The 72,089-nt window shown below is 44.8% G+C and overlaps 1 protein-coding gene across 1 annotated transcript; it reads right to left on the reverse strand.

Annotated features, from left to right (window-relative positions):
- Positions 1 to 3,575: 3,575 nt before the first annotated feature.
- LOC144106959 (uncharacterized) lies at positions 3,576 to 60,116 on the reverse strand. Its single transcript, XM_077639924.1, has 15 exons — positions 59,906 to 60,116; positions 59,707 to 59,805; positions 56,502 to 56,629; positions 53,115 to 53,385; positions 51,869 to 52,045; positions 47,306 to 47,583; positions 39,052 to 39,299; positions 35,741 to 35,951; positions 33,745 to 34,044; positions 20,582 to 20,809; positions 16,301 to 16,477; positions 12,777 to 12,932; positions 9,876 to 9,963; positions 9,003 to 9,129; positions 3,576 to 4,970 (listed from the first exon to the last, which is right to left on the reverse strand). The coding sequence occupies exons 1-11, from the start codon at positions 60,054 to 60,056 to the stop codon at positions 16,409 to 16,411; spliced, it is 2,160 nt and encodes a 719-aa protein (XP_077496050.1). The 5' UTR covers positions 60,057 to 60,116; the 3' UTR covers positions 3,576 to 4,970; positions 9,003 to 9,129; positions 9,876 to 9,963; positions 12,777 to 12,932; positions 16,301 to 16,408.
- Positions 60,117 to 72,089: the final 11,973 nt, after the last annotated feature.

Here is a 72,089-nt window from a genome sequence, read left to right on the forward strand (position 1 = left end):
AGCAAATACTCTGAAATACAGCACGAGGTTTTGCACTGAATTCTTTGTATCATGTTAATGTAAAAAAAGAGAGAGCAGAGTTCTATACCTTAAGAGTTCAATATGCAACTAAGATAAGGAACCACTTAGTTTAAAATAACCAAGATTTTCATTCTACTGCAGTTTTTGTGTAGATTTAGAATGACATTAGGCAAAAAAAACTTTATTTTGTTCAGCGCCTATACACTTTTCCCTTGAGAATTGTGAAGAAATTTAGAATTAGTATATTAATTACAAATCAGTGGTTAATAACAATCTATGATCTCTTTAATCCATTTAGGTTAATAAAAAAAATTGCCGTGACCAGGATTCGATTTCCACAGCATCGCACAGATATCTTCACTGGCCATGCAGAGAGCACTAGGCTATCACCACAACCTATCACGTCTATGTGCATTGCACATCACATTCTCCATCAACTAATACTACTACCAATCTAATAATCATGCTTTGAGCTATGTGGCGGTAGTGGCAGAGACATGTGCACTGCAAGTGTTGGTGAGGACAAATTTGGCAGAAACACTGCACTAGAGCTATGCACGTTGGCGTTGACAACATTGCTGCAGAAACCCGTCGCTGGAACGTAGGCTGCTGGCGCACATTGGCATCAACGAAGAAAAGTTACAGGATTTTATCCAAGTCTACTTAAGAGTGCAAATCCGAAAGCCTCTCCCTGTCCTCATTGTCCTTTCATTTTTTGTTGTTTTTCTGTTGTTAGTTTCTGGTTTCTTTCATTACATATACCTTGGTTAAGAACTGTTACTTAACTACATTTTTGTTTTATTTACCACACAGCTTACGATTGAAAGTTCGTGCAGACAACTACCATTTACAGCTTCTGTCTACAACTTCCGTCCATGCCATTCATGAGCCAAAAAACGCTTTTGCCTTAAAATCACTGTAAATGTTCTCTCACCTACAGTGCACACACTACCCAAACCTTCCACGTGTCTCCCAGCATGCCTGGCTGTAGTCTCCTCCAATGGAGGATAAACTGGCCTTGACACGACAGGTGACCAAATTTAATTTGTGTCCCAAGCAGTTTGTTACTACTACTGCTAAAATACACCATTACAATCATTCCAGAAGCACCAACTGGCAACAGAAACAATGGCTAAATGGAAGCGAGTTGTACACAGCCTAGCGAGAGAGATGTGCAAAAGTCACTAAGGGTGTAAAATACACTTAATCTGCAGTGAGGGCAAGAATAACTGATTGATAACTGAAGGAGATGCAAGTGTATAACACACTGAAACTAACAAGGAAGAAAACTACTTTAGGCATGCAACAAAATATTCGGCACAAATGGTGCCAAGCGAGACCATGCCACCCAATGGATCCATACACAAGGAAACTAAGTTCCTAGAAAAGCACATTGCTCAGTTCATTTCACATTTACTGATGAGAGCATAAAAAGTGAAGTACATAGAGGGATAGGCATTACAAGAGAAAAAGGGTTTATTGACAGGAAAGACAGAGAGGTCGGCTGGAAAAATGAATATCTGGTCCGCTACTCTGCACTGAGGAAGGGGAAGAGGCAAAAAAAAGCGGGTCACGAAAGCGGATGATGATAATGGGAGAAGGCAGCTGAAGAAAGAGAAGGCACATTTTCTAACATTACAGACGCGAGTCAAGTCCCGTGTCACTTAAAACCGACAGAAAGTGAACTAGGAGAGAGGGAGCCCTTAGGGTGCTTGCAAACTTTTTTACAAGAGGACTTGTCTTCGTCTGGGTAAAGCATTCGTCAGTGGAGGGGCTTAAGTAGGGTGTTCACACAAAGGAGGAAGCCCTGGTGTGGGGTAGAAGGCTGTGATGTGGGAAGGGTGTTAGAATGTGAAGCGTGAACTTGAAAATTTTGCCCAGGCAGGATGGCTCCAAAAGAGGATCAGGCGGTTGACCTGCAGAACTGTAATAAAGAAATATGCCAGCTCAGCAGAAAAGAATCTGGAGGTTGGCGAAGGTGGACAGAGAGCAAATATGGGCTTGAAAGGCTGTGTGCCCACACGTGGAGAGCTGCAACACTAGGCATGGTACGACTGGATGGGCTGACCTAGAAAAATTAGGGGAAAGCAATTGAGCAGCATGGCAGAAAGAATACAAGGAAGAGGAAAAGAAAGAGAAGAGGGGAGGACAAAGGAGTGCAAAAGCCAAGGAATCCTGAGAAATTATAGCAGCAGGTGCACAGCATAATGTAAAAGAACAACGAAAACCCATCTACCTATGCTCTCTCTACCTTATAGTGAGAGCAGAAGACAGAAAAGTCATCCGTATTAGTTTTCCACCATTTAATGATTACAGTTGATAAATGTACTCAATTGTTGTCAATTGCACAATATCTCAAAACAGGTAAGGCATGTAAGAATGTGTTCCACTGATTAAATGTGCAAATGACTCATGAAAGTTACTTAGGTACTGTTGGGTGAGTTGGTTTGAGATTTTTTAAAGTTAAGGAATAATTTAAAGTCCAGGAATAAGACGTACATGGACACACACAGTAGTAGGCAAGCCAATGTGTGTTTCCAGTGTGACCGTTTTTGTCTGCCATTTAGTTTTGAAGCCTTTTCGTAAAATTTCCTGGAATGAGTCATTATGGGCAGGGTACACTGAGTGGCTTCTGCCTCATCAAGAAATTGATACTACTGCAGCAGAAATCACAGAAGCCCAAAGTCAAGATCATGCTGCACTAGAGGAAGTGATTTGTAGGAATGAAATAAAAAAATTACAGTTCAGTCAGAAGTGCAGCACCTTGAATATGTTTCCATCGCATTTTTGCAGCAAGTATTGCAAAGTTTCAGTGCATTTGGCACGCAGCTCGACAAGCAGTACTTGGACATCCATGTGATCACTTCTAATTTTCACTGATGCAAAGGGTTCTAGACAGATCCGGTTTGAATCACTAAGAAATGGACTCATCAAATGAAAAGGCCAGCAGCTGTGTGGTGCTTGTTGCAAAGGTTGGCAGACAAATGTAATATAGACATTATAAAAGCATTGCTCCCATCTGAGCAGTCACTGTCCCAAATCAATCCTTGCAGATCACTTCAGCTTCTACTTCCACTGTGCGAGTCCTGTTTTTTTGCCTCCAATACCCACAGCAGTGTACTACACATCAGAAAGGTGACCATGGTACAGTTTTTAAAGCTTTGAAATTTGTCGTGAGTTTTAGCATAGGGATGCGCTAACTATATATGTGACATCTGTCAGATGCTCGCTAAGCTGTTTTTCCTTCGTGTTCTTGGTTTTTTCTACATCTTCATTGCCCTCTAATTTTGCGTCGATATGCAGCTTATAAAAACCCGAACTGTTGAAGTGTGCTTGTCATCTGGTGCCATCCCTTTCGTAATATAGTTAGTGCACCCTTATGCTAAGATGCTGCAGTTAGGTTTCTAGCCATACATTATCTTTTGTAATATATTTACAAGTTTTTTCAAATGCACTTAATGCTATAAAATCTCACTGATTGCACAAGAGTACTGCATGCATTGTAGAAAAACCAACAACCAAGAGAAGTGGACATCGCTAAAAGCTGCCACTGTTAGATTTATTTCGAAACTTCTGCAACAAATGCTGCACAACAACTTAGGCACTGGAATTGTAAGATTTTGCCAGAATCAAAGGCTCGCTTATGCAAATAAGAGAAAACTGCCTGTCAAGTATCATAGCGGAAGAAATACAAGATTAAATGGCAAACCAAAAACTCTTCAAATCAGGATAAAGAAAAATCTGTCACCAAGTGCGCTACCTTCGTTTCTGCCAGTAAAGTACAAGCAGCGGACGTCAACACGATTTTAAACACTGAAGCATGCGCTGCTGAGATACAATGCATAGAGTGCAATAGACAGCTAAAAATGAGAAGGCAGTGATGACTGCATTTCCATTGGAATGGCCACAATAAATACAATGAATCATTTCAAGACAGGGATCCCCCATTCTAATTTATAAGACAACAGCAAAAAAGAAAGTGCCAGAGACACATTTCCTGAAAAATTGTTGTATACAATACAAAACGAAGGAAAACGTTTCTCTCGACCCATTTTGAAAACTAAAACACGTTGAAAAAAGGCATCAGCTCTCAAGGCACACACTGTGTACACTTCTGCCTGATTTTTTAACCATTACTGTTCTTACAAGCAAATAAGAGATAAAACTGAAACAAAAACAAAGCATTGCCACCCAACAAACAGAGCTAATGCTGCTACTCTAATTCCATGTCTGGAAAAGCAGGTTTCTTCATAGTCATTCACCTTTAAATTTTGCCACAGCTCATACTTCCCTAAAGAAATTACACCACATATCAGATAGTGTCAACATGATTTATGTCAAAATATCCTTGATACTTCCAACAAAGATATCACGACGAAATTGGCAGGTTCTTGCAATGCACAATTGCTGACAAGTGCAGCACTAAATGCTGGCAGAACACCCTGCAACATTTTTCAACAGCAAATGCCTTAAGATGAATAAACTGCACTCTCGGAGAACTTCAAAAACAGCCTGTGCGAAAATCGACTTGTGTAAAAAAACATAGTACAGAGTTCCCCTCTTGTGAGATCGTACATGATGAAATAGGCCCGCTTTATGTGCAAAAGCCTTGGGACACAGATGACACCTAAACAGCTTCTCGCGTGTTGATATGGAGGTGCTCCACCAGGGTGGACCTCCATGTGAAGCTCCTGCCGCAATGATCACACTGGTACGGCTTCTCATTCGTATGAATTCGGAAGTTCTTCGCCAGCTTTCCTGTAGCTATAAAGGCCTTGTTGCAATGGCTGCACTGGTAAGGACGTTCTCCAGTGTGGATTCTCTGGTGTCTCTTTAAGCTGGAGGAATACACTGTAGCAAAGCCGCACTCAGGGCACAGGAACCCAACCTGCCTCCTTGAGATTTTGTTCGAGGAGACGAGCTGCAGCAAATCTTAGGTGCAGCCAAACCTGTGCAAACAAAGCATAAATTTCTTTAGAAACAAAGGGTATGCCTCAATGCATTGATAACAGCTGGCCTGTCTATAGGAGATTTAATGAATGGTGAGGATACCTTAAATAAAGCTGGCTAGATATTGTCAAAATCAAAGAATGAAGCCTTGCTTAAGGCCATGCAGACCTAAAATAAAAGCTGTTCTGTTTTAAGCTAGGCATGTCTTTCTCATGTACTTGTAGCTGTATTTTTAGGCATGCATTTTTAGCTGCACTGAGCAAAAAAACTACAAACATCACATGACATTGCATGACTTGATCAGAGTACAGCACGACTTGTTACAAAAAGAGAAGCATGCATTCATTACTTGCTAGTTGAGAGGCACCAACCTGCCCATAGTGCAAGGTTAAATTGCAAGCACACAATTGTGTTTAGCACCACTTTGCCTAAAGCACATGAGAACAAACAAGACCCCGCAAAACACGTTTCAACTTGCAGCTGCTGCTAGTGTTTACACACACAGTGATGCAGCCTTTGCAATCGTGTCAACATCAAACTTGGAAAAAAAAACGTGTGATGCATAACTATAAAAAAGCACGAATGTGAGGCCCTGCAGTTATGGAATAGTTTTAACCAGCATAGCAACTGAAAACTGGCTCTTCGGTGTAGATAAAACATGCAAGGATGCCAGCCTTGTAAGCGACAAGGATATTTCTATATTATTATTGATCCATAAGGTCTCAAACAATAATTAGGCACAATTGCAAGGGGTTCAACGGCAGAGTTTCATCTTCCCAATGAATGTGTAAAATAACAGTCACAGAATACACTACAAGTACTAAACAGTAAAACAAGTAAAACAAGTGAGAAGGGCCTAAAGAGGGAGAGAGATTAGACATCACGTTATTCACAAACTGCTGGATTGGATACTGCAACCCTCTAGCTAATATGAGATTGGTTTTCAACCTGAAAAACAAAGAGAAAATACACCAACTATTCCCATAACTTCATTTCATTCCTTCTTGAGCATTTTTTTATACTTCTCGCCACAAATAGATTAGAATGCAACTGGATGAGGCTGCTCCCATAAAAGCATAATGCCATGAGAAAAAAATGAGTAAATACCTCAAATCTTTCATTGTGTTCAGACACGAGCGATAAAACTTCAAGCACGAAAAAAATAGTGACTCATTCCAGCTCTTCTTGAAAGGCTTGGATACCTCTGCTCCATGCATTCACTTGAAAATTGTGTAAATTTGAAAAACGTATTTCACTCATAGTTACACACAAGGTGCACAGAAGAGATGGCAAACATTGGTAGCATCTTGAAATAAACAATGAGCTGCATTACTGAAAAAGAAAAGAAGGAAATACTAAACTGACGTCTCCCACTCGCAAATGAAGAGGGTGGCTTAGCAGTTGCAAGTCACTTGCTCTCATTAGTCTCCCGCTTGTGCATGCTACTCGACATGAGTAGAAAGCCCAAATATGACACCAGAAGACAGGAAAGGTGGGAGAAAATAACAGCAAAAACCTATGAGAGAATATATGGTTACTAGGTGGGGAAGCCACAATGAATGAATCATCAACCCAAGTAGTGCATTTCATTGTGGCAATGTTATCTGAATGGTATGAAATGTTAACCAGCAACATTACCTGAAACTTGCTAGTTTCCTTTTTTTGTACTTGTGAGATGTTTCTAGAAACGTCAGGCTAACAAACCCTAACAAAACAAAAAACTTTTATGTAACATTACGCACACGTTTTAGCAACGCTTTGTGTACTGTTACTTATAGGCACTGTTTACGCAAGAGTATTAGATGGCTGCCTTAGCAAATAATTAAAGGGAAGCTGAAGCACTTTTCGAAAAAAAATGAGTTCTCTAGGTCATTATATAGCTTTTAGTCAGCTGAAAAAAAATATCTTTCAAAAAGTGCGGAAATAAACGTAAAAAGCTGTTTTTAAACAAAAACACGGCCCATCGCCTCAGGGCGCCAAATGCTGCTCTTGCCCGCAATTGGCCGGGACTGTCATGACGTCATCCACGGGGATCTCTAGCCGGCACCGGTGGCGTTGCTGCGTAGTGCGTTGCTTCAGCTGGCTTTTAAGGACTATGTTTTAGAAATTATGGATAATTCAAGCAATGTTGAACAGTTTGGACTTTCACCATGCATGTTCAAGCCATCAGCAGCTTCAGAAAACGGTGGAAACAAAGACGCCATAGAGTGCGCCGGCAGCGAAAGTCACGTTGGGACATTTTCACGTGGAAATCTCGACTGGATGGATGGATCACAGCTTTTATTTCCACCAGAAATGAAGACCCCTTACTACTCATCGCCACTGGCACGCAGGCCTGGAGGGCGGGGGCCGGAACCTCTGTGACTAAAGGGTAACAAAGAAAATTTATCTCCTCGTGGCCTCAGCCGCCAGATGGATTGGCTTGTTTCTGCCGAGCGGGTTCTTCGCTGTGCAGCAGGGCTTCCCAGCTTTCTCTGCAGTCAATATCTTCATCGACTCTTGGGAGTCAGCGCATTCCCATATTCTTTGCTTCCGGGTAACCGTGGAACTGCCGGCCTGCCGGAACCTGGACGAGTGTGCGCAAACCTATTCCGAAATTATTGTGAACTACAGACTACTGGACAGAAAACTCGTGCCACCGCCGGATAAGAAGCTAAGGAATAGAGGAGCGATTGCATGGCGGCGCCTGCAAGCCGGAAATTTTGTTAACCCAGTATGGGCCTTTCATGTCCTACCAAGGTAACACGAAAACCGAATCTCGATTGATACGTATGTTTTGCGTAGGTGCATGTGGAAGTGGGAACTGAAAAAAAAGGAAATTGCACCGAAATGTTGTTGTGTACCACTGCTGCATAAAAGCCTGGCCACCAACTTCTTTCCGGCGACAGTCTGTGTGTGTCTTCTCCTGGTTCTGCGTCTTTTTTTCGCTGTTTTTTTCTCTTGACCAACTTCTTGTAACGCCTGTAAACATGATCTAAATGAGATCACCAACACGCTTACACGAGTCGCGCGAGATATAGCATTTGTTCATTTATTTATAGTTGCTTGCCTAATTGCCCCCAAAGGTTTTTTAGAAATGCAAAACAATGCCAAACTGGATGAGTTGGAGTGGGTTCACTGCTGTACTGCAGCACGAAGAGACGAGGCGGCTGGGAGGAAGCTCCTGTGTGCGCTTTCCTTCTGTCACATGTTGAGGCTATTGTTCAACGATGAAGCTTCTGCACTTACCTCCGTGCGTTGTCTTTTGCATGCTGAACAAGCTTTTGAACAATAATTATGGCTGCGTTTCGGAGCTTGCAATGCTGCTCATCAAAACTAGTGTGCTGCAAGATATAGTTGCTGCTGTTGCATATCGAGATAACCAGCAGAATTACTTGTGGATGATATACATGTATGCATACCACGGCTTGAAATCTTTGCCGTTCTGACTCAAGGACAAATTAGCACGAATTGTGGTGCCACTGTTGATCGTCAGCCATGACCAAGCGCTCATGAATGCAAATATTTGCTTTGCTTAATTTACTAGGCTTATATAATTGTTTTTTTCTTCAGTTAGGTGCAGCTGCATTTGCTGAACGCTGATGAAAGATGAGAATTGCTTGTGCTGCCATGAGCTGCAAGCAGTCAGGAAAAAGCAAGAGGCACACAGTGCGTAACGAGCTCAAAAGAGTTCAAGACTGTGAGCGTTAAAGACAGTGCTGGAAGTGGCCTTAGCTCAGCATGGATGTGAACCAGCTGGAAAAGGCAAAAAGTTTGCAAACAGGCAAGAAATTAATATAAAGAAAAGAGAAATATCGATGCACATATTTTGTGCAGGCAGTTTTGGCATGCTGCGTACCACCAGACTGTCTGGTTAACGTGGAAGAGGCTGGGGGAGAACAATCAACGGATTCTACCAAGCTGTGTGCAGAGCGCTGTTCGAAAGAAGTACCATGCCAAAACTGGTTTATATACAGGCTTCAAGCATTACACGGAAAGCCCGAACGAGAGAAAGTAAATGGCACTGGAGAGAAAGTAAACGGCAAGATTACGTTGATCTGTGGTTCGCCAAAGCGCGGGCCACAGCAAAGCAAGCGCGGCCGGACGGCTGGCCGACTCTAAGTGAATGGGTCACTTCCGCCAGTTCTTCCTCTTGGCCGATGGCCCACCCGGTGCCTCCTGGGTAGCAGAGAACAATATGGTAAAAAATTTGTGTACCCCTTCCCCTTGTCTATTCGGCAGGCCACTGACCCTCTTGACCCCCCTCTGGCACGTGCCTATGACTGCAGTATTCATAGATATGAGTATCTGAGAAAAGCTGCACCTCAACATCGACAAGGTAGTTTTATACCGGGAGTATAAAGGCAGCCACAATGCTGAATTTCTTCAAATAAAATGTGCTCTAATTTGGCGTATATATGTGTAGTAAAATTGACCTCATTTCCAGCCAACATTTAGTCTTTATTTCAATTCCAACCTTTTCCTTGTAGCCTTTGCATTCACTACAGCTCTATTATTAGACTCCTGCAGCTAATCTTTAGTTCTCTCATCAGCAACTATAATATACTGTCACAGACTCCACTGGTGTGATAAACATCAGTACAAACTAATTCTCAAATCGGGTATCAGTAAACAAGAAGTCTGAATGCACCCATAACCTGTGAAATTTAATCATGACTTGAAGTTTACTCAACAAACACCTGCTCAAGCATCAGAAATAGACAATTATTGACCAACACAATGCAAACCAAATACAACACAAATTTTATGCTCCTGATGAGATAACACTGATGAGATAACACTATAGATGATGTAGCAATCTACTATAGCAAAACCAGGGGGCCTCCTAAAGTATGACTCAGGTGCTGCCATTGCAGCCATTGAGCACAGCTTTATTATATAAACTGGAGGGAGCAAATACGTACCTTCATTTAAAGAGTGTTTCTGGCTGCAGATACTGCTTGGCTGGCAACATCGCCTTCATCCGTGATAGGAAGAGGTGTGGAATGAGTACTGCAGTAGACAAAGGCATAAATGAATTAACTACGCATATTCCAGCATAACCAGTTTTGTAATTGGTTAACCCAACATTTTGGTCTATCACTAGGATACACCTTGTACACAGTGCAGAAATTCCAATTATATAAGACAGTTTGGTACAGAAAGTTAAAGTGCAGCATCATTAACATTTATGAGTATCCTAGAATTATCAAACATGGCCAGCAGTTGTTTCTGACAAGTGAATAAAAAAATTGTTGCTATAGTTTAGAAAGAAATGTAAGGTGCAAATCAATTTTTCTAACAACAGCTCTGCACAGCTCTGCATAGGGGGAGCTTTTCAATTGACTCCTGGTGCCGACTCCTGGTTCTGGTGGCCGCCAGACCATGTGACTATGATGCAGTTTCCTGTCAAGGGCGAACTTGGTGGCAGCCAGCGGGCTGCCCGAGCCCGGTTAATCGAAGAGGTCCACTGCTGTAGCCACTCTAATACAAGACGAGCCAAAACCAAGCCAGTCCAACTGCGTCAGAGCGCTGCAGGCTTAACACCTGGGAAATCGCCTTGATATCTGAAAACCAAAGCTACTGGCTTTTCCCACAATGCCGTGGCGGTCCTTAAACTGTTGCAGCCACCCAGTGCCACCACAAAAGTTCTCTTCACCAAGTGCCATGGCAAACCATTTGGCCTTCTCCGTTAACATGGGGCCATCCACAGGAATGTTTTTCGCTCGGACTTTGAGAAACCACACACACACAGCACTTTGTCAACTTTGTCGAAAACAGCAGGGCGCACAAGACAAGCTCCCGAGCGACTTTGCTCACCTGCTTTGAGTGTGATGTCCTGCTTGTTTTTTAACAGTGCGATTAGAGAGCTCAGTGGAATTCTGAATGCGTGTACCACGGACTTCCTTTTGCCATTCTCAATGCGCTGCCTCATCTCAAGCTTTGTTGCGAAGTCGATTCTCTTTTTTACGTTCGTAGATGCCATAGCTCACTAGATGACAGTAGTCCCGCATGCTATAACGGACACGTTGAAACAAAAACACACACATAAAAAAAACGCGACAGGCCCCACACTGGCCGATGGAGTCAACTGGAGTCGGTCAAGGAAGCACAAAGGAAAATGAAGGAGAGAGACGAAGAAAACTCAGCGGAAATGCGCCATTGGTGCTAGTTAGGCCAGTCATGCGGCACAGTGGGTGCAACCAGGTAAACTACCTCCTGACTCGTGGCCTCCGCAATCGGCTCCTGCGGGGTGCCAGGCATAGAGGCCACGCCTCACTCTTTCCAGTTCTCTCGTCTTCCTCACCAGTGAGGAGGTGCTGCCCTCACTTAAGAGCCGGTTTTCTGCCTTTACCGAGAAGGGATGGCTTGCAAACGTCGCTGCTCGCCTCCGTACCGTGCGTTGTGCGACCCAAGATGCGAGTGTCTTTGAGGAAAGCGCACTTCCCAGGGGCCCCGTGCGGTGTTCGAAATATCGAATGGCCAGCGAAACTGGAGTTCGATATACTATGCAACTGTCCTTTATTTTTGCACAGTATTTTCAAGGGGATAATCTTTGTGTTCAATACAGCCAATAATTCGAAATATGCGGGTTCGACTGTACTTGTGTAATGAACACACTTCCATAATGAACCCACACCCCGCTTTTGTCAGTGAAAATTATTTTTTTTTTAAATGGATAGCTTTTCATACCCCTTCCTGTTTTCATGCCGTCCGCAGCGCAGACCTTGGCAGTGTTACAATATCCTGGGAGCTGATAACATTACGGCATGTTTACTTTTAGAGGAGAGCTCCAATGGAAGGCCAGGGGAGGGGTCTCTCCGAACTGGGCAGAGCACCAAGGCGCTGGTGGTGTTGGCTCGCTGGGCACAATCTGTGCTACTGTGTGCTTAGAAAGGCGGCGAGTGCTCAAGCATCAGAGAGAAACGTAGCAAAAATGCCTAACCCCTCACTGTCCTGCGTGTTATTTTCAACTTGGTGTAAAGAACACGCACCAGACCTTGACAGCCGGAGTTCAGTATGTTCGTTTTATCTCGCCGCAATTCGCCATCGCGGCCGGGTATCACAATGTGATATAGCACACGCCTTCCGGTGTGAACGATGCGTTCACCGCTGTCTGAATGCATGCTTTTGCTGATGGTGGGTGGGTGGATAATTGACGGACGGATGGGTGGGCAGATGCATGATATGAAATTTTGGCTCTCCAAAAAAAACCTCTTTAAACTTTTCTCCCACGTAATAAACTATCCCCCAAATTGATGTCAACTTTTCTGGAAGAAAAGTGGGTTCATTACGAGAGTATATACTGCAGGTTAGGTTAGGTTTAACATCACAAAGCAATTTATGATATGAGGGATGTCGTAGCAGACGGCTCCGGATAATTTCGACGACCTGAGGTTCTTTAGAGTGCACTGACATCGCACGGAAAATGGGGCTCTAGCATTTCGCATCCATCGAAATGCACAAAGACAGAAGGAGAATTGCTGTCCAATGATTTGTGTTCATCCTCTCCCACTCTTTTTTTGCACTTCTACCTGCCAGGTTGGATCAGTGGTTAGCGCGCTTGGATACTGGGCCGGAGGGCATGGGTTCAATTCCAACCACAGTGGTCACGCTTTGATAAAGGTGAAATGGAAACGGCACCTGTGTGCTGTACATTGTGAGTGCACGTTAAACAACTCCAGGTGGTCGAAATTAATCCATAGCCCCTCACTATGGCGTGCCTTTCAGTCCAGCTTTGGGATGTTAAATCCAAACCTTTTTTTTGCTTTTTGGAATATGTGGCAAAGGCAGACAATGCCCTTGCCAAACATTGCCATGCTTACCTTTTGCAATGCACCTGGGGCACTAAGTTGTCAGCCACATGGTCCTCGAGAAAGTACTGATTCAGAGGATGGATCCTTCCAGGAATCCTGATGATGGGCGCACCATTGAAGTACTCAGAAAACTTCTCCACATTGATAGTGGCACTCATCAGGACCCTGTTAGGAGAAGCGAGAAAAATGTCTCTCTCCAAAAATCACCGTAAAATTTCTTTAATTCAATGTCATCGGGACCACACAAATATTCTAATTAAGAGGGTTTTCGATTTAACCAAGGACAGCCAAAAAATTCACAGGGACACCTAATTACATAATGTGTTGGCCAAGCTACAGTATTAGAAGCTGTTCATGCCTTTACCGGAGGTGACGTCATTTTCCTCCAGTTAGCTAGCAAAGTTTGAATGACGACACATTTTCTTTGCGGTGATTTTTTTTCTAATGCCATTGCATTAAAACAGGACCCAGGCAAAATATTTTACTGCAGGAATGCATCATCCTTATTGGACAAACTTTGCAATTACTTGAAGTAATTGGAGACATTGGTAACCTAAGCCTTTAACCATGGCACACCACACAAGGAAACTGTGCAAGCCAGCGTGGCACACAGTCAGCCGGTCACCGACAAGGAACAAGAAAAAACTAGAATTCCGCTGTTATGTTCTTGGATGCTGCATTTTCCTGGCTGCTATGTCTTCGTGAGCCAGTCCTGTCCAAGCTTCCATAGAAATCCGTGCAACAGAACCTTGGCTGTTACATTGTAACTGTGGCAGCTTTCCCACATGCTACGTCACGAATGTCATTTCAAGGTAGTGGTTCATCCCGTGCCAGCATTCTGACAGCCAACAATCGGGGCGCACAGAATGGCAATGGAGCCAAAGAGGTACTCTATACTCAATAGCAGGTTGGCCGTCACCATGTTCGGCGACCTGCGGCATGTTGCACCTATGTCAATGCCGAGCACACTTACAGTCAGCGTGAAGCTTGTCTTGACTGCGGGTGCAGCTTCATCACTATTGAGACACGAGCACAAACTAATGAAGGCGCGAAAACAAAACTATGCCACGACAAATGCCACCTTGGCAATGATGTACTACGTGCAGTCATCTGCCTTTTCCCTGTCGCTAGCAGCTTAAAAATGCAATTTCTGGTTCCAACAGACAAGTATTGTGTAGGATTGAAGTGGCCGCCTCAAAAACGACGCACAAGAAGCACACACGTGAACTAACTTTGCCCATACTCTGTGCCCGCACCCCAGATCTGTGAAATAACCGTGTTGATGCAGGCCACCAGACCTAATTATTTGGTAAAATTTACATTAGAAATTGTGCAGCTGCAATAATTCCTAGAATTATCTGGGATAGAATTACCTGGGACAGAATTATCATGCCTCAAACCGAAACAGAAGCGCTAGCACACCTAATTCAAATTTGGACTAGCCATGCTAAATCGACCATCATTTTTTAAAATGTTTCTCTTAGTTTTGTGGACCCCCATACAGTAGGCACAGTGCACTGCATACTGCAGCATGTTTGGTTTTTCATCTGAACCTTGTCTCATCAGTGGCAGAGCAGCCACTGAACACCAAGTTAATGAAAGCAGTCACCGTCAGTTGTCTGTTTTCGTGTGACATGCCTGGATGGGGAGTCTAAGACCCTAATTAGTATACGTTAATTTGCCAAATACATATTTCCTTCCGGGTGAAATATTTGAAATCTTAATGAATATCCAAAAGACGCATCCTATGATATACCTCAAAGTTAAGTTTCACCAAGGTATGTTAACAAATAAAAAAATTTAAGACTCTCATAACCCCTTAATTTAAAGCAGTACAAAAAAGTCAGAATGTGCAGAAAACTATCAACCCCTTTCTCCAAAGGTGCTTCGCAACTGAAATGTGAATTGGGGCTTTTTTTTGCATGAATTTAACCTTTTGATTTCAGCTGTGTCTAGAGAGTCCAAAAAAATTCATCAGTTACTGTAACAAGACACACGGTACCTGTTACTGCTCGCTGATTAATTGATTAGCTGTTGACTTTCTGCATACATTGTGGATTATCAGGCAAACTGTCAGAATTAACTAGGCCAGTGGAAATACCAGTTTTTTTCTAAGATTTTCTGTCCCTTAAAGTCTACCCTCATGTTGTAACCAAACACCGTGATTTGACTGCCCTAAAACAGTGTTGCGGTGTAGCCATTTTGAAGCAACTGCAACTAGGTATCAGTTTCCACAGTTTTGGGGTATTTTTTCTGTTGGCAGCATGAGTACCATGGAAGCCAAGTCCAAGTCTATCCAAAAGTCAAAACGTCACCCTTTGTGTTAATTGGGATACCGTGCCTCCCGCGTTGTGGCGTCACGTTCTTTAAATGCAGCACCGTACACATCGCACATCAATCACTGCCCCGTGTAAGGCACCGGAGGGAGACCCATCTCCATGTGCTAGCTTACTGAGGTGGGTGCACTGTACCGCTTGCTTGGCGAATTTCACACTAAGAGCAGCTGCGACAGCCGCAATCAGCCCAGGCTCATCCCGCAGAGGACAAGAGAGCCGCGCATCCTCTGGTGCATGCTGCCGTGCCGGTTCCAGCATGTGCGCACTGAGGGTAGCGCAGGCTCAGGCACCTGGCAGGTACAACTCTTAAGCTCTGGGCACTGTGTGCATGCGCAGACTGGCTCTAGCACACGTGCAGGCGTGCAGGCATGCTATGCACATCCTTAGGAAGTGTTCATCGAGTTGGGCTATGGCAACGCGCATGATGCCATCTCAGAGGAAGCATGCTGAACTGAAACCACACCAAGCAAGGATTCCAGAAACGTTACTCGCATGCAATAAATACTTGAAGAATTCAAGTACCAACATTCGGATCAAATCAAATATCGAATACTTTACTATTTTATCGAACATTTGAAATTACTGAATATTTGCTCATGCCTAGAAATAACCCCTTAGGCATTAATTATCGGGTGGGAGAAAATTTTCAAATTTTTCGAGAGAGCATACCAAGACTGTGCACTAAGAATTCTCAGCCTCTCGAATGATTACCTATGCCTTATCTCTCAGTAAACAGACCACTACATATTAGGCATTTTAAGCACACATGCTTGTGCAGAACAAGCAGTCAGGTGCATTCACTGGAGTCATACCAGAGCTACCATAATACAAAGGGGCGTCCATCTTAAGGGGAGACATGGCTCTTCACAGCCGAAAAATAGAATAAAAAAATCGAATTTTTTACATTAAGTTTTCGCTATCCTGAGATCTTTTCGCAGCTATCTACAAATTTTTTTTACAACACACCACCTCATTCGTGCGTTGTAGAATTCAAAATATGTGAATCCGTGCACTTAAATTGAAGTCAAATCGTACTAAACATTGAGTCCCCGCAGTTAGAGAAATATGCGCTCTGCTCGCAACATTTTGGCTTCGTTTGAAAGGCCGTGATTCAGGCTATTTCCATATTTCGGTTGGTGACAATAAGCAAACAATGGAAAAGGTAAACAAAGGTACAAAACTGTGCAAAACACGTACTGCTATTGGTCTCCAAAATCACGTGACCAAGATGCCGACATTTAGTTGGCTGGTGGCTTCAACCGCTTGCAACTCGGTGCGAGTTGGTCGCACTGCACCTTTCCACTGTCACTGCTGAGCTTGGTTCATCAGTGCAAAATGAGGAATACACATTTCGAGATGTGCAACATCTTCAGCCTAAGAGGGAGCAAAAGATAGAGATCTGAAGCTGCTGGGTACACTGCATCATCGCAACCTGTTATCTACGATCAGCAACCAGCTCAGCGCTCAGCACTACAGCGAGGAGTGAGCACAGATTCTCTCAAGAGATTCCTGCTGCATACAGGCAGCATAATCGTGAGTGTGCAGATGAGGAAGTGATACCTAAGGAGCTTTTGTTGATAGCCAGCAAGGGCACGATAGATCGAGCCTTACAGCAATGCTAGTGGTGTGACGGCAGTGGAGGTCACAAACCCACGTCCCACAACGTGCGGAATCTCAAAGCTTTACGAAATAAACTTTGTTCTCAATCTTCTGAGGTGCAAGACAAGCGAAGAGCACAATCAATTACTTATGGGTCGATAGCAATCACAGCATTGTTGTGAGATAGACACATGCACACCTCTACTTTGGCAACAACTTCTGGGAAGTCACGATGCAAAGGCATTCATCTCTGGTACCAGCCTCCAGATCATGCCATTTCTTCTCCGGCAATTTCCTTGTTGCAAGCACTATTATGTCGAGCAGAAATGATGGTACGCCCACCCCAGAAACAGCCAGAGCTCATTTCAGTGATTTTTAGTTGGCCTTGGTGGCACAAAAATATGCCAAAAATGTCTTTCCCCGATTTCTCACAACTGCATTTCTGACACGTTCAGAATTTTGGAGGAGCAATATCTCCAGTTCAATAACAGCTATTACTATAATTCTATTTGTGCTAGAAAGATAAATGCACAGGCTCTGCAGTAATACTAACTTTAGACCACTACATCATTAAGAAAATGCTCAAAATAAATCATTTTCACCAGCCACCAAAATCAGCTTTCTTCAAGTTTGACCAGGTGCAACTTTCTTCCCAATCGTCCTGGAACGCTTAATTATGCCTTACTGCACTCTTTAATGACTCTAAATAATTTATAAAAAGAAGTGTTCTTCGTAAGACCTCATGTTTGTTAACCAAGCTTCCGCCAAAAAAAGACATACTTTCCTTGATCCATCTACAACTGACTGCTGCAGGAGAAAAACATTTGAAATTTCGGAATCAGCACATGAAAATGCACGGACAGTAAAAATTTGGTGTGAATCTGTCCATAAATTTTTTTCAAAATGTGTCTAAGAGAGGAGCCCCCTTTAAAAACTATTTTCCGCATTCATCTGGTACACCTGGCTCGAGATGCTTCTAGGCAAAGTTTTCCAGATTTAAAGGTGCCCTGCAACGTAAATCAAGCATGAGGTCTTCATCCTTTGTTAGCAAAGCAAGAGACACTGTGACGCCTGAACGCCTAAAGAGATCAGATATGCACATTTCGAACCGATGGAGTTGCAACGTAGTGGCGATTTTTGGCCGCAGTAATGAGATTGGGCACTGCCTTTCTGACCGGCTGGGCATCCAGTTTGAACCTAGTTCCTTTATATTCGGAAAATGGATCCAAAATATTATGCCTCTGAGTGCTGCAAGGCTTTCACATGCCACAAAAACTGATTCTCAGTGAAAGCAAACGGAAACTGACAAGAATAACGCTTAGAGAAACAGTTTCCATTTTGTTTCAAACTTTCTTGGAGACAAACACTGTTTTTCAAACCACTGTTTTTCAAGGCAGCGAAAAAAAAAAGGAAGAAAAGCTGGTGACACAACATGCTCACAAATGTGCAGGGAGAAGCCGGGCAGGAGGTGAGGTTGGAGAGGATGAGCTTCCTTTGTAGACTTAGTGACCTCTGCCATGTGTAAAGCCCCTTCATAAGATTTTTCTGAAAGAAAGGACTTTAGCACTGTCTACGGCACGTACATGTGGGGACGACACCATCAAAATGCGCGGCTGTGAGCTGTCCCGGCTAAGTAACAATTGCATGTAAGCTTCTGCTGCGTGTTTGTTAGGTGCGGTTCTGATTGGTAGCGCCAAAACTCAGCACTGGGTGAGTGAAATGGGCGACTGAAACGCGTTTTCGTCTGATGTTTCTATTTTGAATTTTCCAAGTGGAATAGCTTTCGTTGGCATGCACCGATTTCAATCATTCTTTTTGCACTGGTCTCTGGAATGCGTGAGGAATCCATTTATTCAGATCAATCGGCACTGAGGAAGACATCGCGGTGCCTCTTTAAGCATATATTTCGACAGCTTTATACGGCATATTCAACAAAATCAAGTGATCACACTCATCGGCTGCTCTCACACCCTCCACCTTTGGCCCTCACCCATTTACCTCGCTGTGCAAGTCACGCCGGACGCCTGTCTTAGACAGACCTACTTAGAATTACTAAACTCTCCCAACTGATCATCGGTGGATGAAATTTGCACCACCACAAGGGTAAACATCCGGCGGATTACTGGGCCTCTTCCATTCACCGCAGCCGGATAGTTCGCCCCCTGATCGGAAAGCACATCATGGTCACATGGGCTGGTGGCCACCGTATACATCAGTGGCGACAACGCGAGCGTGTGCCTTCGGTGCACAGTGTGCTGTGTGTAAGCTTCGAGAAATCCTCAAAAGCAAACAATGAGCAATCGCAATCTAACATTTTTCAATCGACACCACATCGGAGGGGAAAACTGCCCGTGCGTTGCTCATCAAACAAAACGCCATACTCTCGGATTATCATGTGTTTATTTACTATGCGGTAAGTATGACTCGTATGACCATAGACGATCGACCCTGCATAATGATTGACTCTGCTGTGGTCGTTGCGATTTCTACGTTCGTGACCTCCTGAGGGCTGTAATCAGAAAAGAATCGAGATACGTTCTGTTTAAATGTAGTCTGCTGGCTGCCGGCTTTTGCCGCCGCTATCAAGGAATGCACGCATAATCTCAACAAAAGCGATCAGGTGATCAGCGGATGTACTGTACAAATTTAGCTGCGTATCGTATCTGCAACACTACAGCTTTACTGCAGAAAACTGGCACTCAAATGAAAGGCACTGTAATCAGGCCTTGCATGTCGGCGCCTCATGAACCGCGTGTGCGTGCATGCATGTATGATGATCCGTGCTGGGAAATTCTTTTTATTTCTTTAATGAGCCAAATGCAAGGAGTTGCATGCATATAGTTCTTCTCAGATATTTTAAGCACTTGTGGCAGGAGGCTCGAGCGTCAGGCTGTACGACAGTTGGAGATGACAGAATCCGCACTCGCCTCGATCGGCTGCCTTAAGGGACCACTGTGTGGCCACATACATGGCAGAAGAGATGCCTCGACCAGTATGCTCGTGAGAGCTTTCACTAAAGGACATATTTCAATCAATCAAGTGCTTCTCAAACCATATCCGCCTTTCCATTGTGCAAAACACAAGGAAGACCATACGCTGTTCCATACGCTCAACACCTCGCTTAGACCATACGCTCAACACCTCGCCAAACACATTCAGCACCAATTCATCACATGCATATATATGCGTGCGTCTGAGCATGTACCCGGAGCTGGAATCTATGGCCGCTCTCGTGAAAGGCCTTGAACACCATCGCAATATCAGCCGGTTGCACGAAATTAACAGCCGTAATATTTTGTGCATCAGAAGCGATCGTAATATGAAGCGAGCATTTGTGCTTGCGAGGTGCTGAGACGATTGAATTGCGATCACACACATGTACGCAAAACAAATAGATTAAGAGTCAGAACTACTGCAAAAGTTCCCACTACAGGCGACACAAACGATGTACAAAGTGGTCTAGTCGAAACAAGCGCCTGCATCGCGCAAAACATCGCACTAAGAACCGCAGTCCTTCTGGTCCAAATAAATATGGGCAAGCGCACTTCCTGCTAACATATCACCTCTCCGTAATCTGCTAGTAGCCCAAGCGCTGCCAGCACAAAGTCGTCCTGGCGAGTGTGGCTGCCTGCTGGCAGCCCAAAACCCAGAGAAAAATGAACACGTTCTGGGCAACCATCGGAAGTATATGGAGCAGCCCGAGAAAATCGAGCGCCTGGCTGTGCACTCTGGCAGCCTGCAGGCAGCCCGCGGGCAGCCAGAGACGAATAATTGAAGAGGCCCACTTAAGTGCATCCACATCTGTGGAGATCGGACCCCACACACAAGGGCTTGACAGTATTCAGGCTGTAGGGAATAAACAAGTGAAGAGACACCCACCCTAAGGTTGCGGTTCAGCTCCAGCACCCCCTGGAGGAGCACCAGCAGGAAGTCGGTGCAGACGTCCCTTTCATGCACCTCATCCACAATGACGTGCGAGACGCCGCGCAGCTTCGGGTTGCCCTTCAGATGTTGCAGGAGGATGCCCACAGTGCAGAAGAGCAAGCCCCCGCGGCTCGACAACAGCTGCTTGGAAAGCGGCACTTGGAAGACCACCGTCTCGCCCAGCTGCAAGGCAATAAACGCACTGCACTTGTAGGGGATGGCTTTATTGGGTAACGTCCCAAAGTGACTCGGGCTATGAGGGACGCCATGGTGGAGGGCTCCGGAATATTATTTCAGCCACCTGGGATTCTTTAACGTGCACTGATATCGCACAGTACACGGGCCTCTAGAATTTCGCCTCCATTGAAATGCGACCACCGCGTCTGGCCTCACAACCGCACGGTTTGGGTCAACTGCCGAGCGCCATAACCACTGAGCTACCACACAGGAGCACTTGTATGATATGCGACACCATGAACTCAGGAGACAGTCCCCATTGCAGATTTCACAAACAGCTTCAATAAATCAAAATGTTTATCTGACATAAACTGCACACAAAATGCTGAATAGTTATCTTGATCCAATGACGGGCTGTCACGGCTGGTGATGGATGGAGTGCAAAATTTTCACATTTTTACTAAACATTTGTATAAGCAAAAAAATGACAATGTGGGGCTTAATGTCATATAACGACACCTAAGCTGTGAGGGATACTAAAGTGGAAGGCTCCGAATTATCTTAGACCACCTGAGGGTCCTTATGTGCCTGATGTCGCAAAACTTCTGTTTTATTAATAAAAATTAGGCTTGTGCGAATATTCGATATTTTCAAATAGTTGAACGAATAATGCGCTATTCGATATTTGCTTCGAGTCAAATTTTGTTATTCAGAAATTTCGAAGTATTCGGCTGAAACGAATAGTCGCATGCAGCAGGGAGAAGGCGTTTTCGGAAGTTTCGGTCTTGGATTTAGCAATACTTTTCCCAATCCAATCCAATTCATACCAAGTCAGGAAAGCTCAGAACAAAGGCGTAAAAAATGCATCTTGTCGGCATGGTGGCATGTGGTGGTGTGGCCGATTGCGTTTAGTGGGCGACTCTGTCTCTGCCGCGGTGGCATTTTATTAATCCCAGCCGCCTTGGACCACTCCAGAGAGCCCCAAGGGGGACTTGCATGCGGCCAGCAATGCGATTTGGAACTTTTTGTAAAGATTCCGCCGGGAACCGAAGCTCGATGTCTTAAATGCAAGGCAGTCCTTAAGACCCCGACAAGTATGACAACAACCCTAGCAACGCATTTAAAGAGGCACCCGGACTTGCACAAGGACTACCAAGAGAAGTGGGACGCACACGAAGGCCTTCCAAGCTCAAGGGGGCAAGCAAGGCAAGTGGTCAACAACCATCCACAGCCAACTGTTTCAAGCCGAAAATGAAGGCGTCGGCCCCAAAAGCCCAACGGATGACGAAAATGATAGCTCGCTTCGTAGCTCATGGTATGCACCCCTACAACATTGTCGAAGACCTGGGTTTCCTCCCCATGATGAAGTTCGCGTTGGCGGATTATGGCGTGCAGTCTCTGACAATGTTCTCGAGAGTGATTAATCTGGACTTCTACGCATCAAGCAAAGAGAAGGTGAAAAAGAAGCTCGGGGACATTTTTGCAAGCAGAGTGGAATCGGTTTCAGTCACAGCTGATGGTTGCACGGCGCAGGCAAATGACAGCTACCTTTGTGTAACTTGTAACGTCATGGACAGGAACTTCGTGCAACACGTGCATGCATTGGCTTGCACGGAGATGACGAACTCTCACACTGCAGAAAACCTGGAGCTGTTTATCACAGGTGTCATCGAGGAGTGGGAACTTCCAGCCCACGATACTGTGCCGATCTTCGTCGTTACAGATAATGAAAGCAACTTTACTTCTGCAGTAGCGCTGCCATCCTGGAGTGGTGTGCAGTGTTTTGGACACACCCTTCAGTTGTGTGCCAGTGATGCCAAAAGAGAAGTGTCGGGTTTTTGCACTTCTGTGCTAAGGCCAGAGCGACTGTGGCTAGATACAAACGAAGTCCCAAGGTCCAAGGACGGCTTCAGGAAATTCCGAGAAACATGCAGCTGGACCCTCTCGAGCTTATACAAGGCGTCCCGACATGATGGAACAGTGAGCATGCCATGATGGCCAGACTCGTGAAGCTCCGTACAGTCATCACTGTAGAACTTTCAGAATCTGATGCAGTTCCAAACTTGAACACAAGTGAGTGGAAGCGTATGAATGCAGCAGTGCACATCTTGAAGCCACTTGACCATGCCACAACTGAACTGTCTGGGGACAGATATCACACGCTGTCACAAGTCACTCCCACGTTGCAGTGTACCAAGGTGGTTCTAGCTGAACATGTTTCCGAAGGTGGTGAGGCAGCATTGCTTGTCTCAAGCCTTTTGCGTAGAATCAAGATGAGGTTCCCTGATATCAAGATGTCATGTCTTCATGCATTGGCAATGTTGGTCAATCCTAGATACAAAGATGTCAGTTATGCTGAACGGCCCGCAAAGCAATGGGCGTTCACTCTACTCACAACAGCAGCAGAAGAGACTGTGCCAGTTGATCAACATGGTACAGCAACAAGTGAGAACAGCACCTGCTTTGCAGACCCATCACGGGGATCTATGTGGAGTGCTTTTACACATTTCAGCTTGCGTGCGCATCATCAGTCAAGACATACAATCTGGAATGAGGGTGCTGGGCACTTGAAGGCCCACCATCTTTCCCGGTCCGAAGACCCCCTTGTGTGGAGGAAAAGCAAGGGCAGCCACCTTTACCCAACCCTGGTTGCAGATGGCATCTTCCGATACCAGCCACCCAGACAAGAAGTGAAAGGCTTTTTTCAACTGCAGGAGCCGTTGTAAGCTGCCGAAGGAAGAACCTCAAACCCCAGCACGTGGAACAGCTAGTGTTTTTGCATGAAAATTTGTAGATTTTCGTAAATAATCAAGTTGTTGTTTACTTTCCTTGAATAAATCTCAGACCTTAGCCCTCTGCAGTTTTTTTTCTCTACTTGCTATTATTTGAAGTATTCGCTTCGAAATTATTTGAGAAGAATTACTATTCGCTTCTTCGAAACAAAAAAGTGCTATTCGCACAAGCCTACTAAAAATGTGATCCACTACTAAAAAATTTTTTTTAGTGACAGATAAAAGTATTTAGAAATGCAACAAAATGTTCACATTTTCTTTTAGTGAGGACACAAAATTGGATGTTCTTTTCAGGTTATATGAAACGTTATTCCATAATTTAGCCCCAACAAAAGATGCTAAGTGGTGCCAGTACATGTTATACAATGAAATTGAGAAAAGCCAGAATTTTTCGTTACACTGACAGTTTTTCACTAATTGCAGTTTTCGCATAGACTCGAAAGTGCAATGCGAAAAGAAAATGCAATCAAGAAATAAATTTAGGTGAAATCACCTACAAAATGTTGAAGTAACCCCCCGTTACTCGAATTCATAAACATGGAGAATCATCTCACGATCGCAGTTGCCACTAGCTCTGCCACGGCATGCACGACGCCGTTACGAGTGGGGTGCAGAGTGGGAGAGACAGAGGAGTTGGTGACACCATGGGCCGGTAGGGCTGGCTGTGTTTGATGCATTTGACTTGACCGTCAGTCACGTTTTACCAGTTTTTACTGTTATGCATCGTCAATCGTTGTTAGTGGTCCAAATCCAGTAAGCGTCCAGCACTTGTGCATGGCCATGTTCAAGATGGCTGTCATTCTTTGCGCCGAAGAAACGAACTGCGTGCCAGGCCACAAGTTTTGGGACGGGTGATGCAGGTGTGGCTGCAGAGAGTCGAAATTTTCAGCTGTTTCCTGTGTTGCGGTGCAGTTGTTTGCGAAGTGCGCGATTTCACACGGGATGACGATGGTAGAACGACGTGCTGTGAGACCGCAGCAGCAACGACAATAGCAGCACTAGTAAGGACGATTGTGCAAGTATGAAAGAGTAGTCCAATGACAAATACATTTTTGTTGTGGAATGTGCCCATGGGCACACATTATTTTTTTTTTCCTGATGTGACATGCGGGGGCGTCGACTTATACAGTGGACGCCCAATAAACGAAACTCGGTTAAATGAAACTTATGGATAAACAAAATTAAGCAGGGTTACTTGGTTGGTTTCGTATATCTGGCGCAGCAAAATTCTTCGGTTAATTGGAACACCACTAACGTGTTACCCTCGGCTAAACGGCACAAAAGGTAACAATTTGGAATCCTCCCGAGCGTATTTGTGCTCGCATATGTCAGCGGCAGTCTCGCAACCACGAACAAATTCTTCATAGCCAACGCAATAGCTGGGACAAGCCAATCCAGTAAGTCGCTTGATCAATTTTGTATTTGTTGAGGAGTACATGCGATCGGTGTTGTCGGTGTGTCGATGTGATAAAGAGCATCAAGAAACGGCCGCACAAAGCGCTCTCGCTTGAAAAGAAGTTACAAATTCTGCAGGAGTTTGAGCGAAGTTCCCTTTCAAAAACAGAAGTTGCAAAGAAGTTCGAGATACCGAAGTCAACGCTTTCGCGGATCATGAAAAACAAGGACGCCATTTAAGGAGCTGTCAAGTCTGGGACCTTCGCTTCCAATCGGATGCGTATGAGAACGACGCTGTATGAAGAACTTGAAAAGGTTCTTTTTCTGTGGTTTAAGCTTGCACGGATTGCCAGTTTTCCCATAAGTGGACCCATTTTGGAGCAGAAGGCGCGGGAGATAGCCCTGCAAATGGGGGTTGAGAATTTCTGCGTCAGCAATGGATGGCTTAGCAGATTTAAAAAGTGCCATGGCCTAGTCTTCGAAACCATCTAGGGTGAAAGTGATGCAGTGAATAGAGAAGTCTGCGCTGACTGGCGACACGGACGCATGCCAGAGATTTTAAACAGCTATGAGCCATGAGACACATTCAACGTCGACGAGATGGGCCTCTTCTACAAGGCGCTTCCATCGAAGACTCTCGCCTACAGAGGCGAAGCCTGTACAGGTGGGAAGCGCAGCAAAGAGCGCATTACCGTGCTGGTGGGTGCTAACATGGCAGGCGATGAGAAGTTAAAGCTGCTGCTGGTGGTAGGAAAATTGAGACACCCACGTTGCTTCAAGGGCATTCGAAATCTACCTGTGGCCTACACTACGAATGGGAGAGCGTGGATGACAAGAGCAATTTTCGAAAATTGGCTGCATGAGGAGGACGCAAGGTTTACGAGGCAGGGCAGGAAAGTTGTCTTCATCGTACATAATTGCCCTGCCCATGGCCAGGTGGAAGTGCTGAAGTCCATCAGCCTTGAATTCTTCCCTGCAATGAAACTGCTGTCATCCAACCAATGGACCAATGAGTCATCCAGAATGTCAAGGTCCACTACCGCCGCCAACTGCTTCACCACATGCTGCTTTGTGCTGACAGTGGAAAGGATTATGTCATTGACTTGCTGTCTGCTATCCACATATTGGCCCGTGCCTGGGAACAAGTTCAGGCAACAACAGTGCAGAGGTGCTTCCACCATGCAGGCTTCGAAGCACATGATCCAATGCCCCATGAAGAGGCAGGTACTGCTGATGAAGCAGACACTATATTTAATCAAATAGTGCCCTCTGTCCCTTTCTCACGACAGGACTATGAGGACATAGATGCAAATGTAAGCACCTGTCGCGAGGAAAGTCTCGAAGAAATTATTGCAGAAGTGCAAGCCGACGACCACTCTTCCTCCAGTGATGAGTGCGAGGACCCTGTGCCCAGTGCGGTGCCAGACAGCGCAGCTAGGGATGCAGTTGCACTTTTGCAACACTCCTTTGAATGTGAAGGGAGCACAGAATTTTTGCAAAGCCTTTCAAATATGCACAGTTACTTTGTTAAAAAGCAACTGAAGAATGTAAAACAGACCACAATTGATACCTTTTTTTCTTCATGCCCACATCAGTAAGGGCTGGTGCAAGGTAAATAAATATTTCTTCATGAAATATGTGTGCTTTGCTTAAATGAAACTTCTGATAAATGGAACACTTTTTGAATCCCCTTCAAGTTCCATTTAAGAGGAGTCCACTGTATTCGAATTGACATACTTATTTATTTATTTATTCAAATACCCTAAAGGCCCTCTTGGAGGAGGGTATTACATAGGGGGGCACACGAAACACACTAATACGCAAACACCAATATTGGTAGTGGATTAAAGTTCGAATGAAGATAAGAATAAAGTGTGAACATTGAAACACTGGGGGTTCAAGGATAACACAAAAAGATTGAAAACTGCAATACAATGTCGAACAAAATGCAAAGGTATTAAAATAGCCCTGAAAAAAAATAGCTAACACCAAAAACGCACTGAGACGTCAAATTCAGATTTGAGTCCACAGCATTTGATGAAATAGATCGGTGTTAACTTCAGTGGCAATATCTGATGGTAGGTTATTCCAGTCAACTATGGTTTTGGGGATGAATGATTGTGCGTAATGGGCGGAGTGGCATGCTGGGCGTTTGACTTTGCAGGGGTGATCACGGCGAGAAAAAATGACAGGGGGTGACTGAAAGAAGTCTTCGTGCAAACGATCATGATGATAAAGTTTGTGAAAGAGAGATAGGTGGGCGTGTTTCCGTCGTAGTGATAGCGGATGCAGATCAGCACGAATTTTTAAAGATGTAACACTGGAGTACAGAGAATAATCTGAAAAAATGAAGCGAGCAGCACGGCTTTGCAGGGATTCAATGTTACGTATAATGTAGTCCTGGCTCGGGTCCCAGATGGCACATGCATATTCAATTTTCGGCCTGATTAACGTGGTGTACGCGAGTTTTTTTAGGTGTGAAGGCGCTTGCTTTAGTCTGTGTTTCATGATTCTGAAAGTACGGTTAGAAGTTGCAAGAGTAACGTTGATGTAATGATGCCATGTTAGATCCGATTGCAAGTTGATTCCTAAGTATTAGTACGTGGTAGTAATTTTGACAACATTGTTACCTATAAAGTATGAAGTTGGAATACGGGAAGAGGAGTGTGTAAATGACATGCGCTTAGTTTTAGTATGATTTAGGGTGATTTGCCAGTCTGAACACCATCTGTTTATTGCATTGAGGTCTGACTGCAATGCTTGATGGTCAGTGTCAGTAGAAGTGGTACGGTAAATTACGCAATCATCGGCGAACAGTCTTACTCTGGACGACATGCAGTTAGGCAAGTCATTAATATAAATTAGAAAAAGCAAAGGGCCAAGCACGTTCCCTTGTGGAACGCCGGACGTGACAGGAATAAAATGGGAGTTGTAATGATTAATATTTGTGAATTGAGTTTGAAATGACAAGAAATCCTTTATCCATGCAATGATTTGTGCGTCAATGTTAAAATGTTTTAGTTTTAGTAGTAGCCTGTGGTGAGGAACGCGGTCAAAAGCTTTGGAAAAATCTAAGAATATCGCGTCGACTTGGTTGCCAGCGTCAATACATGAAAGCAAGTCATTAGTAAACCCTGCAAGTTGCCCATGGCATGAAAATCCCTGGCGAAAGCCGTGCTGGTATTTGAAGATTATGTTATGTTCTTCTAAGTATTTAATGATTTGAGAATGTATGACATGTAGTTTGCAAACGGTGCTAGTTAACGAAATAGGCCAGTAGTTAAGCGGTGATGAGCGATCGCCAGATTTAAATATTGGTATGACCTTGGCTGTACGCCAATCATTAGGAATTTGGCCGGATGACAATGACTGTGAAAAAAGAGCGCACAAGATTCCCGAAATACTTTGCGATGTACTTTTAAGCAACTTGTTGTTGAACCCAATGTGGTCAGATGCAGATGATACCTTACGATTACTAAGTAGTGATATGATACCGGACTCGGTAATATTTATCTGCGGCATGATGATATCGGAAAGTGTACCTATGTTTGGGCATGAAGTGACGTCCTCGCGGGTGAACACAGACGAGAATGCATTCTTTAATATTTGTGCACACTTTGACTCGGGAACAGTGGCGCCTGTGGGATCGGTAAGCACAACGTCAGGGTGATTGCTTGGATTTATTACTTGCCAAAATTTACGAGGATTGTTAGTCAGCATAGATGACAGGTCGTGGTTGAAAAAGTGACGACGACTGGATTTAAGTAACTCTTGGTATTCTTTGTCGCACTGTTTGTATTTTGAGCCACGATGGAGCAAGACTGGATTTCTGGGTTTGCCTGTACAATCGCTTTTTTTTGTTGTTTAGACGCCAAAGTTGCTTGTTGAACCATGGCGTAGAGCTCCTACTCCTAATTGTTATGGACGGTATATACTTGCTAACGACATCAGTAAACATATTTTTGAACGCGACCCAGTTTTCTTCAACTGTACGGGACAAGAAGTCATTAAGAAACTGGTCTGCAAAAAGAGATAATTGTGCATTCATTCCATCAAAGTTAGCTCTGCTATAGCATTTAATTTTTTTTTCAATGATCTTCCTACTGTTATGCCGACAAACAATGTTCCTAGTAATGACGTCATGATCACAGAGCCCATCTAGGTGACTAATGTTGGCGCAAATGTCAGAGATATTAGTAAGGATTAGGTCAAGAATACTGGAGCATGTGGCAGTGCGCCGTGTGGGTTGCATGATAAGTTGGGATAATGAAAAATCTAAACATGACTGAAGAAATGCATTCGATTCTCTTTCACTCTCCGTGACAGATAGAGTTGCCCAATTGATGCGTGGATAATTAAAATCCCCAAATATTAATAACACACAATTTGGAAATCGGTTACACACTTCACTCAAAATGCGATAGAACTCTTCAACAAAAGCACTGCCCATATCAGGGGGGTGATAAAAAACACCAATAAGTATGTCAGTACTGCTACCGTTTAAGGGGGGACACGGGTCTTTCGGGCCGAAAAATCTCGAAAAAATCAGTTTTTAGAAAATGTTATTTTCGAAATCAGCAGCCATTTATCTACCTCTCTGTAAAATTTCTCGCCTCTAAGGTCAGTATTTTACTCACAATACCAATTTATATAATCCATGTCGCCCGAATTTGAGCTGAAATCGGCGCCGAAACAGCAGTATTTCGCAAAGCGTAGCTCCCGTTTCATGCGCGGCACCGCAGCCATCTTGGTCTCATTTGAAAAAGCCGCCTTTCGCCTTCAATTTCCCGCCACTACGACTTCCGTTCGCCCATTGGTTGCCGAGAAAATAGCAAAAAAGAAAAGGTAGTATTCAAAATCCTATTGGCTGCCGCGGATCACGTGACAGCAGGTCGTCATCCGATTGGTGGAGCGGGCTGGCAGCGTCTGCTTGACGCGCCCGAGCCGCGGGGAGACGCGGACCGTGCAGTGCAAGAAACGCGCAGCGATGCCTGGTTCAGCGCGCAAGGTGCACTCAAGGCATAAATTCGGCAAGAAAAGGAAGAAGTCGCTGGTCGATAACCTCAAGAGACGCCCTGCTGTGCGCCCCGACAATGATGAAACTCCTGCGCTGAACGATCGTGTCGGCGAGGCCGCGCAGTTAGGCCTAACGCGCTCCGCAGCACGGGAAGCTGTAAGCGGCAGCGCCCGCATCCGCCGTGATACAGTGATGCTGGAGCCCTCAGATGTGCTCCAAAATAAGACGAAGACTGAACAAAAACTGCGAGAACTCGCCTCAACTCCAGCAACGGAGCGGAAGTCTCGTTGTTTACGTGACGGCAGCGCGTCGGACTGTCTGCTCGACGAGGCAAGCTTCACGATCGTTTGTTTGGAATCGCTCAACAGTTTGTTGAAACTTGTGAAGTGTAAAACGTGTGGCGGCAATGACTTGAGCTTCGTAAAAGATGAGCGAGAATACGGCCTTGCCGTTAAACTTTCTCTTCAATGTGCGAGCTGTGGAGACGCATCGTCTACATGGAGTTCGCCGCGGGTACGTGGCGATCAGAAGATCAACCCTTTTGTGGTGAATGTGCTCGCTGCTCGTGCAATGCAGAGCACTGGCAACCAGCAGACAGCTCTAAATGACATTTTTTCATCGCTGAACGTTTCGCACCGCGGTCTCCACAATAAAACGTGGCAAGACTATGTGAAAAAAAAGTTGACACCTGCAGCAGCTCGTGCAGCCGAAGAAGTTGCACAAGAGTGTGCGCGGTCGGTTCGAGAACTTTATAATGAATTGGACCTTGGGAACCCCGGCAATATTGCAGCATCATACGACGGCACTTGGATGACACGCGGCCACACATCCCACATTGGTGTGGGAACCGTCATCGAACTGTTTACCGGGCTTGTGCTGGACTATGTTGTATTGTGCAACTTCTGTGCCGGCTGCGAGCGAGGCCCAAAAGGTGACCCATCATACCAGTCCTGGAGGGCTGGGCACCTATGCCAAAAAAACTCAGAAAAAAAGGCTGGAGAGATGGAAGTTGAGGCAGCCCTTATTCTTTTTGAAAGGTCGTTGAAGAAGTGTGGCCTTCGCTATACCACAATGCTTTCGGACGGTGATAGTCGGGCTTTTCTAGCTGTGCAAGAGGCAGATGTGTATGGATACATCAAAGTAAAAAAAGAAGACTGCATAAACCACGTGCAGAAACGTATGGGAACAGCATTGTGGACTTTGTTGTCCAAACACAAAGGTGCCGAAAACCTTGGAGGAAAAGGCAAACTGACAGGCAGCCTCATAACAAAGTTAAGCTCCTATTATGCCTGGGCTTTAAAATCCCATAATGGGGATGTAGAGGCTACGCAGAAGGCTGTGATGGCCACCTACCACCACATTACCTCTACTGATGAGGCATCAAACCATAGCTTCTGCCCATCGGGACTGGACTCTTGGTGCCAGCAAAATGCGGCAGCAGCCCGAGGCGAATCTGCTTCAAAGCATCGGTACAACATTCCACCCCATGTTGCTAAAGCATTGCTCCCTGTCTATGAGCGACTGTCGGATAGGAAGCTCTTAGAGCGGTGCCATAGGGGTAAAACCCAAAACAGTAATGAAAGCCTACACTCTTTGATATGGGCCTTGGCACCCAAAGAGCGCCACGCATCATTGTTTACTGTTGAAGCTGCCGTGGCTGAGGCAGTAATGCGGTTCAACGCAGGCAGCAAAAGAACTTCTGCAGCAATATTACAGGAACTGGGCCTCAATACGAATGCTATGAGCGCAAAAAGAATGCGAGAGAAGGATGAGCGCCGAGAGCAAAAGTGCGCTCGAAAGCACTCCATTGCGGAAAATATTCAAGGAGTGCTCAAGAAGCGGCACCTGGATACTACTGGCAATCACAAGGACTACATTCCTGGTGGCTACTAGCCATTTCCTATTGTAAATATATTACTGCACTTGTAAATATTTATTAAACTGTCCCCTGCTTGTTTTTGGGGCTTTTCTCAAAATGCATATGGTTGACTGCTAGCAGTCTTGAGGCCTTGATATCTCAGCAACCAAGTCACATAGAGCTGAAATTTCGGTTGCAATGGAAAGCCTAATGTATGCTGTGTGAAATGTTGGGAGCAGATTTTTTCATTTTACCTTAAAAAAATAATTATTTTCATTAATTTACCATTACTTGGTACACACATTTTTTATACTGAAATTCAGAAGGTTGTAAAATGAGTAATAATTGACATATCAAAAATCTGCTCTCAACATTTCATAATTCACTATTCTGGCTATCTAACCATGCCTTAAAATTAATTTTAGGTGAAATCATTATTTTGCTATTTGGGCCTCAAACAATGGGCATTAATTGTTAATTATCTTGAAAACTAATTGGCCTACACTTAAAATAAATGCATATTTGAAATCAGCATAAAAATTTGAATAAGTCTATGCATTTTTATCAAGATTGGTCAAAAAACAACAAAAATAGCTTTAAGACCAGTGTCCCCCCTTAACAACACCCATACACATTCAAGAAACGTAGAAATTATGATGGGTACACATGATAATTCTTTTTTTATTGCCAATAGAACACCACCGCCTCTCCTATTTGACCTGTCGCAGCGAAATATGTTAAATGTCGCCTCGGTATCAAAAATGCTGTCGTCGGGAACATTGTCCGTGAGCCACGTTTCAGTGAATGCGATTAAGGATGCAGAGCATGAATCGATAAGCGAGGAAATGGGAACAGCTTTAGAGAGGATACTTCCGGTATTTGTATAAAGGAAAGTTAATGCGGTATTATGGCAAGGCTTACGAACTGACGGCAAAGAAGGGTTGATTACTTGAGCTGAGGCAGGAGAATGATTGGGTCATTCGTCGGCACTTCCGTGGGCGCCATCCTCTACCTCTGGCCCATCATTTCCAGATGTTTGTAAACAGACTGCGCAGTTGGCATCCGTGTCCCAGATGTAAGCGTCATCATTTAGAATGAGCTTGGTGAAAGCAAGGCGGGGACGATCACCCTCCTTTTTTATTGACTTCGAGAACTGCCAAAGCTTTCGGCGCTTATCGCGCACGGCAACAGAGTAGTCCCGTGCTATCCAGAAATCTGTTTCTTTCAGCTTGCTGCCATTGCTGAGCAAAGTTTCGATTTCTTTTTCATTGTAGAATTTAGCTATTATTGGCCTATTTTTCTCGGCTGAGAACCGACCCAGGTGGCAGGGCCTGGCAATAGACTGTACTGAAACCCCCAGTTTATTTTTACAAAATTCTCGAACTATAGCCTCGGTACTGTCCCACGTTTCTGAATGGTCGGTGTCTGCAATGCCAAAAAACAGTGCATTCGATCGTCGTGAACGGTTTTCGAGGTCATCAATTTTCTCTTGGAGTTTGCGAACGTTGCTGTCACAGGTTTCTGGGAGTTGCGTTGGAGGCATAGGCACACATTTAGATTCAAGGTCATTGACGCGTTTAGTTAGCGCGTCTTAGTCATTCTTAAGGATGCTATGCATTTCTAGAATTTTATTTACAGACTCTAGAAGGCTCGCGTTATTTGTCTCGAGACGCTTAATTGCATCGCACACTAAGTCAAGCTTCTCCTCCTGCGCCTTTGTCATCGGACCAGGGTTCGACTCAATATCACCACCTAAGAGCAAACGACGCCACAGGTACAAAGCCGCAGAACGAAAATGCTTGCAACAATCGGGTAGCCCCTACACCGCAACAAGACAGACATTGTTATCACGAAAGGCGTAGGAATCGTGGTAACTAACCTGTACAAATGCAAACGGTGAGAACAATATCGCAACTGCGGTAGCGTGGCCCAACGTGTCGAAGATGTTGGCACCCTTTTCACACTGCGGATCAGCTGACAATGTTCCATGTTGCCAAACGAAGGGTGCTCCCGTGTCCAGAAGTGGCGGTGTATGTAGCGGCCGGCTCGAGGATAGGACGCACTGTTCCATTCCAAGGGCGGCGGTCCTAGTTGATGCGTCAGCACACCATCCGTCCTTTATCTTGAAGAGCCGAGTCGAAGCAACAGGCGTCAGCAGACCAAGCCCAGTCACCAGCACCTGTACAAATGCAAACGGTGAGAACAACATCGCAACTGCGGTGGCGTGTAATCTACCTGTGGCCTACACTACGAATGGGAGAGCGTGGATGACAACAGCAATTTTCGAAAACTGGCTGCAGGAGGAAGACGCAAGGTTTACGAGGCAGGGCAGGAAAGTTGTCTTCATCGTACATAATTGCCCTGCCCATGGGCAGGTGGAATTGCTGGAAGTGCTGAAGTCCATCAGCCTTGAATTCCTCCCTGCAATGAAACTGCTGTCATCCAACCAATGGACCAATGAGTCATCCAGAATGTCAAGGTCCACTACCGCCGCCAAATGCTTCACCGCATGCTGCTTTGTGCTGACAGTGGAAAGGATTATGTCATTGACTTGCTGTCTGCTATCCACATATTGGCCCGTGCCTGGGAACAAGTTCAGGCAACAACAGTGCAAAGGTGCTTCCACCATGCAGGCTTCGAAGCACATGATCCAATGCCCCATGAAGAGGCAGGTACTGCTGATGAAGCAAACACTATATTTAATCAAATAGTGCCCTCTGTCCCTTTCTCACGACAGGACTATGAGGACATAGATGCAAATGTAAGCACCTGTCGCGAGGAAAGTCTCGAAGAAATTATTGCAGAAGTGCAAGCCGACGACCACTCTTCCTCCAGTGATGAGTGCAAGGACCCTGTGCCCAGTGCGGTGCCAGACAGCGCAGCTAGGGATGCAGTTGCACTTTTGCAACACTACTTTGAATGTAAAGGGAGCACAGAATTTTTGCAAAGCCTTTCAGATATGCACAGTTACTTTGTTAAAAAGCAACTGAAGAATGTAAAACAGACCACAATTGATACCTTTTTTTCTTCATGCCCACATCAGTCAGGGCTAATGCATAGTAAATAAATATTTCTTCATGAAATACGTGTGCTTTCTGTGCTAAATAAAACTTCTGATAAATGGAATACTTTTTGAATCCCCTTCAAGTTCCGTTTAAGAGGAGTCCACTGTATTCGAGTTGACATACAATCGTGTAAATGCAGTAATGGGCTTATACTGCATAGGTGAGATTTGAGTGTTCAGATTGCGTCCACATATGTGGACACACTGTCTTAACTTACCAGGATAATGAATTGCAGTATGAAAAGATGCAAGACAAAGCAGCTAAATAAAAGGGTTTGAGTTTGTAGGGTTTTACAGTACATAAGCAATCAAGGCCATCATAAGCTAAGCACAAGCTAATTAACGAGGGGTGGTGGGTTGAAACATGCAATGACTTAGGTTCTTGGGGAACACAAAAAGCAAGGAACAAATCGGTTCCCTGAAACCCAGTTTGAGAACCCCTGGTTTAAGGCCCCAAGATTCCACAACCGAGGCCAGCAATTTGATGTCACTTCTGCAGGGCCACCCCTCAGACCCTTTTCCGGTGCAGCCCTGAAAGCACCCCGAACACGAACAGACCTCAGGTTTACCTCAAAAGCTCACTTAGATTCCGTCAAACTCGTTTTTGAAAATTTCCGTGTCGCCACCTATCAGCACTGTACCTTAAAATAATGGAGAGTTAGGCTAGTTGCTTATGCATATACATCATTGTGCAACACAATAAAGACGATACACTGGAAGAGGACGAGCACTCATGCAGTCTTCAAGTCTGTCGTCTTTGTGTTGCACTATGAAAGCATTGTACGATGCCAGTAAACGAAAAACCACCAACCTCTTCGCCTCGCTCCTGTGCCACCCGCTTTGCTATGCTAATGGCTGCCATTCTCCGCGGCTGGGTGACGACTATGTTGCAGGCAGAGCCCTCGCCTCTGCGGATGAACTCCTCGAGGATGAACTGGGGCACTTGCGTAGTCTTTCCAGAGCCGGTCTCGCCACAGACCACCACCACTCGATTGCGCTCCACCATGTGAACAATGTTCTGCCTGCAGTACAAGCATGAATGTTAGATTCCGGAATGTAACATTCCCAATATAGTGGCAATTCTCAGCAATGCCTGTACCATTACGTGTACAATTACGAACTTCACGACTACTCTCCCCCTCTTCAAGTGAGGCCGATTCCCAATGCCCAAGGTTTAGCCACGGCCATTGGCAACGATACAAAGAACACAACAGTACCAGCAACTCTTGAACCTTCTGCCATGTTAGCACACAGTATTATAAAAAGAATACCAGAACAAAATCAGGTGCTACCATCATCAGGATGTACGCTCGAAGAAAACCTACGTGTGGTTTTATATGTGGGTTTTACTGAATAAATGAGTTAGAAATAGCACTCACCCTTACCTGCCTAGTTGTGTCTGTGTCAGATTTGTAGTGCTTCCGAAATGATTACAAAGCTTGTGCCATGAACATTTATGATTTGCATTGAAACGTTCAAAAGTAGAAGCAAACAACTCTGATGTAAGAGGGGAGGCAGGTTTTGGAAGTTAAATTTTTATTTTTCGACCAAGAGCAATGAAATCTGGCATGCTTTATGGGAAGTGCACTAAATGAATAAATACAAATTTTCCCTCATACAGTTTTGTGCGTTTTTATCGCTGACACATTAAAAAATTTCCCCGCCTCAACCGCTGGCTCATTTGCGGTGAAACTGCACACAGAGCTTGCGTATTATGGTAACTTTTGTATCGTAGCAAGTTTGACAATGGTACTTACTTAGTTCAGGCGCACATGATGCGAAAGCGTAAGCGTCTACGAGAGATTGGCGAGCCAAAACCCGCAGATGACGCTTTTTCGCTGAGAACCGGCAGTGGCGCCATCTGTTTTCGGTAGCGGAAAGCGTCACGTAGACGCTTACGTTTTCGCATCATGTGCGCCTGAACTAAGTAAGTACCATTGTCAAACTTGCTACGATACAAAAGTTACCATAATACGCAAGCTCTGTGTGCAGTTTCACAGCAAACGAGCCAGCGGTTCAGGCGGGGAAATTTTTGAAAGTGTCAGCGATAAAAACGCACAATACTGTATATAACCAGTAGTTCTGACAATATAAATTTTTATGTGCTTCACTGAGATACCAAACTTGCAGTAAGCCTGGCATGACAACGAAATATGGTAGGAGCCTGCAGTCACCCTCAAGTTTTACACAAAGATATGTTATACAGTGACACTCTCCAAATAGCTTCAGTAGGCTGATTTTTTCTACACACAATGTCCTATCCCTGCTTCCATAATGCACTAATTATCACCATGCCAAAAGAGTGGCAGAGTGAAAAAATGGAGTAATTTATAAATGTAGGAATGTCACTGCTTTATGGCTTTTGGGAGTTTAACGTCCCAAAGCGACTCAGGCTATGAGAGACGCCGTAGTGAAGGGCTCCGGAACTTTCGACCACCTGGGGTTGTTTAACATGCACTGACTTCGCACAGTACACAGCTCTCTTCAATTTCGCCTCCATCGAAATTCGACAGCCGCGGCCGGAATCGAACCCGCGTCTTTAGGTCAGTATAAAAAATTTATCAAGGAACACAATGCAACAAACCACATAAATATCCAAAGAAGCTATTTTGATGCTATGCTTTCAGCAAGCAGGGTAGTCACGGTCAAGAAACAGTTTTGAGAAAACTGGCATTTTCTGAGGGTTTCAGCCAGATTTTTGCTACCTCCGCTCACAAAAACGCTTTTTGAAGGCACTTCTGTGCTATTTTTGGCTTTCTTGTGCTGTTTCGGTTTTGGTTTCAACAGCCGAATAAGCACTGTGACGTCAAAGTGTACTTACAGGTCATGTGAGAGATAGGAAACGTCCATATAATCGCTGTTTCCACATTCATTGTCATTCCGACTCTTGAGGAAGGCTGACTTCAGCGCAGCAGTAAATTAAAACGATGAAGCAGCGATTATATGGACGTTTTTCCATGCCTCACGTGACATAAAAGTACTCTTTGACGTCACAGCCATCGTTCAGCTGTTGAAACCAAAACCGAAACAGCCCGACAGAAAAAATTAGATATATTATTTAGCGGTCGTAGATGAGTGCCACAAGGTGAGTCATGTGTAGTAGTGTCTTCCGCATCATTGCAGAGAAGAAAATAAGCTAACAAAATTAGGTGTCTATACTCCTTTAAGAGGCGTTACGAGATGACGCAACTTGCGGCACGAGAGCTCAACTTCAAAAGTTCTTTTCTCGCTTTAAACAAAAATTAACTCTATAAAAATTTCAGAAATGAAAGGCAATAAACTGTTCTACGTAACCCGCTATTGTTTGTATTTTTACTTAGACCACCTCAGGATACGTTTTTGGCTCAAAACACTTTTTGCAACTTTAGTATTTTTTTACTTTCGATGTACGCAGTTCGATCACCTGTGCCATTTGTTTAGGTACTAGACATCTAGAGAAACAAAACGGCTATTTCCGAATTTCCGACAGCAAGTTGATATTTACATAACAAAAAACAAAAATGGGACATTTTTATGCATCTTTTCGATTTTTTAAATATATTTATGCCGTATAAAGCTGCATGATCCCAATTATATCGAAAGCCAGAATTGTGCAAATGTCAATGAAAAAAATTGTGAAGTGTTCTCTAAGAATATGAATGTTATTATTTAGCAGTGCCTGGTTTCTCGCCTTTTCTAAATATTGAAACTACCCTCACCTGATGAATGAATTTTTTCTGGCAGAAATATTTCAGGCTTTGATTACACGCATTAGGATAAGTTTCCATGAATTTTTTTGAACAAATTTAAAGATAGTAAAGCGCAATGTCTGGAACTTTTGGCGTGGAATGAGCCAGATCTAATGTACCTGACCTCATCCATTGCTTTTTCGCGTGCTGGGAAAGCTGGAACAAGCCAAGAAGTTTGAATTCAGTGAATTTAAAAGAATCTGCAGTACGAATTACGTGGCTGTAAAATGTATTGAAAATATAGCCAACCAACCAAAATTTCCAAAGTTATCTGAATTCACCGAAAGTTCGAATTACCGCAAGTTTATTGTACTTCAATCTGTCCTCAATGTCCTTTCACGCGGCACAAATAAGGGCACAACTTATAACCGCCACCAAACGTCAGGTTTCTCACCTCTGCGGGAATATGGGGAGAGCCTGTTTGGCCTGCTGTATTGTGGATGAGTAATGGGAGGCCCCCTCAAGCCTGGACAAAAGCTCCCTGTCTCTTTGGGGCTGAAACTCGCTGGAAACAGTGAGCAGCCGTCCGGTCATGATGTCATACACGACACGGTGTGAACTTGCGTGAGTGGCTTCAGTCTCTACGCTGTAGTTTTCTTCTCTCGCATCATCTGGAAGGTGCGCTGCATTTGACACGACCGTCTGAGGAAAAGAAGAAAAAGTGATCTTTCACAAATAAATTAATGATTTGGAGAGAAAAGAATGGTTACACATGAATTACGAGCACAAAAGACCACATAGTGTGATTAAATCACTAAAGAATCCATGGCCAACTTTGTCGCAGCCTTCCTTTTATCAGCACAAACTGCAATTCTGGTTGCACGTTTGCAGAGTTGCTAGACCATGTTAAATATCTGTAATGTGTAGCAGCCCAGAATTCCAGTATTTTCAAGCAAACGAACTGTGCAAAGATTTGCCCTTAAATGTGAACTTATCGTTACACAGTACCAATAAAGCATCACTACTGGATAACGCACAGATACCAATAATTGATTGCACTTCACCACTATTTTGACATGCTGCACAGTTATTCGCATAGAGCAGCATGCAGTACTTTTGTGACACAAGCATGCACTGCTTCAGTGTTAGCAATTTTCTCCTCTTTGTCTTGAATGGCTGAGGTATGAGTGTAGGATATATAACACAGCGGATCCGAAGCAAAAGAAAATGCCACCCGGAAGAAAATGCCGCCAGGGGTAGCAGCACTCCCTATCCACCTTATCCAGGAGACCAGGATAGGGTGGCCACAGGTGGAACAGGACAATGCTAATTGCGGGTCAGTTGGTAAAGGGCTTTTTAGTGCAGCGGATGTGATTGGGTTGTTGCCAATGATGACGACGACATCACTGATGATGACAACTAAAAGCTTAAGATCATAAGACTTTACAACATTTTAAATTTATGTGTGTGACCGCTGGAAGAGGCCCCTAAGAAGTGGGCTTCCTCTACCTTGAAGGAAGACATGAATATGCACGGAAGCTACGTACATGACGCTGTCTACTCAGTTGTGTACGCTACAACAAGCTCATTGTCACGGGCCGAAAAGGAGCCCTCACACAAGGTTCACCATTAGAGCCGCTAGCCTAAGCAAACACGGACGGTCCTGTGACAGAGCTGTGACAGTATTATAAAAACAAGTGCCCCAGTCAAATTATTTGAAATAAGCGCCACTTACAAGAGATTAATGAATAATGGAAAATTAATTCTGGAAGCATCTAGAAACACACACCAAACCTTGCTGTCAGCACGATGACCCAGTTTGGAGCCCCACAGGACCACATTGTGTCCTAATCCTTCCTGAAAATTAAACACGCTTCCCAATCTACCTTGCGTAGCCCTTCCTGTTAGTCAACAGTGCAAATGAGCTGAAAAGCCTGTCATCAGTGCTGTGCCATACAACAAAGTCCACTTGTTGTACCGTTTACACAGTAACATAGACATGTGACAGCCCACTGGCCTGCCTTTGCGTATCAAGAAGCTCAAGGTCACTCTAAACTTCAGGCACCTTTGATACCTTCTGCTGGCTTCAAAAATCCACCATTAAAAACGAAAGCAAGTGCCCAGCATGACAAGGATAACACCAAGCACTGGAAGCATAGCATGAAGACTCACAACCGAGAGGACAGAAGAACTTCATAGCCCCTCCTTACAAAGATATTGCTGCAGCCAGACTATATATCAGAGGGGAGAGAAAATAGAAGGCATGCAAACTACAGCTGGCTGTATGAGCTAGTACAGGCGCCGACCGATTTTTCGGACTCGAAAGGACCCGAAAAATGGTCCGAATAATTAAACAGTCCGAATTATCCGTGAAGTACAAAAAAATCACTTTATTGAGATGAAATCGGCTTAAAAATGTCACTGATTTTACTTTGCGTAAAATTTCTCTGGCTGGCGACGATTCGCGCCTGTATTTGCGCCAAAATAGTGCTTTCACTGTACACGCTAGACAGCAAGGTCACCGCATTTAGTTGGAATACTTCCCAAGCTTCTTTCACGGACCCGGCAAAGCCATGTTGTCCACAACCCAAGTGTGCACCACACTGCTCGTTGAACACACGCAAAGATAAGGCACTTTTCTTTCAAAGCGGCGGAACTGCTGGACGCAATCACAAAAAGGCGAACAGATGTAACTTCGTGTGAGCGCCACTCAGTAAACGCGGTCAGAGAAACCCAAGTGGCGAAAAGGCGAATGGCGAACGTATAAGACCCGCCGCGGTGGCTCAGTGATTAGGGCGCTCGGCTACTGATCCAGAGTATCCAGGTTGGAACCCGACCGCAGTGGGCGCGTTTCGATGGAGGTGAAACGCTAAGGCGCCCGTGTGCTGTGCGATGTCCGTGCATGTTAAAGATCCCCAGGTGGTCGAAATTATTCCGGAGCTCTCCATTACGGCACCTCTTTTTTTTCCTTTCTTCTCTCAGCACCCTCCTTTATCCTTTCCTACCGAGATGTGAGATGGCTCCTGCACAATTTCCTTTACAACAACCAATTTTCAACGTATGGGACAAGCGATAACTGCCCGCTACAACGTCGGCGACAAAAGCAAGTTGGTGGCGATGACAATCCGGCCGCCACCTCGAAGTGTCAGAGATCGCAGGGACCTCTACTGGCAACAATGAGGTACCGAAAGTGTGTCAAGCCAAGCCAACTGCAGCATAAATCTACCTCAATCCAAGATGGTGCCTTTTGCACCAGCGAAAAGCCGATAAGATGGCTGGCTTTGGCCAGCAGGCAATTGAAATTAGTCCGAAAAATCAAACTTTCGGACTTTTTAGGTGCGAAATATACGTCGTGAATATGTATGCGCTTCTATGGGGAGACTGACGGTGCCTCACGAAGGTCCGAAATATCCTACAAGTCCGAATTATTGGAGTCCGAATTACCCGTCGGCTACTGTAGATGAAGAGAGATTGGGAAAAAGGAGCCTGATCTCCCAAGAATGTGGACTTGAAAGAAAGCATGGGGTCTGCTGTTGTCTGCACAACAAATGCTGCAAAAATATAACTTGAACAAACTTCTCAAACAAATGGGCTTTTGCAATATGCTTTGCCAAGCACCATTAATGCTGCAAAAATATAACTTGAACAAACTTCTCAAACAAATGGGCTTTTGCAATATGCTTTGCCAAGCACCATTAATCCAAACGAGTTTCAGTTCAACAAATTCAAACACATGGTTCAGTTCAATGAAATAGAGAACACTGAAGAACTGCTTGGGGCTGGAGATTTTATTCCTATTCATAAACCGCTCAACTTTCATTTCAGGTGAGCCAACTGTCCTTTAAGCAAACAATTCCTTAGAGCACCCTGAGGTTTCTTTAAAGCGACACTGAGGAGAAATTAAAGTTGGCTTGTATCGATAGAATACCAGCTCGTGATTACAAAAATGCCCCTCTTACTGAAAACAAAGCTCTTGTAAGGTAGAAAATAGCAATAACCAAAATACAGGTATCGCCACCACAGGCAAATCTCGCAAGTACAAGCGTGGTGACGCCATAGGACAAGAGACGCCACCTTGGAGGAATTTTCCATCCTACATGGATTCGCGAATTTCTGAGGCTGACGAAGGTCGGTTGTGCAGATCAATAGTGAAGTAAGTTTTCTTTTAAAACCAACAGTGAACTTTTATCACACAAGAAAGGCAGGTAAAGGACAACCTGAATGTTGGAAGCAAAGAAAACCGATGCTTGGCGGCGCCACAGGCGGCCAGAAGAGTTTCGATTTTTTATGGCGCTTCGCGTCTATGAGCTTTGCGTGCCCCGTGGTTTTGTTTTTGACGCGCCTCGTTTTACAAGCGCTGAACAGCAGAGGAACTCCAAGTGCCGCTTCAAGTTCTAGTTAACCTTTGAAGGAGCCTGTTAAGGCTTGTCAGATGATCGCCACGGTCGATGAAAAGCTATGATGGCACGATGGTCGGTGATCGTACAAGGCAGCACTTGTGTATTCGCACGCTTGCCCGGCGAAACATTCCCGTATGTGCCAGTCAACTTCAAACTACTTAAAGGAAATCGTTTATTAGGGACGGGAGACAAGGTACAAGGCAGTTCAGGAAAATTTCTGATGGCTAGCTCTGTTAGGCCAGGATATACCTACCGAAAGCGCGGAGATTTCTGCATCAGAAGAGTGCATTCACTAGAAGAGCCTTTATTGACGGCTGTACCTTGAGCCGTCGTGGCGGAGTGGCAGCGTCTCCGCCTTAAACGCCGATAGGCCCTGGTTCGATTCCGAACCTCGGCACAGGACCTCTTTTCTTTTATTCAGTGAGTGGGCGGGGGGTTTCAGTTGCTCTCATGGATGCCGCCGCCGAATACGTCGGTTCGCGGCTAAGCGCAGGCTAAGGCGCATTTATGCTGCCGCGAGGCGCGCGCGCGCGCGCTGCACGGCGAAGTCACGTTGGTCAAAGCGAAGACCCTCTATACTCCAACTGCGCTTGACCGCCGACGCGTTCGGCAGCTTCAGCGCACTATGACCGCACTGGCAGGGAGACTTGGAGCATGTCACTATTTCGCGCCGAGTGCGCCAACCGCCGCCGGCCCAGCCAGACTGATTTGGCCCCGCGGCGAGGTGCGCGTTGTATTCAATAGCTGCGGCAGTTGGGCGGAGCTGTTCTTTTCAAGCTCGGCTAATTTAATCCATTCACAGTACATATCTGAAGGTACATGCAAGTGGACGAGAGAGCCCGATCTAGTGGACCCGTTGGATCTAGCGGAAGCCGTTGAAGTGTCATGCGCCGGCTTTAGTTTCAAGCCGCCGACTTTAAACGCGACCGCCCTAGAGCACCCATTTGTTTTTTGTGGCAAAAAAATAAATAAATAACTTGGCCCTTGCAACCGTGGGAGACCTCGACGCCGCCTGCTGCGCCGTGCAACCGCGCCGTTCAAGGAATTACAATCCGCTGGCCCCAAAGCCCCGGCCAGCCTCCGATTTGCGCAAGCGCCTACCTTGTCCTGGCCCCTTGCGACTCCCCGCACTGGGGTTATGATATTTAGTTTGCAACGGCTGCTCTCTGAGGAAGGGGGAAACCACCCGCCGGCGCCTAACCTAACCATGCTCCCTCAAAAGCATCGCACGCTCTGTGGGGCTGAGGTCGCTGAAATGCAGGCCGGAGTTTTTGCGAGAACTACGTCGTCGGGTTCGGGAACGGGATCCATCGTAACGCTGGCAAGACGCCGGTGCAAACGTAAACGAAGCGACGGTAGCGACCCCCGATAGATGCCTTCAACGTGTGGCGGCGGTAGCTTTCATTTCGGCAGCTGCTAGACCGCACCGCTAGCGGCCAGAAATCACGGAGTCTCCGTTGACATCACGTCTCACGTCACTCCGTTCTGTGTCGTCATAAGAGTTCTCCGTGTCGTCATAAGAGTTCTCGAGTTTGAATCGAAGCGGCGGGAAAAATTTTTTCAACTTCGAATCCAAATTTCTTTGAAATAAATGCATCTTTCGCTCCCGGACAAGCGGCAACAAAGCCATGAAATGCCGCACTATCAGATATTGCTAACAAAAGAAATTTGATAGGGTTCTCCTCAGTGTCCCTTTAAGTGGCATTTCACAGTACTACACATCATGCAATTCCAGACTTCCCACAAAGTTTTGAAAAAATGGTTTTCTTCTTTCTTAGAACTCCATCTGCCAGCAAGCTTTCACTTAGAAAAGTTGAATGGAGGCTAACTGGTGTTGCATTTTACATTTAAAGGGGGGAGATTGCTCTTAGAGAAAAATTTTTTCGTTTCTGCCACAAATTTAATCAAAATGCACACCCTTGACTAGTCTCTTGTGCTGATTCAAAAAATATGACTGCTTTTATGATAGGTAGATTAGTTCTTAAGATACATTAATTGACACCCTACCATTAACAGGAACAATGAAAAGAAAGCGCACACCATAAAGGGTCACAAATAGTGCTTGGTTACACTCTAGAAAAAAAAGAAGATGGAATGCTGGAAACAGTTTTATCTTATCATCATAGGCGGTTTTAAAAGACATTGAAACTCAAGGTACAAATACTGCCTAAGGTGCAATCAATTAGAGCAATTAAAAAAATGTCTGAACCTTAATTAAATATTCTGCTCAGTCAGTCTTCTCAGAGAGAAGCCGATAAAAGTGAGCAGACTCATCTGCGTCAAAGATATATTCCGACTGGTACTCAGCCAAGAATACCGGAAGCTTTTCGTCCTTCCACATTGAGATTGTTTCAGGATATGCTGAGTGTTCTCTCCGCATATGCTCTTGAAAACCAGATCATGGCAATCTTTAAAGCATGTGAGCCATCCATCAGATGAAGCGAAGCCATCGATCTCCAACATTGTTCCGAGAGATTGGGCTTTCACAACAATCTCCCCGCTGTTATTCCGTGCTCCTCAAATACATACCAACAGAACCTTCTCTAGCTTCGGATCGGCGCCTGAACGCATTCGCTTCAGCGACATCTTAAACATGTCGTGCTCAATAGCGTCCCGTATTGAGTGCTTATTCTTAATGAAGTTTGAAGGCGTGTTAGGCTTAATGCCATACTTCCGCCCGATAGCTTGCATGGCGGTTCCTTAGTTTTCCACTTCTCGCCAAGTCAAGCGTGCGATATGGTCCACGAGTCGCCATGACTGGTACAACCGCTGCATGTGAAGTTCAAATTCCACTCGAAGCGTGGCACCATCCCCGACAAACAAACGGCCAAAACGTCGCCTTGCCATCGCACTGTGACACATCAGCTATATCAGCACACTTCAAGCCTCATCTGACCACTTCGAGATAAGCGGTGCTATAGGCACTTACAATGGCCGTGGTGTATTTTGTCATTTTCAAGAAACCAGCCTCCCGACAGTCACAATGGTACCAAAAATGACGGTCGTCATGATTATCGATTGAAAAATAACTTCTAATTAAATGACACTTTAAGCTGTATAACATTAAATTATTGAGTGATATTTCTACAGGAATACATGCAAAAATGACGGGACCGACATTTCACTTCTAATTAATCAAAAATTCTAATTAAGCAGCTTCAAATTATCGAAGCCAACTGCAGCAGCCTTCAGTAACCTGCATCGACTAGCGAATAGCATGGCACGTTACGACAGCAATTTGGCGGCATTTTCTTCCTTATCCAATAAGCATTAAAGAGCAGTAGTGACACAAAATTAAAAATGAAAAGCAGCTCTTTCAAATGAAGCCAAGATGGTGGCGATCACTACAGTAGAATGATAATAGCATGTCGCAGAAAAAGCCCTGTTCTTGTGTGAAAATCTACTCAGAGACAGCAGGGATTGAAGTTTTATACTCATTTTACAGCTCAAATATTGACTCTCGAGGTTACAAAATTCACAGACGAACAAAAAAGCTGCAGATTTTGAAAAGTAAATTTTTAGAAAATCCTTTTTTTTGCAATTTTTTTTGCCCCAAAGAGCTGCCTTCCCCCTTAAAACGAGTATAAACACCTAATTTTCATGGCATGTTTTCGCTGCAATGAAGCGGAAGACACTACTATACATGAATGACCATGTGGCATTCGCCTATGACTGCCAAATAAATTACAATTGAATTTTTCTGTCAAGCTGTTTCTGTTTCCATTTCAACAGCCCTACGATGGCTGTGATGTCAAGGTATGGTCATATGTCACATGAGGCATGGAAAAATGACTATATGATCGCTGCTTCATCGTTTTAATTCACTAGAGCACTGAAACCAGCCTTCCTCAAGAGCCGTAATGACAGCGAATGTAGAAGCAGTGATTATATTGCATGCCTCACGTGATCTATAACCACACTTTGACATCAAAGCTACCATTCCGCGATTGAAACTGAAACCAAAACAGCACGAGAAAGAAATTCGATCATAAATCAATTAGTGGTCGTAGGAAAATACCACATGGTAATTCATGTATAATAATGCCTTATGCATCGTTATAAAACAAAAAAACATGCACCCAAAAGTTAGGTGTCTATACCCCTTCAAAGTACCGGCACAACTTCAGAACACATGGCTGAAACGGGCATGAAGACACAATGAATCCCCTCATTGTGTCTTCATGCATGCATATCAGCCACGTTTTCTGAACTTGCAAAAGGGCTTAAACCGTCAACAAAACTTTTACATCCAATGCTGCACAAAAGAGTTAGCAGAAAGAGAGTCAGACAGTGGTTGTCGGCCCTTGCCTCAAACTGTGTGACGAGATCTTGCATGGCAGGCACGGAGCTCTCTAGTAGGGCCACTGGCATGGGCGCCATGCGCTGGCTCATTCGCTTCCTCAGCTCCTGGTCCGAGCATGTCTTAGGGCTCAGGTTGCGGTCAATGTGGCCCCTCGTTACAAGATACTCAACAAGGTGGAAGGCCGCCAGCGCTTCCGCCTCCTTCTTGGTCCGAGCACTGCCATCGAACGAAAGGTTGCACGGCCACTTCACGGTCAACGTACATGTCCAGCTGGGAGAGTGTGCTGGCAAAAAGAAAAAAAATTCCAGATGACGCATTTATACACTCTATGGAGACATTAACTTTCAATGAAGCCATGCACCTTACTAGCCCAGACACCAAACTTGGGCTGGCTGTTCTTTGTGATGATGCGCAAGACATTAACAAAAGTAAAATGCCATACAGAGTTTACTTACACCTAGTACACAGCTCATAACTGAATCTCTCCTCTTATGCTCTTTGAATTCAGCAGTGAAACGATGGATATGATGTCAGTGCTAGTTTTCGTCATGTGAGGCACACAAAAACATTTTAGCCACTCCTTCATTCATTGTCAATCCAGCTCTTGGGACAAGGTGGCGCAACAGTAGCAATGAATCAAAATGAAAAAGCAGCAATTATACTGCTTTTTTTTTTTTCAGGCCTCGCATGACAAACTAAAGTTCAATATAATGCTCGTCATTTTGCTGCATGAAAGAAAAAATTCAATTATAATTTATTTAACAGGTATAAGCGAATTCCATATGGGGATATATGGACAGTTGTGCCTCGTTAAAACGACCCTTGTTAATATGTACGACTTAAATTATGGACAATTTTAGTTGGGACAAAACCTTTTCAAGGTCTTTATGCCTCCGGAAGCTCGCTGTCCAGACAGTGGAAGTGGGGAAAATGGACAGAGTTCATTGTGGTCCATATATTTTTGCCCCGTTAATATGGACAGTGATGAGAACAAAATCTCTACCGCCCCAAACAGATGATGTATTTTCTGCATTTTGAGTGCAGGGCACAAGAGGAATGCAGTGAAAAAGTGTAAATAAACTGAGTGGTAGCCCTTTTCTTTTGTGGTAGCATGTTTTACAGTGCGAAGATGTCCAGTAGGCGCACCTTACCATTTTTCGTGTTCCAAGCATGGTTGTGAAGAAAACTCTCTCTGCAGGTTGTAGTACTACATACAAAGCCGCGTTGAGCTCCTGTCTGCCCACAGAGTCCTGGTAAATAGTAGCGGTTCGTGGGGTGTGGACAGATGTAGGAGTTAAGTCATGTTGCCATGAAACGCCATGAAGTGTGTCATAGATTACTAGGTGTGTCAACCTGCACTGCATTATTTCAAACATAATCGTGATTAAAATAATGGGCTTGTGGGTACTAAAGGAACGTCCGATTTCAATTTCTCTACCAACCACTATGCACAGAAGCAGGCCTTAATCATAGCTAGTTATTTTTCTGAATACCTTTTCTTTGCCATTCATTATTTCAAATGACTCGCTTTATAGCCAGTTTTTCTCGGGAACCAAAGCGTGCATATTAATAAGGCATGACTGTATACTACCGTATATACTCGCGCAATGAACCCACTCGCATATGAACCCCCCACCCCTCTACTTCTGTCCGTGGAAATTTGTTTTTAAAGCATCCGCTTTTGGTACCGCGTTCCTCAGTTTTCACGCAGATTGTGGTGCACACCTTGGCAGCTCATGCATCGACGTTAGGAGATGTACATCTCTCTTGTCATGCCATTTGAGCGCAAGAAGCGTCTTGGTATGATATGACTCCACTTCCCCTTTTTTGATCTTTTTTGAGAAATTTGAACGCCCCTTCCTGTTGGTCCGAACAGTTCCACATGTGTTGGTTTTTTTATCTTGAAGGCAGTTGAACAGTGCTGGACTACTGTACCAATTAGTATCTACAAACAGCGAATGTCGTTTTCCAAGGTAGTCTTCAAGTAGCTCTAGAACGATGGAGCCAGAAAATCCCAAATCCTTGACCATGGTCATGTTTGTCGTCGCTCCCATGTACACAACAAATTTCAGAATGTAGCCGGTTTTGACATCACAAAGAACAAAGAACTTGGCACCAAAGCGGTGCCTTTGCGAAGGAATGTATTGCCGAAATGACAGCCACCCTTTCCAAGGCATCATAGACTTGTCTACGCACAGGTCTTGGTGCGAAATTAGTAGGCTACTCGGCTTGCTCTGAATTCCTTCCAGAAATGGCCGCATTGTTCTCAGCCGATCTGCGATATCTGCGGAGTCGCTCAGATAGAGAAGCCACAGGAGGAGCTGGAAGTGGTTCAACAAAAAAAAGTTGCAAAAAATGGTGTGTGCAACATAGGATTTGTGCTCCAGTAGTCTTTCAAGGCATTCTTTCTTATCAGGCCCATCAGCAGAACGACCGCACAGAAACAGTACATTTCTACTACACCTGTCTCCACCCAAGCTCTCAGCCGCGACGTGCGCGCAACTCCTTGTGCGCTTGTCTTCACTTGCGTGAATGGATTTGTTTCACTCAGGATGTGTGAAACGATTGGCTCATCAAAAAACAGCTTGAAATAGTCCCCTTCTTGCGCATCCGGTTGAAGAGTTGAGCTCGCGGACGGTCCTGAACGTGACGTGTCGAAAGGAAACAACGTAGGTGAGAAATCGCCTTTCTTCCACAGTTTCCGTTTGCTATGCACACTTCCGGGACGATGGTTCCACCGTTTCAACATCTGAATCTGACGACACAGAACTCACCTCTTCCTCGGATGAGACGCTGTCCGAGTCCGAATCCGACCTCGGCTCGTATTCAGAATCGGAAGAGTCACCGCTCCAATGAGCAGACAAAGGTTCCGCGCGCTCAGCCATCCAAAAGTAACCGCATGCAGGGAGGATGCGCTTTCAGTGGCCCGCACAACGGAGAGAAATGGGACGTTGTGTGATCAAGAAGACAGAGGGGAATGGAAAAAGGCTAAAATAAAGTTTGAGGGGCTTTACATTTAGTGCTACAAGCCGGAAGCGAGGCTGCAGCGAGACAGCGAAAGCAGCACAGCGGAGATGGCAGAACAACCCTTGAACCTATAACCACGCGCGCGCAACGCATGATCCAGCAAATGCGGAGCGACCACGCCATTCAGCAAAGAGAGAAGGGGAGTGGCAGTCGCCCCGTACTCTTCAATACATGTACCAAAATAGTGCGGGGCGAAAATAAGAACTTGTAGAAAGATTCAACAGATGGTGCGGCCAGTCCAGGAGCGCCAGCTTTGCGCTCAGGCACAAAATTTTGAATGCACAATTGAGAACGTACCGGTACGTCAGTGACACTGTAGGGGGGGAAGCACAAAGACGTACTGGTACGTCCGTGACAGCAAAACGGTTAAACCAGCAATCTAAAACAAATCAAAATTAAAAACAATATTTTTTTTCGAAAATCCATAATTTAGTCCCGCATTCCCTGTTAAAATTTTGTCAATTCCAATCAGAAACCAAAGAAGTAATACATTTCCAGAATCAGAATTACACAGAGAAATTTACGACTACTAAACAATTTTCTCACAGCATCCGAAAATGACTCTGAAGAGGTCCTACTTTCACCACAGCAGTCGCCGGCCTGGACACTCATTAATAAGATTATTTCGCGCTAAGGAGAACGCAAATGAGACTGAACTCTATAAGCACCACTGAAGTTCTTTGGATCTTGTGCCATCAAGCGTAAACCCACCTTTAGAGGAAGCCAAAGAGTCGCGTTTTTCAAAACCTTGGTGGTTTTGAATCTTATGTTTTCCGGACGATTTTTTTCATCAAATTCTTTAGAAAACGCATTTGCCATCACTACCTCAGCATTTAAGAGGCTTTCCTTGAAGTACTCAATATTTCAGGATTTTCAAGGCTTTGCAAATGGCACTTCCAAAATCAATAGCCTTCAGTAGTGTTACTACAACCTCTTAGTACTATACACTGGACTTGCATGTACAGCCGGCAGTAAAAGTTTACGGGATGTGGGTGTGTAGAAAAATCTATTCTGGGACCGTCACGTCACGAGAGCCAACCACATGAAAGGTCAGCAAGAATGAGGGGCTGTGCATGCTTTATAAATTAATATCAATACCAGGAGGTGGCGCGAAGCAGCACTGCGATGAATCTGATCCTAGGCACTCACAATCATCAAACTCTTGCTGCCGACTGAGCCAGCAGCACCAAGTTCCATGAAACACAAGCTTCCAAAGCTGCGTTTTGATGCGAGATTGACAGTAAAAAACGCAACCAGCTGTCCTTCAAATTACATGCTGTTCTCAATTTTCAAGAAAATGAGCACCTTAGAGTCTATATATATATATATATATATATATATATATATGTGCCTCTCTTGATGCCAGAACCCACCGGCAAGCCAGAAAAAAATTACCACAAAATTCCATCCAACCCAATCTTATGAGGCCTTCCCTACAATAATTTCAGGCCCAATTGCATCCCACCATTCCATTCAAAAACATATTCTGAAGACCTGTGCGCTGAACTGAAAGAATGAAGCCATGCACACATGTAACTTACTCTGTGAGAGAACTGTCGTGTATGAAGGCAAGAGCACCTCATCGCCTTTCAGGATGCACACATAGGCATAGATGTTGTGTACCACAGACTTGGCTCGACCCAATTCTCGCTTCTCAGTCCAGGCGTTGAGTCTCTCACTTGGCACGTGCACTGAGAGGTTTCCATTCGTGTCAGGTACTGAAAATGTAAAAGCAATCACATGAATTATCAAAGAAGTTGCAAGAATGTTTGCACACCTTTGAATTGGAGTCATCAATATTTACGTGCTGAAGCTATAAGGCATCAGGGCTGGACTTTAGAGAGGAAATTTCTAGGAGAAAAAACTTGACTCTTGAAAAACGTACAAAAAAAAAAGTTACGCCTGCGTGGATCCTCAAGTAATTACATAAAAATCCTAATGTCTTTAATGCTGCAATTTCTAACCACTGCAGCACTTTGTACACAACTGTGTACAGGACCGCCAGAAACTAGCAGTTAATTTTTCCACATTACAAAACTGGCTTTAATTAGGTCTAAATATACTGTTAAGGTGGCAGAACCCTTCCTTGAATTTAAATGATGAGTGCCGTCTAAAAGGATATGCACACTTTGCCCAACCACAGCCATACCAACAAGCTGTAAAGCTGAAAAATTTAATTTCTAGGAAACATTCCGAGACAGAATAGGTGATGAGAGCTGCTTGTGCTAATTTAATTAGTGAGGATGGACTATAAGAAAATGCCAAGAAAAATTGATGATGGCCTAGCTCTGTTAGGCCAGGATATACGTAGCATAAGCGCGGCGACATCTGGTTCGGAAGAGTTAATATATGAAAGGCGCGCATTCACTACATGCGTCCTTATTCACAGTTAAACCTTGAGCTGTCGTGGCGGAGTGGTAGCATCTCCGCCTCAAATGCCAGAGGCCCTGGTTCGATTCCCAGCCTCGACACAGGGTTTTTTTTTTTTTCAGTGAGTGTGCAGGTGGGGTTGATCACGCGGTTGGCCACGTGGTCGGTCACATGGTGCAGAGCAGCTGCCAGTGGCACGGCGCTGTAGCTAGTCACATGACTGGTCACGTGACCAGTCATGTGGTGCGGTTTACAGAAGATGCGCAGACCGGCGAGGCATGCACGGCAGCGGCGGCGCGCCAGCTGTGCGCCGTGTGACGTCACTGCCACTCGCGCATGCGCAGTACGGCTCTCCAGGAGCCACGCGAAACTGCTCAGCCTCGGCGCAGAGAAAGGAACAACGCGTTAACGACTCACTCTGATGCAGAACGGGAGAAGGCACGACGACGCCACTCTTGACCATGGTCGAAACTGCGTTGGAAGCTTCAGCTGGGCTTCTTTGCAGCTCCATCTCAGAAGCTCTGGCCATAATGACATTTGCCTGATCCGACATCAACTGCTGCGTGAAATCCCCAGCATCTCTTCTTTCCTGGTTTTGCTTGAGCTGTTGAGTTGTGTTGGGAACAACTACACATGGCCTTTTCTGTGGCTGTTGTGCAAATCCAGCGGTGTTGAAAACTCCCAGATCCTGAGAACAGACCGAAAGGCAGCAATGTCTACACATCCAGTCCATATCCAAATCTGCCATCCCATACTGCCTTGGTCAGATTTGCTCCTTCTTTTGGATTTGCTTATCACCAAAGTAAAGCTGTACTAATGGCACCCTTTGAATATACTTCTGCTAGGTGAGGAGAACAGTTGTCCTCACTTTTCACGGCCTTCGGGTCTCGCTGGCTGCCATATCTGCTTCTGCTGTGCAACCCAAACGCAAGCCATGAAGACAAAAGACTTTTGACCGAAGGTGTACATACAAAGCGCAGCATTGCATGCAATGATTGTGATGCTACGTTTGTAAGCAGACATCAATGACTTCCCAAACGGAGAGATGCAACAGTCCACCGCAAGTCCCCCCTGCAATGACACCCAGCTTGTGGGTGGAAGGAAGCTGGAAAAGGAGTGAAAATTAACATTCCTCCACTCTTGAACAGAGACAAGTCCGTCTGCTTGATGACAAGAGTGCATACTGTCATTTTCGGGGAGCCACCTCCCGTTCTGCCTTCTTCACAAAGTGTGTAGGCAATCCGTTCAGCAACTGCTTACAAGCTCGGTCAAAACAATCCTGCAATGCAGACTATCCAGATTACAAACATAGCCACCCGTTTACGTTGTTACCAAGGGTAACCACAGACACGTTTGCAATAGGAAGCACAGTAGCATATGGACCTGCAGAAAAAATTTAGCCAAAGTACACTCCATATAGAGCAGCTCCTAAGAAAGCATTTCTTGAAGTCTTCAGCTACCTGAAGCACAAAGTTTGTAATCTTAAACCTGCCGTCAATAATTTAGGCCCCAGAGTAAGCGCAATTTTTGGGGACAAAAGGTATTTAGTTTTGCAATTGTTAACATTGCTTTCTACTTCAGTTGGAATCTGTGGAGCAGTGCACTAACACCTTCAGTGTTTATCCTCCTGGAAATTCACTTTAGCATCATTCAAAAATTCGTTCATTCACAATTAAGTGCCTCATTCCTTGGCGCAGAGGAAAACATCTTTTTAAGGAGGAAGCTCACAAAGCAATTTTTGGGGACAAAAGGTATTGAGCTTTGCAATTGTTAACATTGCTTTCTACTTCAGTTGGAATCAGTGGAGCAGTGCACTAACACCTTCCGTGCTTATCCTCCTGGAAATTCACTTTAGCATCATTCAAAAATTCGTTCATTCACAATTAGGTGCCTCATTCCTTGGCGCAGAGGAAAACATCTTTTTAAGGAGGAAGCTCACGAAGCAATTTTTGGGGACAAAAGGTATTGAGCTTTGCAATTGTTAACATTGCTTTCTACTTCAGTTGGAATCTGTCGAACAGTGCACTAACACCTTCAGTGTTTATCCTCCTGGAAATTCCCTTTAGCATCATTCAAAAATTCGTTCATTCACAATTATGTGCCTCATTCCTTGGCTCAGAGGAAAACATCTTTTTAAGGAGGAAGCTCACAAACGAAAGAGCCCAACTTTTTCGTGTGCTACACAGCTAGAACCATGGTGCCAAATGTTTTTGACCATGTTGTAATGGAGACCATACAAACACACTGAAAGTACCTTGACTTGTTAGCGAAGGCTTTTTGAGTTTGGTGCCTAAGTCTACTTAGGTAATATGGTACTTGCAAAGTATGTACAAAAGTTCTCGAATGAATTGTAAACCATGCAATTTAACGTCCCAAAGCAGCCGCACATTGTCTATGAGGGACACAAAAGTGGAGGGCTCCGGATTAATTTAGACCACCTCAGGTTCTGTGACTTGCGCAGACATCACAATGCACAAGGGCACCTTTTGCATTTTGCCTCAATTGAAGCATGGCCACCATTGCAGGGAATGGACCCAGAAAGATCCTGAGTGCCTATATGGACCAATGTTTATGAAAGGATGATTAGAGGCCGCAGTGCCACAAACACTTCAAAACCAGTGTTACAAGGAAACGTATGCATACAAGGTAATTTGCAAATGAGGATGAAACAGACCTCTTTCTGCAAATGAGGTCTATAGATCGTAATTCAAAACTTTAAACCTGTATTTCACTAGCAACAAAACTAAGAAGTTAAGTCTACACTGATATTTAGTCTGCAACTAGTTTCCAGCCAAAGAGGTTAAGCTTATACTGAAACAGGCAGGAGGTATCTGTTAGCCCATGAAATTGTTTTTAGTCGGCAGTTTTTAGTCTACACATGAGCATTCTTGGGATTAAAGTTACGTTAGCTCTTTTGTTTACAAGATGCTTAAAAAATATATTAAAGATAAAACATCTTGAACAATGGATTCTTGGGATCTACTGTAGATCTTATATTTTTGAGTAATCAACTGTGATACAGATGCTGCACTGTTTGCAACAGCATCAAAGCAAATTGAAACTACAAGGTCTGCTGTTACAGGGCACCCTGAATCATCGTTTATGGGGGTTTAACGTCCCAAAGCGGCTCAGGCTATGAGAGACGCTGTAGTGAAGGGCTCCGGAAATTTTGACCACCTGGGGTTCTTTAACGTGTACTGACATCGCACAGTAAACTGGCCTCTAGAATTTCGCCTCCATCGAAGTTCGACCGCCGCAGCTGGGATCGAACTTCCACCTTTCGGGCCAGCAGCCGAGCGCCACAACCACTCGGCCACCGCTTTGGCGCACTCTGAATCAAAATTTGAATTCCATCTGCAAAGGTTTGTCAAGGCACACATCTACGACCCTCGTTAAACTGACTCAGTGGTTCTTAAGTGAGAATGGGATGACTCTCCCCATCAAATCAAACAAAAAAGTCAGCTATCTTCCAAGAGCTCCCGCACCTACTCTTCAACTACTCACTAGTGAAGATGATGCTATGTTAAGCCACATGCAAACTCAATACTAATGGCTACCCCAGTACACATACTATATACAATGGCTTGCCAGACACCCTCGCTACCACTTTTGAGGGGCCACGTACATGCACAATGCAGGACTGGCCCCGCACAAGACGACTGACAACCAACAGCTTACACCGCCTTCCCTTTCTTAGAAGAATAGTCAGAGCATCAGGGTTGGTGATGGAAATGAAGTTGCTCTCTCTCGCCAACTGCAATCATCTTCGGTGACACCCGCCGAAAACCCTGGCATGCCACTCACCCGCAGAACATCACACATACGAGCCCTTGCACCTGCTAGAGACCCCTTCTTCGATGATGACACAGCATCAACAGTCAGATGTTGCGGCCAGGAGACAGAGATTTCAGTCTTCCATTTTGATAAACCATCTGCAAGACAGTACAGTAGTGTCTTAGCCTGAATCGCATAGCCTGAAAATTTCTGAAGAATACTGACAGTTCATGCATATTAGTACATATGTAAGTAGTCATCCAGACAGTAGTCAGTGTCCACAACCACACAAAGCAACTAGCTAAAAATTTCAAAGAACCATCAAACACAATCTATTTAAATGTGGGTGCAGTAATCTTACTGGGTGCAGCAGCATAACATAAGCATCCCCTAGGTGAAGCTCAGGTTATGTGTGTGCACTTTTCTGGAGCTGGCGATTTCCATTTTGCGCAACAGATGTCCTGAAGAGGATGCACATTACCCTTTTCACAAACTACTGAGCCAATGGTTTTGCTGCTCTGTCAAGGTTTAGAAAGTTCTCTGTGCAATGACAAAGCCATGCCAGGCAAGCAGTATGAACAGCGCAACAGGAATTTACCAACCCTTAAACCTCTCCTAGCAATTTCAGTTGCTAAAAAATTTAAGAGACGACAAACAGCAAGATGTCGACCTTCAGCCACTTGCAATAGCCTTTCCAGTTCTGCCATAAACCCTTTCAGGCACCACTTGCCAATCCTCTTTCAGAAAACGTTTTTTTGTGTCTAAAGACTCAATGCCAGTCTTAAGAATGCCAACTAGGTTAGCAATGCAAAACGCAAAATAGCTACTCCTTTGGAGGCATGTATTAAATTCCGTCCAGAGTTAAACTAGATAGAAATCGTAACGTTGAGACACCCGGATCTGTCAAACGAGTAATTGGAGGACCACAGGATTACATTCTTTATTAAATTGACACATGATGCTAGAAAAGCAGGAAAAAATATATTACAGCCGAAAAAAATATCTGCGGGAAAATGGCAAAGGACATGTCACCAGGATCACTGAAAAATATTATTTTTCATAAGAAATATTATTTACTGTGTTCACTTGCAATCATGAAAAATCATCCCAGCTGCAAATATCAAGAAAGTTCAATTCCCCTGAAGCAAAGAAATTGCAGCAACCTCTGGCACACTCCCTGAAAAACCTGTGCGTTCACAATGCACACAACTATGCAAAGGCACCTAGAGGGTAAATACACCCTCTGTAACAAGCAGTGTCTGCCTCTCTCATTACATTCACATTCATGCAAAACCAACCTGTGCACATTCAATCAGGGACTGCACAACAATAACAATGAATATATACGTTACTAAGAGAATGAAAAAAAACAAATTAGGCCACAATGCACCAGATGCATGCACCTTGCAGTATGACTTCCTCGTTCCAGCTAAAAATTTTTCCTTTCGATGTCAACAGAGTCTCCTAAAGTCAATTTCAAAGACCGATTTTGATGTATTTTAGGTATTAGTAGCAATCTGGTTGCATCACTGTTTGAAGACGCTACAGAGTGTTCTCACTGAGGAATGAATGGAAGTGCCTGTGGTGCAGCTTCACACAACTGTACAGCCGAACTCTTCAAATTTGGTGGCACTTTGAACCATTTCCAGGTACTGCACAGTCGCACCCATTGCGGAAAGTGCGTCTTAACATGTCTGCTCGATCATGGGTCACAGGCAGGTCATGTCATTTATCCATGCTATGTGGCAGATTTTATTGTGAAGCCTAAGGAGGAGGATCTCAGTATAAAATCCGTCTAACATGAGGCTTCATGGGACCTAGTATTCGTGGCCATACAGCAGAAAAAAATGACGTGATCCAATGGTGACCAACGATGCAGTGAATGCATCAAGTGTACAAATGTCCATAGGAAAAGTGAACTATATGTTTGCCTTCACAGCATGAGGTCCCATTAGACCAAATGTCCTGATGGGGAATCTAGGAGCTATGTCAGAACCTCATAACTGTTCTAGGGACACCCGAAACAGTGCTCGGTTAAACACCCTAGGAGGGGGGAGTGCATTTTCTATGCATTACAGTTCCTTTGTGCATTTGTGTGATTTGTTTTCCATGCATTGCAGTTCTTTTTTGCCATAAGGAAGACTGAGTTGAGTTTTGAACTTCATGTATATGCATGTTGTTTGCTACGAGTGTGTGTTTTGTCTCTATGAATTTCCTGTATGTATGTATCTATATTACTTGTTCATGTGTTGATGTTGAAGTTTCATGAATGATTTTATCTTCTACAAGGGAAGGAGTATATGTTGCACTGTAAGTTATTGTTTCAGTTTAGTGAACTGTCTTGTGCTTTGACTTTTTGTACGTGTATGTTGTAGCTGGACTGTGTCACGCAAATTAAGGTTATAAATACCAGTGGCTGCGTCAAATAAAAACTTGTAGACAAAACAAATTTACATTACAAATGCAACCATAAATATGTCAAGAGCTGGGCACAATCAAGACATCCAAAATGTATGTTATTACATGATGCATGCCATAAACAAGTAACAACAAATCAATGCTGCGCTGCAGTTGAATTAATCACTGCAGACCACCACATCCATGAAAATTCAAAGTGAAAATAATGAAAGGGGTGTTGTTGCACATTTCATCAATTACGAAGTGAGACCGGAGGATACTTAAAATGCGTTTACAGAGTGACTGCAGTGCATGTAATCGGCCATGAGTTATTCAAAGGAAATCAATGACGCAACACTGCCGCGGCTTGCTTGAGCTAGTCGTTATACATCATAAACAACACAGGAATGCCAGAACGATGCCGAAGTTACACCGCAATTAAAGCTAAACACTTTCAATTGTTGCGGGAAAGAATACATTTACAGCTATGTACACAAGCGAAGTAACAGCTACGAGCGGAAATTAACGAAATCTGCGCTCTTGATCGTATCAGTCAAGAAAGCCCCGTAGCACCAGTTTTTCAAGCGACTGAAACAGAGGAAATTCACTTCAGAGACTGCAGAAAAAGTCTATGCATTCTGTACGGCAAGTTCTCTCTGCATTTATGCCGCGGTCGATTTTTCGAGCAGCAGTTTCCGAACCGTGGGCACTCGGTGTGTGATAGAGAGAACGCAGGCGGCCCGTGTTCTGTAGCGTGGAAATGGCTCAGGATAAACTGAACACGACTCGCGCGGTATTTGCGAAAATTTAGCGAACAGAATTCGCCAGCGCGACTCACCTTCGCAAACCCGGCGCGTCGTGACGCTGTGACCTTCGCCGCTTCTTTTCATTGACACAGAATCGAATTCTTGGAGCAGGCTGGCAGGGTTTGTGGTCCCTGAAACAATGACAACACCCACACACAATATAAGCGCTATTGGCGCCGATGTGACGCCGCTGCTAGCTTCAAAGGTTAGAACGTCGCTAATGAACCGCACCGCTTTCGACGACAGCGGCAGAAATCTTCGGGCTCTTGCCTCGGCGACACATGTGGTCCGAATACATGGCTCGAGCGGTCTTCTGCATTAGCCGGCATCCGCAAGAACGTGAAGCAGTCGAGTACAGCCGAACGCAAACAGACACGTTCATCCCGAACAGTACACGCGACCTGACACACAGCTACCACGCGCGCCATGTGCGAGACCACGTGACCCCATTGCAATTTTTTTTTTGCCGGGGTTATCACGTGACCATAACAAAGTAGCGGCAGCCGTCTGATGGAGCCATGCAGAGCTACTACTACTAAGTTCTGTCAGTTTCGTGGTTTCTTTCTGCGCACAGTGGTTTAATGCACAGCAAGTTCCGCCGAAGTACCGCCGCGTCAGCACTCACAGAATGTTAAGCGTCTCAGTGCGAGGCATCGACAGCGTCTCACTGATTTCACTTCCAATCAAATGGGCACCTCGCCAACATCGGCGTTGACACCAAGGGGATGACTGAAATGACCGTATGGATGCATGAGGATGGGTACGCAATGGTAATGGTTGGATGATATCAGTGTCTCTCCTTGAGTCCACGCAGAAATGGTGGTGGCAGTGGTTTTATTAAAAATAATAGTAAAAAGGAAGGAAAAGATTTTTGCTAGCCCCGGCATCTGCCATCGATACTGAAGCACCTGAGCTGGGGCAGCGGAAATATAGGATAGCAGGCAGAATGGAGAAATGAAATGAAAGAGGTGAGGGGACAGGAAGAGAGTATAGGGGGAGAAGTAATATGTACAAACTATTTTCACATTAAGAAATGTGTCCAGGTTGTGCGCGTGATTAGTTCATTTTAGAGGAATTAAATCACACACGCGCACGACACTGTGTTGGTTACAACTGGAGAGGGGCGTCCAGTTATTAAGCGGTAACCGCATGAGGCGATATTCCTTCGCGAAGCGTCGCGCGATGACGCCGCCGTCGCCCATCGCTGTCGCTGGCGCAAACCGCACGAAGCGACGGGACCAAGGAGGTTATATATTAAAACTTCCTTGGACAGGGACTCGGCGTCGGAGCGGCGCGTTTTCAGTGTTGCTCGATTGCGGCCGCTTCAGCGTTCAGTCATTTTGCGTTAATTAACGCGTAGAACAACGCTCTTAAGGCTTCATACAAAATAAAACACAATAAAAACATTGAAAAATATATTTAGGTAATAATTTTATTTTTTTCTGCACAAACTCATGTGACGCAGAAAAAGTGCGCCCGAGGGACGCTGCGATGAGGCGCCAGGCAACATTCCTGCGCTCTAGCGACTTATAGTGCGTGTAGGACATACCCACAACACCCTTTACTTTTGAACTTCATTAATGAGCATTTCATTAAATTCTTGCATAGCTGCCATGGTGAGGGATGCGTCGGCTGTTGCTCCGCGCGGAAAGCCCACTGAAAAAAAAAAATAATCGACTTTCGCGCGAAAGACGGATCGGAAGTTACTCACCCACAAGGCCTACCGTCATTGGCTAGTCTTGCAAGGCACTTCCGGGCGATGGGCGAAATTTTTTGCAAACCCAGAACCTGGGCGACGCGATGAGCGACAGTGCTTCGGCGGCCCTCAGCCCATCGTGCGGCGTGCCGGTCACTGCGTTCGGTCAGCGTTCGGTCACTGCGTGTAACTACCTGACGGAGAACACACAGAGATTCTACCGACTCTACATTGAAGACTGCCACTAAGTTCCGCGCTGGATGAAAAGAAGATGTCGTACTCACGTCGTAGATGAATGCAAAGAGTCCGTCATAATCGTTTCCGCGTTGGCTCACCAAGACTGGCATGTAGGAAGCGCTTGCGCTATGTCAGTGCTATCCATGGGCCAGTGATTGCTCGGCAAGTTTAAACGCATATCGATCAGAGCAAGAGCAGCGCTCGAGAAAATGGCGTACGCCGTGCATCTCTTCATGTCGATCGCTTGCTGCTCAAAAGGCTAAGGCTGCATTTACACTACTACCATTATACCCCGAGTCATCAGAGCCCCGAGTTCAAATCGAACGCAGAACAAATGATTCCGGTGCCATTCGATGACTTCCACTTTCTTCTTGACTGTGCAGCTGTTTCTCATCGAATATAAAAAGGCAGCAACACCACTAGCAGCGACAGAGACAATGGGAATACGGACCTCAAAACTGCAGCTTAAATAGACCCCTTTAGCAAGAAAGATGCGCCTGCTGCACACAACTGCAGCTAGTTCCGTCGCCATTATGCAAGGGCCGTCCGGCAGTCGAATTGCGACAACGTCTGTATCGACGCTTTATATCACGTTACGAAGAGATCGCGACCTCATATTCCGTATCGGGCGCAAACAGACTTCCTTGCGCTTGTGAACGAAGTAACGCTTACCTTCGTTATCTCGATCGTTTTTTCTTCTCCACGACCCTCGTTTGACCTTGTGGCCGCGAAAATTCGGGACAATGCGCGAATAAAAATTTGTCTCCTTTGTTTTTTTTTCGGTGGCGACGTTCGGCAGGGTATTTTTCAAAAATTGTGAGGCCCACGGTATACGTTTTCTAGGCTGGGCAATTAATCGATCAGTGGTTTTGACATAATCGATATTTTACCTAAATGAGAGGGGGGAGGGTGATGACTCGGGATAGTAGGGGTACTCTGATAGCAGCTAGCTGCTTCCAATAACAGCATGATCTCCGTCATAGGTGCACTCTCCTCCAAGCCAAGGTCAGAAACACATATATCCATAAAATTATGGAGGGCACTTAGGGCTACTTATATGCTTTGAGTGCGAGAGCATTGTCTCATTGTGCGTTCTTTTGCGAGGTTCATTACAGATTCCTTTCTTTCCAATGACACACGTATATGCTCATTAGCATACAGTCGTGACAACGCATACTATAGGTACTTATTCGCCAAGAAACAACGTGGTTCCAAGAAGAGGCCTTTGACCTTGTCTGCCATGACATTATGCTTAAAGATCCTCGAACATGTCTGTGTTGGAGTAGTAATATCAAAAAGGATTAAAATGGTGTGCGGATAGTAACTGTACCACGAATCTGGTTGTTAACCGGGAGCACAGACATAACTCCGGTTAGAGCATCCGTGAGCGGCAAGGCATGCCCACTGTCACCGATAATTTTCGCTGTTTAGAGCCACTCAGCCGGAACGTAATAACACCAGTATTCGCGGATTTGAACTTCAAGCCTTTGAAATTAAGGTATTGGCTTATGCAGCTGATGTGGCCACTTTTTGTAGCAACCATGGAGAGCAGCACAGAACATACGATGTCGGATTTGTCGTGTGCAGGCCTTTGGTATGGATACTGGACATCAGCACCTAGGTACATGAGTGTAAAATGACCACATGTCCCTTCCAAATACCCATATATGTGTTCCTCTCGACAAGTACGAAGATAACGATGACTTTTGGAAGAAAAAAATTAAAGAAATGTTGACAAGTACGCAGAAATGGTCGTGTAGGGACCTGTAAATATATATATTTTTGCTGTGCAAACAAAGATATACAATTTATTTTTGGTTTTAGAAGTATGGCATTTGTTGAAGTTCTTTCGATCGTGATCTCGACTTGGCATTCAAAAGCTCCATCGTCTATTTGCAGTTCCTGTTCGGCAGTGGTCACGGGAGAGAATTAAGCATGGAAATTTCTTTGTTTGGGAAAAGGCGTCTTGCATTGCAACATTAACTTCTACCTACTTAGGCGTGGTGTCAAGATTTACGTTTTTTTTTCCGAGATCAGTGCGACCCTTTTCTGCGGACTTTGACGCAAGTGAGGCTTTCTTCAGCTATGCCATATTATGTTGTTGCCACTATAGACTGGCTGTGATATAGTGCAAGGCACGCAATTTTTGAAAAAAAGTGACCTTTGCTTTACGGTTTCAGAATTCTCGTTTAAGTTTAGAGTCTTCCTCGAGCCAATTGTGCCGATCTTTGTATATATTGAGGGTCAAGGAAGAAATGTTTTAAAATAGGTGAGGAAAATGGTGGTGCCAGTGGATGTGAACTTCAAGTTGCACACGGCTACGTTGCCAGTGAAAACATATTGATGAAGGAGAAGGGATTGTTTTAAAGCGAAAGCTTTACTTCTACAGCCAGAGAGCCATTTCGGCTTGTCGCCCGCATGTCATATGCCGTGGCCCACGAACGACTTTGAGTCGCCTTTGTCTAGCAATGCCGAAGCCGTTACTTATATTAGGCAACATAAACGAACATATAGAAGACCTGGATGGGTATACAGATTCGACAGGAAGCATGCTGCAGGACATGTGTGACAAGCATGATTTAGTTGTATGCAGTGGTATCGAGAAGTGTGAAGGACTCATAACATGGGAGGCAGGGAGTCTGCACTCGACGATAGATTATGCACTAATGTCACAGAGGATGTATAATAGATTAGGGGTAATGAGCATAGATGAAGATGGTTCCAGAAGTCTAGGTAGTGACCACAAGCGTATCAAGTTGAGTTTCAGAAGAGAAACCAATGTAGGACTGCAGCGAGATGAACAATCAGAGGGTAATTTTTACTCAGAAAAGCAATTGGAAGCAGCAGCCAAACAAATTCAGAAAGTAATTTTTGATGATAGTGAAAGAGAATGAACTTATACCTAATTAACTCGATTATTGGAGCTAGAGCTAGATAAGGTGCGAGTAAAGCTAAAAGGAAAAAGACGCAAACCCAAGAATTGGTGGGATGAGGAGGTCAAGAGGGTGATAGAGAAACGTCAGGAAGTGTCAAGGGAACACGGATATTCCAAGAAGAGGGAGATTAAGAAGTTGAAGTAGACAGAAAACGGGATACCTTCATGAAGTGTAGAAGGGAAGCATCCTATTTGATTAATGAGAAAATTATAAGAAAGGGTGCCCAATGGATGTCAAAAGTAAATAAAAAGGATAGAAAAGCAGCTCAAAATTCTGGAAACATCTAAATGCAAATGAGTAATAAGACTAGGCTGGAGCAAAGGTCTATTGTTACAGGTCAGGGTATTTGACTAGAAGGGGAGGAAGCGATACAACACATAGGAACAAGGATGACAGAAAAATTTAAAGAAAGAAATGTTGCACATAATTTATCGAAGGAGGATAGACCGGTTACTGCAATAGCTTCACTTGAACAAAGAGAGTGGAAAAGGGCAGAAAAGAATGTTTCTAGTGGCACATCAGCAGGACCAGATGGTATTCCGATTATGTTAATAAAGAAGCTAGGACCAAAATCCAAGCAAACATTAATACAGGCAGTGAATAAAATGATAGTGGATGGGAAAGTCTCCGACGAATGGCGATTAAGTAGAATGAACATGATATATAAGGAAAAGGGGGACAAAGCTGACGTAAGAAACTACAGACCCATTACAGTGACATCTTTGGTTTACAGGGTGGTGAGGCAGATTATAAAGGACAGATTACAGGCTTGGGTGCAGAACGAGGGCGCGCTAGGGGAGCTACAACATGGATTCTGGAAGGGAAGGAGGTTGGAGGACAATCTGTTTTCATTGACGCAGTGTATAGATATTGCCGAAAAGGAACACAGGCCCCTATGGCTAGCATTTCTGGATATTAAGGGAGCCTACGACAACGTTATTCAAGAGTATCTATGACACATACTGGGCACATTGAACGTGGAAGATTGAGTAATTAATCTTTTAAAAGATATATATAAAGATAACAGAGTGCCTATAAAATGGGAAAAAGAATGTATCAGAGCCTGTAGAGATATAGCGGGGGCTTAGGCAAGGATGACCTCTGTCTCCTTTGCTGTTCATGTTGTACCTGCAAGGGTTAGAGTCCAAGCTTGAGAGGAGCGGACTAGGTTTCAACCTTTATTTTTCAAGCAAGGAAAACGAATTAAACAATCATTACCGGGACTAATATACGATGATGATATAGTGCTAATGGCTGACAACAAGGAAGATTTACAGAAGTTGGTAGACATATATGTGGTACAGAGGGAGAGAGATTAAGTTTCAAGTTTAGTAAGGAAAAATCTGCAGTCATGATATTTAATGATGAGGGCAGCGAGCACAGAATAAAGGAGTTCACACTAGAAGTAGTGGATGAGTACAAGTATCTTGTGGTGCGGATAAATAACAGTGCTGAGTATCTGACAGAGCATGAAAAATATGTAATGAATAAAGCTAGTAGGAATGCAGCTGTCATGAAAAAAAGGGCACTGTGGAATTACAATAGGTATCAAGTGTTAAGAGGGATCTGGAAAGGGGTAATGGTTCCTAGCCTGGCTTTTGGTAATGCGGTCCTGTCCATGAGACCAGATGTTCAAGAAAGGTTAGAAATTAAACAACCTGGCGTAGGGAGGCTAGCTTTCGGAGCACATGGCAGTACACCAAATCAGGGGGTACATGGTGATATGGGATGGGCGTCGTTCGAGAGCAGAGAAGCTAGCAGTAAGATAGCATTTGAGGAGCGATCGAGAAAAAAAGGGGGGAAAGCAGAGGGTAGGAAAGTTTTCAGATACCTGTGTATAAGGAATGTTGACACGAAATGGAGAAAGCGAACTAGAAAATTGACAAGCACATATCAGGACAGCAGTGGGAGGGCAAATCAGCAATTATCGGTTAAGAAAAAGGTTAAAGAAACAGAGAGAGCTCTGTGGAAAACAGGGATGCTGACGAAATCAGCACTGGGAACATACAGGATTTTTAAGCAGGAAATTGCCAAAGAAGCTGTCCATCCCCAACAAACACAAAACCTCCTCAAAATCTCCCAGCAATATCCCATCTGAACATTTGGAATGTCCCCAGGAGGTTTTCATTTTTCCCGAATACGTCCAAAAAACGTCCCCACAACTAGCCGTGTCCACAAAGTTGTGTGTCCCAGGGACAGCCCCAAAAGGTTAATGCTAGATTTCTCGGCTCTGGCTCAATGAAATTATTTCTTCTTTTTCATGCAGACTTCAGGAATTTAGGCGCACATATGTGCTAAATTTCAGGCACATGCTTACGTTACAGGTGGTGTAATACATCTGTCAACTTGCGTGAATGCATGCTGGCTAGGCCATTCAGACTTACCTGTTTACGTGAAATGTGCTGTAACAAGGTTAAAATCTGGGCTGGTTAGTGCATGATCTTGTGACGGGAGCAGCGCAGCACGAGACAAAGAGAGAGGCGGGACACGACGCTGAATAACAACCAGATTTTTAATGCACGTTCGTCGAATATATATATATATATATATATATATATATATATATATATATATATATATATATATATATATATATATATATATATATATATATATCGCTCGTATAAGAAGGAAAAGAAAGAAGCATGAAAAACACATAAGATGTACACGTGGTGAAATATTAAGATATCACACGCAGATAATCAATTTCTCTGTCACGAAGCGCTATTGAAGGTATGCAGACGCATATGTCACTCTTTGGTCGGATGTTGAAGGCTTCTTTATTCTCCCTGGTCTGTTGATCAAAATACGACGGGATGATCATTGTGTTGATAAGCTGCGGAGCACATTCATGCTCTCTGCAATGTTTTGCTAATTCACTGCTGATGGCGCCCTTTAGGGATCTTTTGTGCTCTCGAAGCCGTTTATTCAAACAGCGCCCTGTTTGACCAATTTATGTGCGTCCGCATGACAGGTATTTCATAAACCCCGCTTTTCACACATGTAAAATGTTCTTCAGGTGTTTTTTCTTGCATTGATTTTTTCTTTGGCCGCTGTTGACTTTGGCGCACAGGCTCTTTATTATTATTGGGTGCTTACATGAGCACTTTTTTACACCAGCTCTTGCTCTTACCCTTTTGAGACTGTGTGAAATGCCATTAATGCAAGGAATGACCGCGTACGGCTTCCTTTATTCTGATGTGGTTGTGACATATTTTGTGCCTCTAGGTGCTTGCAGAATCCCTTCTGCGACACTGGATAGCAGTCTCGTCGGGCAATCTCCTGCTTTCAGCCGACGGTTCTGGGTGTCAAAACTGCCTTGAACCTCATGATGACAGGATCTAGTCAATGCGGCTCTCATTGCTGTTTTTTTTCTACCCCCGCTTGATGATATTGGAGTGCGCAGGTGTGTAGGGGAGCAGTCCCTTCTAGCTTCGTGGTCCGTACCGCCAGCATATGTGAGCGCCTAGAAAGGCTAGCGTCAAGTCAAGAAATCGCATAACGTTGTGTTCTGGGAGTTCACTTGTTATTTCTAGTCCTAGTTCTTCTAGTCCTTAGCAAAAGTAGCAATGAGAGCCGCATTGACGAGATCCTGTCATCATGAGGTTCGAGGCAGTTTTGACGCCCAGAACCGTCGGCTGAAAGCAGCAGTTTACCCGACGAGACAGCTATCCAGTGTTGCAGAAGAGATTCTGCAGGCACTTAGAGACAGAAAATATGTCACAACCACATCAGAAGAAAGGAAGCCATACGCGGTTATTCCTTACCTTAATGTCATTTCCCACAGTCTCAAAAAGGAAGGCGCAAGAGCTGGTGTAAAAGTGCTCATGTCAGCACCCATCAAATTAAGAAGCCTCTGCGACAGTCAACAGCGAGCAAAGAAAAATCAATGCAAGAAAAAGCACCGAAAAAACATGTGAAATGTGTAAAAAGCGGGGTTTAGGAAATACCTCTGTCATGCGGACGCACCTACAATGGTCAAACAGGGCGCTGTTTGAATGAATGGCTTCGAGAGCACGAAATATCCCTAAAGGGCGCCATGAGCAGTGAATTAGCAAAACATTGCAGAGAGCATGAATGCGCTTCGCAGCTTATGAACACAATGGTCATCCCGTCGTATTTTGATCAACAGACCAGGGAGATTGAAGAAGCTTTCAACATCGGGCAAAAGAGCGACGTATGGCGTTTCGTGACAGCGAAATTGATTATCTGCGTGCGCTGTCCTAATCTTTTACCACGTGTACATCTTATGCGTTTGTAATGCTTCTGTCGTTTCCATATTTCACGAGCGAGATGCATATATTCGATCGAATGTGGATTAAAAATCTGGTTGTTAGCTTTGATTCCCGCCTCTCTCTTCTTTGTTTCGTACTGCGCTGCTCCTGCCACAAGAACATGAAATGTGCTAGAATTTTACACCACAAAGAAAATATTTACTTAAAAAGTCGCCCGATCCCGCCCATATAACAGGAAATAGCAGCGCAATACAGATGTATTTCAGTTTATTAGATGTGCTCTTTGCATTTAAATGAATACAAACAGGAGACGCATATGTAAGCACCATTTAACACACAATGTACGGAGCCCTACGACACCAGAAATAATAATGGCCATAATTTTCTCTAGGTCTGAGAAATCTAAAAAAATGGAGCAATAAAAACATAATACAGGCTGAAAGTTGATGCACCTTAAGCAAACATTCTGAAGGGTACAAAAGCACATATGCACACGCAAAAGCAAACGTATGTAAAGAGCAACCTGGGTGCCAAAAGAAAAGACTATATGGGCGTACAATAAAGATACACGGTTTCAGGTTACGGATATTCTGCAGGGTGAAACCTCCATTTCGCTTTGCCTCTCGCACGAGCCTCGGAGTAAGCTTGAGCGTGTTATCAAAACAGGAAAAAAAAATTCTACGAGGTGAAAATAAAAAAAACGAGCATAAATCACATACCTTGACGACGTTCCCAACAGAAACCCGGAGATGAAATAAAATGCTGCCACTATATATATGAGTTCACCGCAGCCTTCTGTCCTGCGCCTTCTCACGGCACAGCGAACGCTCAAACATACGCGTTACATCCTCCTTACACCCCCGTTTTATTTTCTTGTGACTAAGTGTGGAGATAAGACTGCTTGGAGCCGGATGGAAAGGGGGGACGTCTTGAGGTAGGAGCCCTGGCTCGCCGCACCCATGGTACAGCAGACCACGCGTGCGGCACAATACGGCGTGGGAAGCGAGATCAAGGTGATCAAGGCACAAGTAATCCGGTGGGAGTGGGTTGGGAGTCACTGACGCGAACACAACACAAACTATACCGCTGCGACAGGACGGCAGTGTAGGTAGAGCAGGTTAATCCATGGGCACTCGCAGCAAGAGTCGGTGGGCTTCCGAAGATCTCTCCCGCCTATGACCGCAGTGGACGGCCACGCTGCCACCAACAACATGCCACAGTCGTCGGAGGCGCTGAGGGATGCAGAGTGGGCGCTAGGAGTCGCCCATTGCCTTGAAATCCGCTGCCGCGAATGACGCCTGTAAGAGCGCCACTATGGTGTAGGGCGGTCAAGCTGTACAAAAGACGCGATGCACCGCGCGCCGCTGCACCAGTTCCAAAAGGAATTATGTGGGCACGCCGAGCGCGGGAAAGCTGCCATGAATCCGCAGCTACGAAGTTCACGACAGCCCAGTGATGAGAGCAAGATCTGCTGCGCGCTGGGGCTTGCGCGCGGGCGGCTAGGGTCTGCGCGAATACGTGTGCGCAAGATGGCTTCCGTCCAGCGAGGAAGCCGAGCGAGCGACGGGAGGCCATTACTGCGCCTCTGCTAGACAGCGGCGCAACGAGGACTGCTGGTAGTTGGAGATGCCTGCAGGGACCGCCGCACCGTGCTGAAGATGGAAACACTATTGAAGACGGGCAGGTTGGTGACCGCCGCTCCCGGCGATGCGATGAAAAGGCAGTCCACCGTCGCCTGCCTGCAGCATCGAGCCGACGGCCCACGAGAGAGATGCGGGGTGAACTGCGCTTCTTTCGGCTGTTCGAACAAAACTGTCTGATCTCTCAAAACGGCGAGTGCAAGCGCAAAACCTCTCCCCGTAGTTTTTGGCGCGAGGGAGACAAAAAAGAGAGCGAGGAGTCAATTTCTAGTTTTTGTTGAAAAGCATTGGTCCAAAAAACGCCCTTTCAGTTACTTTTCTGGGACCAAAATGCTGTGATTTGTTTTTGTTTCTGCTTAACACCCTAGAAAAAAACGTTTCTAGGACATTGGTGGGCGAACTTCCCCTTTGCTTGTGTTTCTATGTCCTGCTTCTACGTCCTGGAAATGTTCGATAAATGTTGTACTGGGACAGGGACATTCCATCCTTTCTGGGCGCTCCTGGGGAGGTACGTTGTTTGCTGGGATCATAATTGTAGGGGAAGCTCTTTGTTGCTTGAGGCCAGGACGGGAGTTTTGCGGTTAGACATATAGCGTCAGGTACCACGAGATACACACGTTGTGCGTTGCGTGCGGAGAGGAGAAGGAAACGGCTGAACACTTGATACCTTTCTGTGAAGTGCTTCACGCTACAGTGGAAAGCAGCGGGGCTGATTTATCCAAGGCATTGGGGTTAAGGACAGTGAAGGGAAAGAAGATTTTAAGCGGGTAGAAGTAACCAAGCGAAGGTTATCTGACTGGTGGCTAAAATCAAGACAAGAGTAAAATTTCATGTCATGGCTAGGTGGCTTGCGCCACCGCCCGATTTAAAGGGTTCAGCCGTATCCATCCATCTATCCGTCCGTCCGTCCGTCCGTCCGTCCATCCATCCATCCGTCCATCCATCCTATCCAGTTTCGGTTTCAATGGCTGGGAGACTGATGCGCGGCACCCGATCATGCTGTTTCGTCTGACAGCGCCGCCATACAGCGGACGCGCGCTCTACGGCGGGCACAAAAACCCCTGAAGCTTCAGGCATGTTCTTCAGGAGGCATTGCTTTAACCGCTACCACCGCTCCAGGGATGAACCGCTCTTTCCAGCCGTTGCTATAGCTACATAACGCTCGGCACGACGCTGAATTTCATAGCACCATGTGTGCCACCGCTGCACCGAGGCTTTAGCCGCAGCTAACATCTTTCCATCGCAACGCACCGAACGCTTGGCAGTTATGCCTCAGCATTCGACGTTCGACCGAGATAGTCCTGGTGAGCGGATGTCCGGATCTCGAGTTTTGCGTGTCGTTTTCCAGGCCTGGTAGACCGGGTGGAGTCGTTTTCTGTACTCACCTGCTTTCTCTGCGCTGGAGGGCTCCATCGACAAGCATACTTAGTATCTCAGTCTCAGCTCGTATGCCATACTGAAACAGCATCAGTGCCGACGGTGGGCAGCCTGTGTTAAAAATTCATCCATCTGTCCATCTCCTTTTGTTGGAAAAGCAGCCCTGGGCCCTGCATCCGTCACCTGCTCTTCTGTCCCGCAATAATCTTCGGAAGTGGTGAGCTTTTGCATTCGTGAAGAGATTTCCGCGGCGAACGTTTTTGCCGACCACTCAAAAAGGCACAGAGAATTGAA

Source organism: Amblyomma americanum, chromosome 10 (genome assembly GCF_052857255.1).
Source record: "Amblyomma americanum isolate KBUSLIRL-KWMA chromosome 10, ASM5285725v1, whole genome shotgun sequence".
Lineage (NCBI taxonomy): Eukaryota > Metazoa > Arthropoda > Arachnida > Ixodida > Ixodidae > Amblyomma > Amblyomma americanum.

Coding starts and splice junctions, on each gene's coding strand:
- LOC144106959 (XM_077639924.1), bottom strand. CDS start 60,056: ATGAACGTGTCTGTTTGCGTTCGGCTGTACTCGACTGCTTCACGTTCT. Junction 56,630..59,706: donor GACGCGCCGGGTTTGCGAAG/GTGAGTCGCGCT, acceptor ACTGTCTTGCAG/ATGGTTTATCAAAATGGAAG. Junction 16,478..20,581: donor AGCTGAACCGCAACCTTAGG/GTGGGTGTCTCT, acceptor GCTCCCTCTTAG/GCTGAAGATGTTGCACATCT.